Source organism: Lactuca serriola, chromosome 9 (genome assembly GCF_051521515.1).
Source record: "Lactuca serriola cultivar US96UC23 chromosome 9, Lser_US96UC23_V15, whole genome shotgun sequence".
Classification (NCBI taxonomy): Eukaryota; Viridiplantae; Streptophyta; class Magnoliopsida; order Asterales; family Asteraceae; genus Lactuca; species Lactuca serriola.
The window spans coordinates 21,330,870-21,402,607 of NC_136416.1; the positions used below are offsets into that span (position 1 = coordinate 21,330,870).

At 37.0% G+C, this 71,738-nt stretch overlaps 6 protein-coding genes across 8 annotated transcripts; 3 read left to right on the forward strand and 3 right to left on the reverse strand.

The window, feature by feature from the left end:
• Window positions 1–19,396: 19,396 nt before the first annotated feature.
• On the forward strand, window positions 19,397–21,481 carry LOC145074675 (Ribosomal protein S18). 3 transcript variants are annotated; one of them, XM_079021006.1, is made up of 7 exons: window positions 19,397–19,609; window positions 20,109–20,225; window positions 20,325–20,668; window positions 20,754–20,849; window positions 20,925–20,984; window positions 21,086–21,295; window positions 21,405–21,481. In XM_079021006.1, exons 2-6 carry the CDS (start codon window positions 20,123–20,125, stop codon window positions 21,272–21,274), a joined length of 792 nt encoding a protein of 263 aa, XP_078877132.1. In that variant the 5' UTR covers window positions 19,397–19,609; window positions 20,109–20,122; the 3' UTR covers window positions 21,275–21,295; window positions 21,405–21,481. The 3 variants fall into 3 exon arrangements, with proteins under 3 accessions (XP_078877132.1, XP_078877130.1, XP_078877131.1); XM_079021004.1 differs by having other exon boundaries at window positions 19,398–19,609; window positions 21,086–21,481; XM_079021005.1 differs by having other exon boundaries at window positions 19,398–19,609; window positions 20,118–20,225; window positions 21,086–21,481.
• Window positions 21,482–21,842: 361 nt separating this feature from the next.
• On the reverse strand, window positions 21,843–23,834 carry LOC145076599 (uncharacterized). Its single transcript, XM_079022414.1, has 5 exons — window positions 23,537–23,834; window positions 22,887–23,449; window positions 22,622–22,811; window positions 22,278–22,553; window positions 21,843–22,187 (listed from the first exon to the last, which is right to left on the reverse strand). Exons 1-5 carry the CDS (start codon window positions 23,636–23,638, stop codon window positions 21,867–21,869), a joined length of 1,452 nt encoding a protein of 483 aa, XP_078878540.1. The 5' UTR covers window positions 23,639–23,834; the 3' UTR covers window positions 21,843–21,866.
• Window positions 23,835–25,655: 1,821 nt separating this feature from the next.
• LOC145075427 (uncharacterized) lies at window positions 25,656–29,567 on the forward strand. The gene is made up of 4 exons (XM_079021679.1): window positions 25,656–25,941; window positions 28,591–29,099; window positions 29,209–29,283; window positions 29,385–29,567. Exons 1-4 carry the CDS (start codon window positions 25,656–25,658, stop codon window positions 29,565–29,567), a joined length of 1,053 nt encoding a protein of 350 aa, XP_078877805.1.
• A 4,788-nt stretch (window positions 29,568–34,355) lies between these two features.
• ROC7 (rotamase CYP 7) lies at window positions 34,356–36,268 on the forward strand. Its single transcript, XM_079018739.1, has 6 exons — window positions 34,356–34,505; window positions 35,187–35,265; window positions 35,393–35,464; window positions 35,583–35,765; window positions 35,841–35,916; window positions 35,991–36,268. Exons 1-6 carry the CDS (start codon window positions 34,440–34,442, stop codon window positions 36,127–36,129), a joined length of 615 nt encoding a protein of 204 aa, XP_078874865.1. The 5' UTR covers window positions 34,356–34,439; the 3' UTR covers window positions 36,130–36,268.
• Window positions 36,269–37,583: 1,315 nt separating this feature from the next.
• Window positions 37,584–41,141, reverse strand: LOC145072915 (SMR domain-containing protein At5g58720-like). Its single transcript, XM_079019408.1, has 11 exons — window positions 40,141–41,141; window positions 39,948–39,973; window positions 39,619–39,738; window positions 39,325–39,407; window positions 38,916–39,157; window positions 38,747–38,823; window positions 38,613–38,669; window positions 38,439–38,506; window positions 38,213–38,319; window positions 38,023–38,093; window positions 37,584–37,933 (listed from the first exon to the last, which is right to left on the reverse strand). Exons 1-11 carry the CDS (start codon window positions 40,661–40,663, stop codon window positions 37,811–37,813), a joined length of 1,497 nt encoding a protein of 498 aa, XP_078875534.1. The 5' UTR covers window positions 40,664–41,141; the 3' UTR covers window positions 37,584–37,810.
• Window positions 41,142–52,330: 11,189 nt separating this feature from the next.
• MIK (pfkB-like carbohydrate kinase family protein) lies at window positions 52,331–54,070 on the reverse strand. Its single transcript, XM_079021397.1, has 2 exons — window positions 52,936–54,070; window positions 52,331–52,777 (listed from the first exon to the last, which is right to left on the reverse strand). Exons 1-2 carry the CDS (start codon window positions 53,782–53,784, stop codon window positions 52,544–52,546), a joined length of 1,083 nt encoding a protein of 360 aa, XP_078877523.1. The 5' UTR covers window positions 53,785–54,070; the 3' UTR covers window positions 52,331–52,543.
• Window positions 54,071–71,738: the final 17,668 nt, after the last annotated feature.

Consider the following 71,738-nt stretch of genomic DNA (forward strand, 5'->3'; position numbering starts at 1 on the left):
ACACCCAACTCTCCCGGCTTGTCAATATGTGACTTTATCTCCAAGATGTGAGCACACATAGACTATGCTTGCCAATAGGGATTGAGTGACTTTAAACTTTTCAAGAACTTGTGGGTGAGGGAGAATAATTGGAGGAGGTGGAGGAAGTGAAGCATGATGTTGAGGGACACCATCTTCAAGAGATTTGGGAAGATCATAGTTGTCTGAACCAGACATCTATAATGGGAGAAAATCAAGTTAGTTGATTCAAAATCCTTAATATAACACCCAATATGAAATATTAAGGCTAGGACCCAACACAATATTTTATAAATTGGAAGAGGGATGCCGTAATCCAAGCTATAAAATATTTGAAGGTAGGCGAATGACGATTCACCAATTTCCACCATGAAAAACGAAATAATTTATTAGGTTTTAATTGGATTTGAAATTCCTAGATCTTTTGAGATTCATTGAACTTTTCAATGGCATGTTTCAATCTCGAGTGTGCCCTCTCAAATTTTGTGACAGGGATGCCGAGGATCACAAAATAAGGTGTGAATAACCATACCAATTCACTTGGTACCCTTAATATTATCACCTAATCAATGTGCCGGTTAACCACACACGCTCCATTGATCTATGACAAACATTAAGTCACCCTTCGTGATCCTTACTAGTCCAAGTTAGTGTGTCGGTTAACCACACACGCTCCACCAACGACTTGGTAAGGTACAAAGTGTGAATTCCATGGGCTAGCACCAAATTCACATTTTTCCTAAAGTAACTAAGATTGGGAATTAAATAAAAAATATTTAGTTACTTTATAATAATCATTATACTTTTAATGAGGATTTAAAGTCATTGTCCTACCCGTTCGGCTAACGACCCTCCACCGATCAAGCAAGCGGTGGGTGAGAGTGGACACCCATTAAGTCGCCATTTTATAGGCAACAACCTTATACCCATTAAGTCGCCATTCTACTCGCTGAGTGCATGAACCTACTCGCCGAGTAGGATGAATTTTGCCTTGAACTCGGCGAGTCCATCAGCCAGACAGCAACAATTTCAACCTTTTTCACTATTTTGCATCAAGTATCAAACAAGCAAGCCTAGGCTCTGATACCACTGTTGGGTTTTGAGCAATCTAACACTTCCTAAGTGTGCATGCAACCCTAATAAACCTTGGATCTATGTTTGTCTAAATACATGCAAAATAATAATTTTTCCAAGGTTCATAACCTATCTAACATGGCATGGGGTACTTTTAAACATAAAAGAATTAGATGAGATTACATACCTTTTGATGATGAGTTTGATTACTAAGGAGTTTGAGGGCCAAGCACCAATAGTGTGAATGCCTCAAATGGAATCACAAATCACCACAAACTCTTGGAAAACTTTGAGAGAGTGTATACACACATATAAAATCGGCCACACCTAAGTCTCACACAACTAGTGCCACTAGTGGCTATTTCATGCAACATAAGCATGCTTATATAGTGTACATGATTAGGGTGAAACCCTAATAATCCATGACCTTTCCTTTTCCAAGGATCCATGGGTTAAAAGCTCCATGGATCATCCATGGACTTCCATACAAGCCTAGCCCATTAACAAATGAGTGTTAGCCCACACCATATAAAACCAATAGCCCATAATCTAATTAGTCTTCCTTTTAATCTCTAAATTAATTCATAATTAATTTAAGACTAAGACTAATTAAATAACATGACTTCATATTAATATATTATAATATATTAATAAACATATGTGTATAACTCTCATAAAATTATCCATAAATAGTTTGGATGAAATGCAACCCAAATGGACCATGCCGGGTCGGGTCAAGTATATACCAAATAAGTTATGGACTTAGACACCTTATCCAACACTTTATGCCTTAGGTCGTCTTAATAGGGTTAGATCAAACTTATGGACGTAAAAGAATTGAGTATTAAGCACTTAATGGAAAAAGCGCTTAAATCGTTAGTACGCTAGGCGTAACCTAGTGTACGCTGCGCGTAAGTCTTAGAACCTCAGTACGTTGCGCGTACCAGGAAGGTACACTAAGCGTACACATCACAGTGGTGCCAAATCCGTTTTGGGCCTCATTTGCTTATTGGGCTTGGTTGTATTATGTAAGTTATGGGCTTTTTCATCTGTTATGGGTCATGTATACAATAGTTGGGCCTTATCGGGCCAAGGGGCCCATTAATGATATTGGACTTGGACTTTGGGGCCCATTAGCAAGAAAAGGGTATTTGGGCCTTGGGGAAGGGTTTGGAGGTGGGGTTTCCCTTGGTTAATTTAAGTCCTGACATTGATTATATTGCTATTATTATTATTCAGCTCGGGAGGTTGTGGACTATTAGGAGGGTATTATTTGTATTCAGCAGACTGAGGTGAGTCTCCTCACCATACCAATGGGTCTAAGGCACCTAGGCTGACCCATTATGTGATTATGATACATGTGTTAGATATTCTGTGATTCGATAGGCTATGTGATTGTGTTTGCATGTAAGACCTCGGGGGGTTCCCGAGGCACTTAGGTGTGAGACCTCAGAGGGTTTCATTGGCATCCTAGGTCAAAGACCTTGGGGGGTTTCCGAGGCATTGCGTTAAGACCATGTGGGGGTTCCCATGGCACCCGGATTAAGACCCTAGAGGGTTTCCAGGGCTTCCTTATGTGATTGGCATGTATGGTTTATGTGTTTAGGATAACTATTTAGCTAGTATGATATGTTATACGTGTTGGTGTGTAGGTGTGCTCTGGGGAACTCACTAAGCTTTCAAGCTTACCGTTTGTGGATTTGTTTCAGGTACATCTGAGCCCAAGGGCAAGGGCAAGGCGTGATAGCACGATGTGCACTCTATCTCTCTTTTACTAGTGTGTTTTGGGACGCTTTGATGTAATGAATGTGGATTTGAAAACAAATGTTTGGGGGATTTATGGTTTATGCAAATGATTTTTATTAATAAAAAAAATGACAAAAAATTTATCCGAAAAATTGGGTCGTTACACGGACAATTTGGATTGGACTATTTGGTTAGGATATTCAACTTTTTAGATTGATTTAAAGCCAAACCGAATTATTATGTTGGATTTTTGATTGGTTTTGGTTTATAAAATAAAAACCGAATAGTCCAAAAAAACCGAATCACAACTTATTATTTAGTTTTAATATATATCTTTGATAATTTATAAATTTACTAAATTATTTTTTTAATTGTAAGAACTTTCATCCAATATGATGTCTTAATATTTACTTCTTATCAAAAGTTTTTTGCCAATGAAAGATTAAACTAATCAATTTTTCTTAATAGCTGTTTATAAATTATTATTCATAAATAAAAAGTTTTTTAGTTACTTTTATAGAGTTGACTAATATTTAAGTTATATATTTTTTAAAAATGTCTTATATCTTAAAAACCGAATTGTAAAAACCGATCCAACCGAATTGTAATTCGGATGGATCAGATCGGATGTGAATTTACTTTGGACTATTCGGATCAATGTTTTGAAAACCGAAATCTATTTGGATTTACTCGATCGGATCGGATCAAACCGATCCATCCAAACGAACACCCCTACCCACTTGAATCAGACTTCGTACTCGAAGTCCGCTGCTACAAGTAACTCAGGGTAGTTATCCTTTATCTCGCTCTCAGGCTCCCATGTCCACTATGAACCCTTTCGGTGTTGCCATTGCACCTTACTTACGCAGTTGGGAGACATGAATGTGTTGTGGATATGACTAAGATCCTCGGGTAGATCCAATCAATATGCTACCTTACCCATCCGGGCAATAATCCTGAAAGGACAAATAAATCTTGGGCCTCACTTGCCCCGCTTCCTGAACCGGGTGACACCTTTCCCAGGTGACACCTTCAGGAGTGCAGAATCCCCGCCCTAAAAATCCAAGTCAGAACGACGTCTGTTGGTGTAACTCTTATGGCGGCTCTATGCGGCCTGAAGTCTACTGCGCACCTGCTGAATCAACTATGTGGTCTTGAGTACCACCTCCGTACTCCCATAACATGCTACCCGAACTTGCCCCAACAAATCGGGGTCTGACACTTCCTCCCATAAAGAATCTCAAAGGGAGGGCAATTAATGATGGCATGATAACTATTTTTGTATGAGAACTCTTCCAAGGGAAGATTTGAAACCCAACTCCCGCCAAAATCCAAGACACATGCCTGAAGCATATCCTAGAGTGTTTGAATCGTCTGTTCACTATGCCCGTCAGTCTGAGGATGATAGATTGTACTGAAATGTAACTGAGTGACCAACTCCTCATAGAATTTCTTCCAAAACCTAGATGTGAAACGAACATCCCGGTTACAAATCACTGACACTGGTACCCCATGTCGCGCCACTACCTCGCGAATGTAGATATCAATGAACTTCTCCGATTAAATATTCTCATGGATAGGGGTGAAGTAATCGCTCTTGGTCAACCTATCCAAAATGACCCCAATTGAATACACACCACGAGCCGTCTATGGTAACTTCGTAATGAAGTCCATAACAATCTTCTCCCATAACAAATTAAGATATAACAAATAATTGTAGTAAACCATAAATCACAAAAATGAATCTTTGTAAAGTAAAAAGCAAACTGAAAAGCCCAACATTTCCACTGCCTTCCTTCTCCATCATTGCCCATCATCGACGAGACAACCAGACGAGCCTCAACCCTCAACGGCTCGACCAAGTCTCCGACGACCACTCACCACTCACAACTCGATGATCTACTATTCTGCACAGCAGCACAAGGAAAATTTATATCTATAGCTTCGTAAGCGATAAGTAAACTAAAGTTCTTGATTTTCATTTGATTCGTACACTATACTTATTGATTTGCATTTCTGTTTATCAATCTAGGATCATGTGAAAGTAAATTTTGACTTCTTGTTATGTTTATGGCGCTTACACACTTTACCGAATGTCTAGTCTCCCTTTCCACGATATATTAATTTTGTCTACTTGCTACAGAAATAGGCTAAACATGGTTTATATTTTCATATAAAGTAGTTGGAGCGATTTGATGTCAACCAAAAATTATAAATTATCACTTGCATTTTAGAAAATAGTTAGCATGCATACTTAATAAGAAACTATATAAATATATTTGCTGAATACCAAATCCAGAAAAGACACGAGCTATGTTATCAATTTTCAGAACTCAAAGATTGGCCTACAATTAATTAGAGTACATGTTGCAACATTCTAACCTCCATGATTAATTGATCATGGATTTTTTAACAGCCTCCTCTAATTCAATTTAGTTGCAAATCCCCATCCCCATTCATAGGAGAAATGAAACTTGTTCAGGGTGTTCTAAGGTCTCTTGTTGTAACACCCATAAAAATTGAGCCAAATTAAAACATTTTAATTCATTTCAAAACCATTAAGTTCATACATCTCGTTTTCAAAATAGTTTATTATCAGAGTTTCCCCCAGGACCATATCTCATAAATCATAAAACATGAGGAGCGGTACGATCACGCCTTCGCCTTGCCACGATCTCCTGAAGTACCTGAAACATAACACTACAATTGTAAGCCCGAAAGCTTAGTGAGTTACCCCCAAAATACCAACCACACATAACATACTCATATCATATCACAAATAGATCAACCATGCACACCGGGTCTACTGTGTGACTGGTCCGCCCACACCGGGCCTTCAGTCCACCTGATCCACCCTCCGAGTCTAGCCATGTACATCGAGTCTACAGTGTGATTGGTCCACCCACACCGGGCCTTCAATCCACCTGGTCCACTCTCTGAGTCTACAGTATGATTGGTCCGCCCGCACCGAGCCTTCAGTCGGCCTGGTCCACTCTCTGAGCCTCGGCACGTCTGGTCCGCCCTCTTGAGGCCTTCAGCCTATCCGGACCGCTCGCTGGGCCTTCGGAATGTCCGGTCCGCCCTGGGTATGTTGGCCTATAGCACAAAGCAGGACCCGCCTCAACCCAACCCCAGTCCAACAACCATGTGCACATAAACATATAATCATATACAATCCTCAACCAGACAAACAGTCCAACAGATCACATAACATATCAATATCCTAACCAGGATTCCGACCTAACCGGTCACTAGCATAACATTACTCTATATCCCGAGTACCGACCTTAACCAAGTCTCTAACACATACCATCCTAACTACCAGGATGCAAAACATAGCAAAGCAATAACATAACAACAACTACCTGTATTTCCATCAGATAAAGGGCCGGCCTTGGTGCCGTAGACCCTGTCAATATAGTGAGGATAACTCACCTCGTAACTGCCGAAATCCTGCTAATCTCTGACTGCTAACTCACCGGAAGTCCCAACTATCACATGCAAATCATCACATTAGAATCCATCATGACTTTCTAGGCCAAGGGCCCACAACACTCATCAAGTCCATTATCCTCTTATTGGGCCAAGACCCAAAGCCAAATCCTCATGCAAAGCCCAATATTGGCCCAATTTACTAAATTGGGCCCACCTTTCCAAACGGGCCTAAACCCAAGGTCCATACTAATTATTGGGTCCAAATTACTCCATCCATAATGTTCAATCACGGCCCAAGTCTCTCTAGCCCATAAACAGCCCATTCGCTTAAGGCCCAAAATCAAAAACCCAACAGAGGGTGTACGCGGGGCGTACCCCTCTTGGTACATTGGGCGTACTTCAATTCTTCGCGAACTGGAAACAGGACACTGACCCACTACGCTGGGCGTACATCCATTTACGCGGGGCGTAATCTTGCTGAACTAAAATTCCTCATAAGTTCTTAATGGCTTAAGCTCTTAAGCCCAAACTTCAGACCCATCGACCAAACATGCCTAGGATCCATAAAGTCTCAAACTTTATTATTTGGGATGTCCATAAAGCTCTTAACTCAAGGTCTTAATCCATTAAGACCCGCCTACATCATACATGAAACAACCAAAGCCATTGGGACCTTATTTTTCTCACTCAAGACCTCTCCTAAGGTCTGAAAGGACAACTAATCTCAACCAATTCGCATCATGCATCACTTTGGGGTTTTTGGGACAAGAAATGGTGTCAAAACTTCACCATACATAGATCTACACAAAATAGATGTCAAGCAAGAAGCTTTATACCTTCAAGTGGTTGCAAAGGGTGATGCTATCTCGGATCTACAAGCTCCGGCCACCAAGTTTCCTTCTTGCCAACCTCTTCTTTCTTCTTCTAAGCTTTCCTTTGCCAAAATAGGCTCTACAAGGTCAAATATCCACAACAATGGAAGAAGAACGACTACTTAGGGTTTCTGAGAGTAAGAGGACAGATATGGAGGCTAGGGTTGGAACCATAATGTTCCTTATATAGTGGTTGGCCCTAAAATTAGGGTTTTAAGACTCTGAGCGTACGATGGGCGTACGCGTCCTTGCACCCGTGTCCATTTACCCGGTTACGCTGGGCGTAACCCAGCCTACGCTGGGCGTACCCACGCGTGTCCCATTTTCATACATGGCCTTCCTCATCAACTTTTCCCATTAAGGGCTATAGATGTCAATATCTTCAAAGTGTCATAACTCCTTTATTCTAAGCCCGTTCCCAACGAACTTTATATCCACGCGAAGTTGGCAAGAATCCATACGCTTCTATCAACATACCCCGGTCCGACACCTTCTTGAATGAAACTCATTGCCCATAAAAGACCGAAACGCCCATATTCTTGATCTCAGAGATTCATAAATAAGTACTTTTAGAACGGGGCGTTACACTTGCAGCTAGAATTTCACCTAGTTGCCATGGTTTTTCAATCACCATGTCTTTAGCCACAAGTAATGCTTCAGGTATGATAACCATGTATTATTATTTTGTTATACGTTCATAACTACTGTGACATTGATTCATATCTCATTTGTTTATTCTTTCACAACTATCGAACCTTATGCGAATACAAACACTTCATAGACATTAGACAAATTTGAAAGAAGCATTATTGGTGATCTTCCAGGAAGCAGTTTGACTTCAAGTTCCTTCTTTCAGAAATTAGATCAACAAAAAAAAGGCTCTAGATAGATCTAGAATGAATGGTCCTTCTAGAATATCAGGATTTATGGATTGTTTAGATGATAGTTTCACATATTTGACTGATGGTATGGATGGGAAATTGAAGGAAGTTGCTACTTTCAAAAAATATTAATCAAAATGTCATCATCTTCATCATTCGATTCGACGGCTCAAGAGGAGACTAAGTTTATCGGTTCCGTCATGGCAAAAACGGTTTCATACTTTCAAAACCGATAAGGCAAAACATCATGTGCACGATATAAACCAAGAAACCCGCCGTTTTGTAGAAAAAGCGAATCTGGACACGATCGTCTTATAGAAGACTACTTTGCAGATGACGCCATCTACGTTGTAAAGTTTCGACGTCGGTTCCGGATGAGGAAGGAACTATTCTTACATATTGTTGGCGATTTGGAAGACCGCTTTCCATATTTCAAATGGAAAATGGATGCGAGACAGATAAAAGGTTTCTCTCCAATTCAAAAATGTATGGCTGCAAATTCGTCAGTTAGCATACGGCATGGGCGCTGACGAGTATTTTAGGATGTCAGAGCGTACCGTGTGGGAGTGTGTGTACAAGTTCTGCAAAGCGATCTGTTTGGTTTATGGGCAAAGATATTTGCGCAAACCAACTATGAACGATATCCACTAATTGTACACGGTGCATGAATGCAAGCATGGACTCCCTGGAATGATAGGTAGTATCGATTACATGCATTGGAGTTAGTCATTATGCCCCAACGCATGGCGTGGTCAGTACATGAGAGGCGAACACAAAGAGCAAGCGATCGTTCTAAAGGCTGTCGCATCACATGATCTTTAGATATGGAATGCATTCTTTGGTCCAGCTGGTGCAAACAATGACATTAATGTGCTAGACCAGTCGTCGGTATTCAACGATATCTACCTTGAAAGTCGCACGATGTACCTTTTCAAGCAAATGAGGTAGCATATAAGCGTGGATACTATCTTACTGACGGTATATATCCTCCCTTGTCTGTGTTTGTGAAATCGTATACATGTCCTAACGACCCGAAAAAAAAAGTTTAAAGAGGCGTAAGAGTCAGTTAGGAAGGATGTAGAGCGAACATTTGGTGTACTTAAGAGAAGAGTCAGCTAGGAAGGATGTGGAGCGAACATTTGGTGTACTTAAGAGATGTTGGCAAGTACTCACAGTCGGGGCAAGGTCATATGAAGTGAAAAGGTTACAACACGTAATGTATAAATGTATCATATTGTCACACCCCCAAACCAGAATGACGGAAACGTTTGGGGGTGGAGGACGTCATGTACAATATACAACAATTGTCTAATAGTAATCAAAGCAACAACAACCATTGTATTAATAATATATAATTTACATTGTGTTCAAAACTTTGCCTGATTAACATAAAAACTATAGCAAAAGACAAGACGTAACGCTACTATGATCCATCTTCGTAACGCCTAAGAGGTTACCTTTCTACTAATTTCCCTAAGAGGTTACCTTTCTACTAATTTCCTGAGAATACAAGTGGTTTGAAAAAGTGTCAACATTAAAGTTGGTGAGTTCATAAGCATTTTGTTTTAGAAAATAAGTTCTTTGTTCTTTGAAAGTGTTCGTGTGTTCCTCCAAAAAATCTTATATTTTCTTAGTAAGAATTGTGTGTTGGATTAGTGTCTAAGTCCATAACTATTTTGGTATGTACTTGACCTGATTATAAGCATGGTCCTTGTGGGTTGCCTTCACCATAGCAATATGTAGGATGAATTAAGGAGAGAGAAAGGTTTAATTATGATTTATTAATATATTATAAAAATAATATATTAAAGGAGAAATCATATTGTTTAATTAATATTAGTCAAGAATTAATTAAGAATTAATTTTGTGACTAAAAGAGATTAATTAAATTAAGGGGACTGATATTGTAATTATAAGATAGTTACAAAGTTGGGCTTAGGATCCATTAGATGGAAATGGACGAATTCTATATGGAGGACCATAAAGAAATCGTCCAAGGGCCTTCTGGAATGGTCCATTGGACTGCTTAGGGCTTAACCAGTCAGATTAGGGTTTCCTAGTTGCAAACCCTAATAGCCTACATGTATATATAGGACCCTTATGCCCCAAAAACGTGGCTAAGAGTTCCTCTATGGTTTACAGCTGTTTTTGGTGCCTCCTCTCTCCTCCTTCTACATCCAACTTGAGGCACTAAGCTTTCTGAAGTCAATCAAAGCAAGGATTGATTGTTATTGCTACATAACAATCAAAGGTAATTACTAAACCCTTATTTCAGTTCTTATTTGATAGATCTAGGGGTTGTAAGTCTTGGATTCATTGCATGTACAATAGAGAAACCTAGATCCAAGCATTAGGGTTTGTATGAGCACATAAGATTGTTCTTATGCATAAAACCCATCAGTGGTATCAGAGCCTTGATTGGTTTCTGTTGTATGTGATGCAATTGTCGTTTTTCTGCTGAAAATCAATTTTTTTGCCTCTGCCCGACTCAACTCGGCGTGTCAGTATCTGGACTCGGCGAGTTCAGGACTGACTCGGCGATTTTGGGAGTCTGACAGAGTATATTTCGGGATTTACTTGCTATTTTGCTGTAGGATTGATGCCAAAATCGTTTTTTTGATAATAAAATCCGAATTTTATTGTATGTAAATGATTATCCTTACCAAAACAAAATATAATTTCAAATCTTTTGAATAATAGTTTCTTTATATGATAAATATAGATTATTCAAATTATTTGGTAATTATCTTGTGACTAAAATTGGATTAGGTCAAATATAGATAATCACTAAACTAATTATTTGATTTATATTATTTGTTATTTGATCCCTAGTAAGTTTTGAATAGTTTCATATTACTCCCTTTAGGTTTTATAATTTAAATTTGAACTTAAAAGTTTTGTTTTTGATCCTCGGCATCCCAGTCACAAATAGAAGGGCATAATCGAGATAAAACATGCCATTGAAAAGTTCAATGAATCTCAAAAGATCTAGGAGTTTCAATTCATTTAAAACTTAAATTTCTTTTTCGTTTTTCATGGTGGGAATTGGTAAATCGTCATTTGCCTACCTTCAAATATTCTGCAACTAGATTTCGGCATCCCTCTTCTAGGTTGTAGAATGTTGTGTTGGATCCTAGCCTTGATGTTTCATTTGGATGTTACATCAAGGATTCTTATCAACTAACTTGAATTTTCTCCCATTTTGTAGATGTCTAAATCTTACAATTGGCTTCCCAAGTCCCTTGGAACAAGATTTCCAAATGAAGATGACATTCCACGATACGATCAAGGAAATGAGAGTCATGCTTCACTTCCTCCACCTCCTCCAATTATTCTCCCTAACCCACAAGTTCAAAGGCTTGAAAAGTTCAAGCTCACTCAATCCTTATTGGCAAGTAAACACGAAGATGGGAAACCTGTGTGTGCACACATCTTAGAGATGAAGTCACACATTAATAGGTTAAGGATGGTGGGTGTCGATATCTCAGAAATGTTGGTTGTTGACTGGGTTCTTCAGTCACTTCCTGAATCATATAGTGAGTTCCTTAGAGAGTACTATATGATGGACCATGACGTGACCCTCATTGATTTGACCTATTTGCTTATAGCTGCTAAATCAAAAATGATTTGGCGTGCTGATCGAACAAAATTTTCTGGCAAATCAAACTCCCAAACTTCAATGGACATTGAAAATAGTGACATTGGAAATCCAGAAAAGGAAAATTCTGAGATAGTTCCTTGTGCCATTCCAAAAGAGTCCATCTGCTTCTACTGCTAAGAGAAGGGGCATTGGAGATGAAGCTGTCCTGTTTGCCTAAGTGATCTAAGAGATGGGAGAGTCAATACGTATGGCTCTACTTCAAGTAAAATCCAATAACTAACTCTATAAGTTCCTATTCTTTGATTTTCAATACATGATGTGATAATATTACATTTTGATGTATTGTAGGATCGAAGAAAAGAGAGGAAGCTTAAGGGAAGAAGTAAGCTGAATCTGATCGTGAAGAAATGGATTTCGATCACATTTCTTGAAGATCGGATTTTTGAGCTACTACTTTAGAGTTAGAATAGATTGCTTAGAAATTGAAATAGCATAGTTTTCATTTGAATTGCATTGTAAGGACAAGTTTTTCCGCAAAAAAAATGAATTTTGATTTCGTCCTATTTATTTATCCTTGCAATGACATATGTGAAAATGGATGTTTATGTATTTCTAATTTTAGCAATGTTGAATTGGATGTGATTCTTGATTATGTTATTTGTGAAATGTCGAATATTTGCCAAATAAAGGAAGATTCTCATCGCCCAAGTTTCAATTGGACATAAACTTGGAATCATACAACTTGGTTTCGTGATGAATGAGAAACTTCATATTTTGGAAATTAGACTAATTCTTTGGCAAAGTGTCAAGAGAAGGACTAGGAGATCGAGTACACTAGATTGTGCGTTGATCAAGTCCATCACAAGAGTAATAAAGATATTCATCATGATTTACTAAAGTTTAGTAAATATGATTATACTTATAAGATTAAGTATAATTCTGAGTTGATTGAAAGAGTTTCAATCAATAGCAGAACGAATAAGAAGAATCAAGTAGGCAGAAAGATAAAAGTTTCTCTATTCTAAGAAGAAGGGAGAGTATCTTTTATTGTGTTTTATGATAAGTCTTAATGATTAAGAACCATATCTCAATTGATCCTCTAAGTGAATCTTAGTGCAATTGCATGTCTAAGAAGAGGAATAGAGAATTGTAGAAATGGTTAAATCAAGAGGTCAATCATACTTCGTTCCAATATCAAGTCTTAGAGTCAAGATTTTGACATTAGTGACAAGTCTTAAGTAGGTTTATAACACTCGACAAATGTGGAATTTGGAAAAGTTTTCTTATTCTTGCACATTTGAAATTGGTAAGTTGTGATGTCTTGGATAAGACAAAGACCAACCAGGACCAATTATGTGAAGTGTTAAAATTGACAAAAGGCTACACTAACTCTTGAATATTTGTTTGTCAAGAAATGTTTCTTGACAAGAGAATCTTATATGTCAAGGAGTCAGTGGGAGTCTTAATGGTCTTGAAAAGTTTCAAGAACAAATCAAGAGTAAACCTAGTTGATCATCACTAGCACACGACTTGAGGTTTAAAGCCTATCATGGATGACATACTCTTTTTCTGTGCCATTCCAGTTGAGTTAATTATGCGTGTGAGTTCTATGAGTTCTCATTTGAATGCATAAAGACAAAGCACCTTGATCAATGGAAAGTACATTGATATGAAAGGGTGAGTTTCTTGGAAGACATGGTGGGCATTCATGTTACCATGAGGCAAGAAATCAAGATTGAACAAGTTCAGTCCATATGGTTTTGGATTGGTCGCAAACCTTCGTTTTGACAAATTCACATGGATAGGAACACATACATCATAAAATCTAAGTGTCATAAGGTTTTCCTCCTTCGTGAAAATGATTGTGAGGAAATGCTTTCACTAAGAGAGATTTTAAGAATATAGCAATTGTGAAAATTGTATTCTCAAATTCGATTATGATTACGACATCCCTTTTCATAGTTCGAATTGTGAGATTTGGCAATTGATCTGAACATTTGGGACTTAGTAACATAAATTCTGAATTGTTTAGACACACATGTGAGCTATCTAAAGCAAAGGTGTATGAGCTTAAAAATCTTAGATAAAGGCTTATCAAAGCATTAAGTATTAGAAATATGAACTTAAGGAATTCAATAAGCATTGTTTTTTAGAAGTTCAATTGTTTTCTGAATACATGTCAAAGCTAGTGGGAGCATAAGTGTTATGCTGGTAAGAAAATAATCATCATGTTAGTGGGAGCATGATTATTATGGTAAGTATTGCAAGTTAGCAATATTAATTATAGAAAACAAAGATTCATTTTGCAAAGTTGCAAGGGTTGAAAAGTTGTTTTGCTATAATTAAGGGAGAGGATATTATACTTCGTTTCAAAATTCTAAAGCTTAGATCGAGAAATGTTAATAAATTTAGTCAAGGATACATAGTGCATTCTCAAAATTCAATTATGATTACGACATCCCTCTTCATAGTTCGAATTGTGGGAACATGGCACCTAAAATATTATGGCAGAAGGATGATGAAGTATCATGTCTTTATGTGAGACATTATGCATCGTGTCCAATACGCTTCGGGTATAGGATCGATTGCATATGCTATAATATTTGACCATTCTAAAATTTTCCAAATGCCTAGGGCATTAAGAGGGAAAAGGGATTAGAACTGGTTTTGACTAAAATAATTAAACAACTATCAAAGGACGATCTAAGGTTCACTGAGGATTTGTCGCTTGTGAGTAGTTGGAAGTATAGTACTGGATGGACTATATTGACATTATTATGAATAGATAAAATTCTATTAAGAATGAGTTGTTATATGGCAAATATGGAAATGTTTCCATTAATGGGAGTTGGATATTAAGAAATTTTTCTAGATTAGAAACTTTTATGCAAGAAGGATGTTCAAAGGAATGTACTTTGAATGTGAGACTTCACGTCTATGGAATTGTCCTGTAACAATTTCCGATAGAATACCTTGTAATTTCATTAGCCGGGTCTTGGTGACTTTTGTGCTATGACATTACGAAAGAATTATTGCATAAAATGTTAGAATCTGACATATTCTAAAAGTGGCAAGAATTTGATATTCTTATACTAATAACAAGGATTGGGGATTGTGAAATGAGTTTCATTGGAAAAGTTTTCAATTGATCTATTTCACAAAGTATGGACCATAGGAAACCAAAGTGTATATGCTTGGAACATGGGACAATTGTGGTTATAATTCGAGTAATAAGTTGATTTTCTGAAATAGTAAGCAATGAATAATGAGTAATCAATATGGTGTTTAAATAAAAAGTATTTTTATTTACGATCAAAAGTTTTGGGACCATATAGGATTAATACTATTATTGTGTTTCATTTTGCATGTTTTGACTTCCAGAATAACCAGGTTATTCGAACCTCCACAGTCGGTCATATGTTGGAAGTAAGTATGAAGGAAGACTGTCATGAATCTGTCTGTAGATTGTCTAAAGTGTTTAGACATAGCACAAGTTTGCTGCAGAGTTCATGAGTGCTTTGATAAGACTAAAGTATTGGATTAAACCCACGCTCACTTGAATCACTTCATGGTTTTATCACGAGTGATTGGTGAGACGATAACATTGTATATTCTTAAAACCGAGACATGTGAGTTGTTATTTGCTGGTCGGTTGCACATTGATGATAAGTAAACGCACTAGTAACTTGGTGTTATAAAACTTATTGTTGTGTGTGATTCGATTAGTAGGTGCAAGCAAGCATTTGAGTCAAAGTTTATCCATTCCTTTTACCCAAGGTGGGATAAAAGCGATATATGTGGGCCCCTCAATGATTTAGTGATAACAAAGGAAAGTGCTCGGCCAGGCCAGGGCTGATTTGATTTGTTCAATTAGTCAGTCGTCATAAATAGGAAATCGGGAAACGACACATAGACTGAGAGAATGATTTCAATCCATGTCTCATGTCTATACGATATCTTGTAGAATGAAGGAATATATAATCCCTTATCTAAAGGACACGCGTATCTGATAAGATCAGAGTTGACAACGGATTTTGAAAGCTACGATTGCTGATCAGGTTCTGAAGTTATGCAAAATAGTTATTAGACTTATCCAAGTGGGAGATTGTTGGATTAGTGTCTAAGTCCATAACTATTTTGGTATGTACTTGACCTGATTATGAGCATGGTCCTTTTGGGTTGCCTTCACCATAGCAATATGTAGGATGGATTAAGGAGAGAGAAAGGTTTAATTATGATTTATTAATATATTATAAGAATAATATATTAAAGGAAAAATCATATTGTTTAATTAATATTAGTCAATAATTAATTAAGAATTAATTTTGTGACTAATAGAGATTAATTAAATTAAGGGGACTGATATTGTAATTATAAGATAGTTACAAAGTTGGGCTTAGGATCCATTAGATGGAAATGGACGAATTCTATATGGAGGACCATAAAGAAATCGTCCAAGGGCCTTTTGGAATGGTCCATTGGACTGCTTAGGGATTAACTAGTCAAATTAGGGTTTCCTAGTTGCAAACCCTAATAACCTACATGTATATATAGGACCCCTATGCCCCAAAAACGTGGCTAAGAGTTCCTCTATGGTTTCCAGCTATTTTTGGTGCCTCCTCTCTCCTCCCTCTTCATCCAAGTTGCTTAGTGGTGTTTGTGACTCCATTAGAGGTGCAACACTTGAGGCACTAAGCTTTCTGAAGCCAATCAAAGCAAGGATTGATTGTTATTGCTATATAACAATCAAAGGTAATTACTAAACCCTTATTTCAGTTCTTATTTGATAGATCTAGGGTTTGTAAGTCTTGGATTCATTACATGTATAATAGAGAAACCTAGATCCAAGCATTAGGGTTTGTATGAGCACATATGAGTGTTCTTATGCATAAAACCCATCATTGTGACCATGATAGATCCTTCTATGATCACTTTATTTATACTAGCTATATATAAACTAATGTCGAATGGATGGTTGAATGTGTGGATCTTTCATAAGCCCACAACCAAACAAGGACCATGAAATGAGGTGGAAATCACACATTCCACTACTTATCGGATATTATTTATAAACAACCCTGATGTATATGATAAGTAATCACAAAGTTAATACCCCTTTTAGACAATTTGAAAATTTACCATTACATAAATTAGTTAATGCTTATTGTGAGTGTTCATTATAACCATGCTAATATGACTAATGACCTGCGCGACGTTCTTCAGATGTCGAAAATTTATGACGTTTGTCACTCTAGACTTGCGGGTCTAACTGTAGCGAACAACTGAGGTGCGGGGTTGTCAATCCCGTATAGATCTATACACAAACTCACGCTCTCCCTCCAGGAGACTCTGGTTATAATTCAGGATTTTAAGAGGTACCGTGTTTGGTACAACGAAGGAGTGGCTCACAATCCTGTATTAACTAGTTTACATAAAGTGTGTTGAAGTTATCTTTTCCTTGTTATCATTTGTATTATCCTTTTATAGCATTCACAATTGTATAAAATAATCATATTTTTATATAATTATTCCTTTGACCCAAAAGAGTAAAATAACGCGACTGTTCCCCAAACTATACATATTATAGTTTATCTTCTTTGTTTACTGAAAATACTTATATAATCATTTATATAAATACATATTAAATATCTTCTCTAGATGTTTTTAAGTGAATATGTCATACAAACTTACTTCTAACACAAGTATAAAAACATTTAGTACAATAAAGACAATTTCTAGTTTTTGACTTTTCTGTCCATGTTTTTAGAAAAATTATAGAAAAGTCATCGTAAGTCGAAATTTGGATCCACAAACTCTGAGAGTTTAGAAAATAAGTCTACTTTGTTCATAATTTTTATTATAATTTTTAGTGGTTTCAAACCAGTGTGAAAATATTCATCTTCACAGACTAGTCTGAAATCATTTCTGAAATGATAGACAGTTTTGTAAAAATCGCCATAAATTGTAGAAAAATTGTATGAACACGTGCGAGTAGTCTTTAGAAAGGTATAAACCTGAACTATTTGCATATTGAACAGTTTTGAAAAATATTAAGTTTAAGACGGTCAAAACAGTCGGTGAATACACCATAACCTTTTCTGTTAAAAGCTGATGTTTAAGTTTAGATTATGTTTTGGTGTTGTAACTTGTATTTTTAGTTTGCAAAGCCTTACATCCAAATAAGATTTTTTTACTTGTACCCCCCCCCCCCCTAAAAACTTGGAAAACTCGAAAATGAAGGGGTATGAACTCATCTTGAGTGGATTCTTTAGTGGATAAAGAGATGAATATGAAGATCCTCAAGCTTAGAACACTTGAAGATGGTTGAAGAACACTTGAAGATGGTATTAACCTATGGATAATAACACATATAAATGTGTGTAAATGTAACAAAACTAGTAAGAATGTGAGTAAAAACACCAGATTAACAAGGAAATGCTTACCAAAATTCTAAGAACTAACTTATGAAGCTTTATCCTTGAAGGTTTGGAGCTTGTTCTTGAGAGGTGAAATGAAGAAGATGGAGGAAAAGATGAAGCTGAGGATGATGAGGTGGGGGGGGGGTGGACGTTATTTTTAAGGGTGGAGGGGGAAGGAGGGTGGTGGGGTGGGTAGGGGGTGGGGTGGGGTGAGATGACATGCATGGTTACATGTTGAATAAAGGCCTGGTTGGGGTGGACGTTATTTTTAAGGGTGGAGGGGGAAGGAGGGTGGTGGGGTGGGTAGGGGGTGGGGTGGGGTGAGATGACATGCATGGTTACATGTTGAATAAAGGCCTGGTTATTTGTTGTGTAATAGATTTGTTGGGAAAGATGAAACCATCTTGTCCCCTAATGTCAACTTTTTTTTTTTTAAATTTTATAAAAATCTAGGTAGTTTTATAAAAGCGTGATAATTTTTATAAAAAAATGATATTTTATAAAAAATGTGGTATAATAATGTATAATTACTTAATTTGAATCCTAAAAATTCAAATTAGCATAAGAACCTCATAATCATCAAAGTAATTACTATATCGTGTTATGAATATTATTTTTGCCAAAATAATATATACTTGAATTATCGAATTTTGCGTTGTAAATCCTAAAACCCTAATTATAGCCGATTTGACTTGTTTGACTTGTTAACTTTGTTTGACCCAGAATTGACAGTTGTCACACATTGCATAATATGATTCTTGAAGAAGAAGGAAGAGCAATATGTCGGTACAACAAAATGAAGTTTTGCCAAATTTCGAAGAAGTAGCCGATGGTACACAAGAGTATAGGGCAACTAGAAGAGAAGTACACAATCGCGACATTCATCACGCCCTTTGTGCTGATTTGACGAATCAGACGAGGATTCTGATATATTCATCGAGAGCGAAGATTCCGAAGACGAGAGTGACGTTCAGGAGAATGATGAAGACAATGAGGTCGATGACAATGACGATGATTCCGAGTGACGTATTTTGGTTTTTTTAAAATTAGGATATTAATTATGCTTTCTATGTTGTGGTTTGTTTGATTTTTTGTTTGTTTTTTTTTTAATTTTCTACTTATTTAAATATTAGGTATAATGTAATTTTTATTTTAATTAATGAAATGCTTTTTATTTTTAATTAAATTTTATGTTTATTATTAATTTAAAATTATAAATCATAAAAAAGAATTATTTTTATTTAAAAAAACAAAAAAACAAACTCCGGTCAAACCATCATGTAACAATTATAATAACAAATTAAGTGATATAGACAGATAATTTTACTAGACCATAAAGCCCAAAACCGAATTCTCTGTAAACCCAAAAGCGAACTGAAAAGCCCAGCATTTCCACTGCCCTTCTTCTCCATCGTTTCCCATCATCGACGAGACAACCAGACGAGCCTCAACCTTGGACGGCTCGACCAGAGACTCCGACGACCACTCGACAGTCACACCTCGATGATCTACTGTTCTGCACAGAAGCACCAGGAAGAAGTTACAGCTATAGCTTCGTAAGCGGTAAGTAAACTAGGGTTCTTGATTTTCATTTGATTCGTACACTACACTTATTGATTTGCATTTCTGTTTATCAATCTGGGATTATATGAAAGTAATTATTGATTTCTTGTTATGTTTATGGCGCTTACACACTCTCGCGAATGTCCAGTCTCCCTTAAGCCTTTGCACTTTCCACGATATATTAATTTTGTTTACTTGCTACATAAATCGGCTAAACATGCGCATATACAGTGGTTGGAGCGATTTGATGTCAACCAAAAATTCGAAATTATCACTGGCATTTCAACAAACAGTTAGCATGCGTACTTAATAAGAAACTATATAAATATAATTGCTAAATAGCCAATCCAGAAATGATACGACTATTCTGTCATTTTTCAGAACTCAAAGACTGACCTACAATTAATTAGAATACATGTTGCATCATCCTAACAGGAATCCTCATCACCATTTATACTGTTATTGCAAAATTAAAGTTTTAACTAACTTTTATTGTTAGTATTCATAGGAGAAATGAAACTTGTTAAGGGTGTTCTAAGGTCTCTTGCAGCTGGCATTTCACCTAGTTGCCATGGTTTTTCAATCACCAGGACTCTGGCCACAAGTAGTGCTTCAGGTATCATAACTATATATTCTTATTTTGTTGTCATTCATACATTCATAACTACTATGTCTATGACATTGATTCATATCTCATTTGTTTATTCTTTCACAGCTATCGACCCCTACGCAAATACAAACACTTCAGAGACATTGGATGACTTTGAAAGAAGCATTTTTGGTGATCTTCCAGGAAGCAGTTTGACTTCAAGTTCCTTTTTTCAGAAATTAGATCAGCAAAAAAAGGCTTTAGATAGATCTAGAATGAATGGTCCTTCTAGAAGATCAGGGTTTTTGGATGGTTTAGATGATAGTTTCACATCTTTGACTGATGGTATGGATGGGAAATTGAAAGAAGCTGCTACTTACTTTGAATATGACATGAATGAAATTGAAAAAGATGATTATAAATTCAGATCAGATGTCACTTTTTGGCCTGGTAACACTTATGATGTTAAGGTATTATCAACTATTATAAATATAAAACAATAACTATTTTGTTCTTTTTTTATCACTCTTTCTCAATTGTGTACGACATATGCAGGATCTTGATCTTACAAAACCAGGTATTCGTAAGCCATCAAAAAGATTAGAGTTTGAAGTAACAACACAAGAAGTTCTACAAAAAGCTGATTTCAGGGTAAGCAATTTTTGCAGCTTTAAAAATCATTCACTTTCATCTCACTTAATGATTTTTTGCATATGGTTGATGCAGAATGTGAGGTTTCTTGCTAACTTTATAACCGAGGCTGGAGTTATTATCAAGAGAAGCAAGGTATAAAAGTATAAAACTATAAATAAAAATTTTCTGTTGTTTTATTGCATTCTGAAGTTGGTATTTTAGTTTCTTTTTAAATATTTTTTGTTATGATGTAGACAAAAATCAGTGCAAAAGCACAGAGGAAGATAGCTAGAGAGATAAAAACAGCAAGGGCATTTGGATTAATGCCATTTACAACAATGGGAACAAAACACTTCATTTATGGGAGGACAATGCAGGATCTTGACAAGGATTATGAGTATGAAGTTTATGAGCAGAATTTTGTTGATTCAGATGCTTCTTAGAGCCTTTTGTTTTTGTTTGTTGTAAGTGTCTATCCATTTAGACCTTTTTTTTTATTACTGAATGATTCCAAAGTACATTTTTGTTTTGAGGAGATTACATCTCTCAAAATCATGCTGATCTATATTGTAGGATTGGCTTTTGCTTATTGCTTATGCAGCACCACCTCATCTCCCAAATGAAATAAACATATAAACGTTGAAGTTTTTTGTGTTGATGTAATCTTTTTGATAGGCCTTCTAAACAATGATTTTTCAGTTGTTAAAACTATTCTTTTTTCTCATTCATGATCATGTCATAAATGTGTCTTATGGCATGTTTGTTGGTTTCCATTTGAAACTTTAAACTTTTTAGAAGAGGTTTACTATTCAATTAACGATTCAGGTGCTTGATAGAAAAAATGGCTTTACATAAATCAAAAAACTGAGTTGAAAGAAACTTGCTTTAAACCACATACACAAGAAGTAATATATATATATATATATATATATATATATATATATATATATATATATATATATATATATATATATATATATATATATATATATATATAACCTGAAATCACAATTTACATCTGTACAAAGATAACATTTACATCAAAAGTTGGGTAGAATTTATAATGTTAGCTTTCTGAGCTATCATTTTATCAATCTGTCTGTTTGCCTGTTGAGGGAGCATACAAGGAGGTGCTTCTGAAGGCATAGTCGCTGATCTTGCTAAAAAAACTGTTTGCTTTTGATCCGCAAAACAATACAAAGAGTCCACACACTCTTCATGTGAAGTCGAAGGCCTAACCGGTTTAAAATCCAACAGCTTGGCGTATTCCACTATCAAATGATACATGTAATCATAAATCCTATCAATATTCAATCTCTCCATGAAATCTTGCACCGATTTCCCTATCTCCTCCGCCTGTCAATCACCACAAAATTAAATGTAATTCTATCAAAGAAAGTAGGTGGATGTGTGATGATTGGCAATAAATATAACGGGAAACTTTACCTTGACCGGATTTTCATTTCCCCATTCAACCGCTGTTTTAATGGATGGACATATGTTTTCTGGAGAGATGGGTAAGTAGTTTCTTTTTGGAAAAAGGCCTCGGCTGAAGAAATCATCATACTTTGGGTTGATTATAAGAGGAACACAACCACATGCCAAAATGTATTTCAAGCTTACAGACCAAGCATAACCCTCAGCATATATTTTATACCGATGATTGCATTGGTTCGATAGTTTCGACTGCTTAAACCCATCCATTACTTCTCGGGTCCAATTCTACAACACAACACCAAATAATGAGTAAAAGAAATCAAAAAAAGAAAAATCAGAAATCATTTAGGTACCTGACGCATGATTTCTGCTCCCCATTGTTCAGTGTCGTTACACTGCAACAGTGCTTCTCTGATCGGAGAAACAACATCTGGGTTTCCTCTCCAATATGCATACGGATACTTGTTCTTCCAGCTTTGTTTCTGCGAACCTTCTTTAATGCTTTGAAACTCTTCTTCCCATGGTCCTATGTTGATTTCTGGCCTGGTTGAATTCACATATTATCAAGTCTATACAGATCGATTTGTCAAGAGCGATGAAAAGATTCAAGAGTTTTACCAGCCCCAAAAAGACCAGTCGGGAAACGGGATGTCGTAGTGATTAGGGGTGGTGCAATAACGGAAAATAGGAAGAGGGGTATTCGATGAGTTTCTTTCGATTAAGGGTTTGTCCATGCAATCGAACATCATGTCCACATCTGGGACTCTACCTGGGAATCTTTTAAGGAGCTGCAAAAATCCCCATATGGTAAACATGGCGCGACTCTGGACACAATCGTAATAATAATCCACGTACAGTCTTCCATTGATGATGACGACGCGGAAAGAAGCGAACTTTTTGACTTCCATTAACAGGGCGTGTGAAATACGGGTTTCCGACCATGGCTCCAGATCGTGATGTATCCATCTGAAAAAGCGAGGGCATTTTTCGATTTTGCGAGTGAATGGGGTTTGGTTAGTGTGAGACTTAATTCCACAGGAAAAGAAAGAGCACTGTATGATTCTGGAAGCTCGAGCGATCTTTGTTTCGTTGTTGAATTGTTTGGCAGGGAATTCATGCCAAGGCGTTGGTTCTAAGTTGTAACCGATAATGGTTTTGGTCTGCGTTGCCAAGTTGTCCACCTGTTGGATGAAATGCCACAATCAACAACGACAACTTTAAAAAAAAAAAATTTTGGGCAGAAATGTAAAGAAAGATTAGGAAGATACCTCAAAGAGGAAGACGCCGGTGAGAACGAGAAGGAACAGAAGAACACGGAAAAGCGGGAGGGACGTAGGGCTTCGGTTCGGTTTCCTTGCAACCGTGCCCATGATTTGAAATTCCTCAACATTGCGTTGTGTGAACGATGTAAAACTCGAAAATTACGTATCTCCTTCCTTCCTTCCCTCCCTCTCTCTCTAACAGTTGTCTCTCTCTCATATCGCACTGAGTTTGTGAACACCACAAATTGCCATTCCCGCCTCCTACTCCTCCGAGCGTCTCCCAGCAATTGAGAGGGTGTTTAGCAATTGAGAGGGTGTTTGCCGAACTTAAATGACTTTTTATTTTATTTTTTAGAAAAAGTCCAAAAGATGTTTGGCAAAAGGAAAAGGACTTTTGTAAATGACTTTTCTTATAGAGTAATTTGAGTCTTTTTGAAAAGTCACGATTACCTGACTTTTCCCAACTTTTCACCAGCTAAAAATATTAAATTACCAATATACCTCTCATCTACCCTAAACATGTCATTTTTTGTCATTTTACATGTAAAAATTAAACCAAACACTTTAATTTTTTACTTTTTCCCTTTAAAAGCTAATCCAAACACATTTTAAACAATAAATTTTGTAAAAAATTCTTTTACAAAAAGTCATTTTACAAAAAGAACTTTTACCCCACAAAAGCTAAGTCAAACACCCCTGAATCCCATGTGCCTTTCCTCAAATATCACAAACACATAATCAACGATGGGACACCAAACACTTTTCAAACGCAATCCCAAACATATGTTACTAATTGCAACTTATAAAATTATAAATGCAATAATATTTTTCACATTATGAAAAAAATATAAACTGTCAATATAAAAGCATCGTCAATAATATGAAACTGGATTATTAAAAAACATTTCCAATGAAGTTCTTCATATTTTTTCACGTAGACACAAGACTATGGAGAACGTTTGGAGTTTTCTAACTTTTAACAAAAAAAAAATTTGTTTAGGAGAGTTTTTAGTTTAAATAAAAATTCCAAATAATAATAATAATAAAACACTTTATGTACCGTTTAACAAAAAAACTATTAAGTTTTAAATAAAATTTCAAAATTATCCTTAAAAATATATTTGTATATTTATCCTTTTTAAGCAATTATTTTTTATGTAATTTTTACACATTTAAAAAACTTTCAGTTATTTTTGTCAAATATTTATATAACAAATAAAAGTTATAACTTCCAACTATCAACCACCATCTAATTTTGCCAAACACATGCTATGTAATATTCCAAAATATTTTTCTTTTATGATGTATACATTCAAACTTGGGGTTGTTGGTCACATCATAATTGAAAATTTAAGAGCCAAACTTTTAATTTTCCATATTCAACGTGTTTTAATAAAAGCCTCATAATTTATCAAAAACTTTTAAAAAATCACATACATAACTATTTCTGAATTAAAAATAAATAAAAAATATATATAAAAAAAACTATTTGTATCCCTTTATGGCTTTATGCCCTTGCATTTGAATGACCAAGTTGGTTGTATATCACCAACTTTATGTTGTCTTAGGTTAAGGTGTATGGTCACTATATGTCTACTAGAAAAAAATGTCGTCACATCAAAACCAAATCATTTTCACAATATCTCTACTATCACACCACAAACCATTGGAAATGGTTAATAGTCAATCTCAAATATACTTATTTATTTGACTAATATCATAAAAGTCCTATATTTTTGCCACTAAATTGGAGAAAGCCATGATTTTAATTTTTCATTGACTGCTGACACAATATTTTTGTGGAATTATCACTTGAGTGCTAATACCTGGTGATTAGCAGGTAACATGTTCTATCCGATCACCACTAACATATTCTCTAGCCATCACCTTTCACGAACCATCACTGATAAAGAGTTTCATGCATTCGACAAGGGTTTGACACTAAGAAGGGTTTCACAATCCCCAATTTCGCATTTCGAAGCTCCGAAATCGTTGGTGAAGTAAGGTGGAGCAGAAAGGTATGTGTATGGATACAAGAAATTAATGATTCTAAGGGTGGTTATCTTCGTCTATGGAGTATGGAGTTCCAAGTTTTAACTAACAAGTTTTTTTTTTGATGAAACAGATGGCTTCTACTTCTGGAACTAAGAAGCCTAAATGGCCTAAGCTCCCTGAGAAGACATCCCTTCCAGACTCTGACTCCGATGATGAGGCATTTGGCTTTAGCTTCTTGGATTTTTCTGAAGAAACTTTCAAATCCCCCTCAAAACTATGTGATGATCCTTTTCTTAACTTATTGTGTTACGAAAACATATTAAGGAGGAGTATTGATGGAATGGTAGATGATGGACACATTCCTGGTGGCCAACAAAATGAGCATGCACACTTAAATGAGGACGATGAAGATGTTTGTAACGTCCGCAGATCCGGGCTATTCAATTTTGAGGCAATAAGTGTCGAAAACGACTTTTCGACAAAAGATTATTTAGAACAAAAAATCTTAACCAAGTTGTAGAATATGTCTCAAGGTTTCCATACATATAAAGAACGCCGAAATCCGAGTTATAACGAAGAAGTTATCGCCCGTCGAAGTTTTACGGCAAAACCGGCACGACATCGGGAAGCGTAAATAGTAAATTTACGATAGAGCGATATTTAGCCTTAGCGACCTAAACGAAAGTCCTAGAATATGTTAAACCGAGAAAATCCATAAAAAGAACGCCCAAATCTGACTTCGTATGAAGAAGTTATGATTTTTCTAAGATTCGGCTTAGCAGTGCACGACTCAAAACTCGAATTTTAGTTCGAGCGGTTTTTGGCTTATGCGACCTAAATGAGAGTTGAAGATCTCATTAATAGGAACTCAACGGTAAAAAGATGGACGAAAACGGAGTTCGTATGAAGGAGTTACGAATTCTTCGCGGTCATTTAATAGTCTAAACGCCTCCTACTGTTAAATTTGAGATCGGTCGAGAATTAGCCGACGGAGTCTAAATGAGAGTTGTAGATCTTGTTTTTACCTACGCGTGGAAAAAAAACGTCGAAAACGGAGCTCGTATGCGAAAGTTACGGGGTTTAGAAGTTGGAAGGGTGCTGCTGTAAAATGGGTGACATGGCTGAATATGGGCCAAGGCTTTCTCCCCAAGGAAAGCCATCAGATGATGACACGTGGCACCGACTCGGCGAGTCAGTGAACCGACTCGGCGAGTCCGTCAGGAATTCACCCTATAAATAGAAGTGTCGGGTCTTGCCATTTCATCACACCTTCAAACCCTTCTTTCTCTTTCTAGTTTCTCTCTCTAAAGCCCCTAACCCCCCTAAAAGTCTAGGTAAACCCCCTAGCACCCGAAGGAAGCCCCGAGGTTCCCGAAGCCCCAAGAAAAGAGCCTTTTGGCTCGGGAACGCTGCTCCAGCGAAGCCCGGTTTTCGAGAAAACCCGCTGTAAGTAAGTTGTACCTATTCTATCTTTAGTATAGCTTATGTTACAATATAGTAATGTTATTAGGACCTTATAAGGAGTGTTTGGGCTATTATTATGAGTTATATAAGTATTGTTTAATGCTTATATAATAATAATAATAGCTAGACTATTAAATTAGTCTCGTCAAACGTTAGACTAAACTCTAGTGGTAATGATACTAGATTTTGTCAAGGGATAATTGTTTTAAGAGTAACGAACTGTTGTCCGAGTGCCGACTCACCACCTTAACTAGTGAGTGCATAGTTACTTTCAGCTTACACATAGATATGAAGTATTTTATATAAATTACATGTTGTGTGTGCATATTATCTGTATACTTGCTATCTATGTTGGATGAACGATTTTATACACGTTTTAAACGGTTTAAACAGTATATGTATTTTATATCTACAAAATGTGTTGGGTAAATCATGGGTAGATGAAATAGTTTTTGTGTGACAAAAAAATAAAATGATGAAGAGGTGATATAGACCATGAGGTAAGGGTGAGAGGTGAACCATGAGAGAATCCTTTTACCCAAGTGATGGCCCCGTCATTCAGCAGAGTATGGATGACAACCACGGACTATTCTAGACAGTCCAGTAGACACTAACAGGCTCGCAACCTGTAGGTGTTTTGAACTGTGTATTCACCAGGGGTACTCTAAAAACCCATTGATATGTATTGCGAGTGGACTCTCGAAAACGATACTGTCAATAAAACCCTAGCAGATGCGCCTAAAGGACTCTACCGGCAGAAGCGCCTAATAGAGAACCTCATAACCCCAACAGATGCGCCTAAAAGGACTATTCCGGCAGATGCGCCCCATAGAGAATATCACAATTTTGGCAGCCGCGCCTAAGTGACAGAATTAGCAGCTGTGCTTGACAGACGTGTCATTTACAACGATGGACTTCGTACCTATTCGTTAGGAAGATCCTTAGGAATGAATGAACGAGAAATAGTTGATTCTTAGGGTAGATCATTAAGAATAAAGAAGATAATGGGGATGGGTAATTGGGTTGATTGTTTGATTGTTTAAACATAATAATTATATCATTGTGGGTTGAAAACCCTATGTACTCATCAGGTTTCCCAACCTGACCCACTCAGTTTATTTGTATCACAGGTGTCGATATGAAGTGACATTACACTGAGAGATTTAAAAGAGATGTAGATCACTAGTGTAAATGAATGTAAGTTCTGTTTATGCTTATGTTTCTGTATTGACGATGACATCCCAAATGATTTAAAATTGAATAAAAATATATTTCTTTAGAAATGCTTTGATAACGCGATTATCATGTTTTTCTGGGAACAAATTTCGCAACATTTTTATTAAAAGAGATACTCTGATTTTTATAAAGCATAAACAAAATCGGTCTTTTCTGGCCGTGAAAATGGGATGTCACAATGTTGGTGTTGAGTATAGGGTGCATGATCCCAATGTTGACTGGAAAGAGATGAGGCCCCGATTAGGAGACTATTATGAATCACCTGCTCAACTCAGGTTTGCTTTAATTAACTATGCAGTCCATGGAGGATACCAACTTTATTTTGAAAAAAGTGATAGAATGAAGGTTATATCTAATTTTGGTAGTGGAAGCAGTGACAAAAAAAATGCAGTGTCCATTTAGGGTTGCAGATGGATGGAAGTACAATGAAAGGACATTCTATATTAAATTATGTAATGAAATTCATTTGTGTGCTATGAATTGTCACTTTGGTTCCCTAGTTACTAGCAATTGGTTAGCCAAACACTACCTGAAAGATGTAATCATGAAGCTTGAGATGACATTGCTAGAGATGCAAGCAAATGTGCTACAAAGGTTTTTAGTGAGTGTATCTGTTGGGCAATGCCAAAGAGTAAGGGATACTACAATAGGGATGATAGAAGGGAAGTTAGAAGACCACTATGTCAGGGTTTGGGACTATGCAACTGCAATTAGGTTGAGTAATGAGGGTACAACTTGCTTGGTGGGGGTAGAAAGTAATCTGGGGTGTAACTATTTCAAGAGGTTTTATGTTGGCTTCAAGGCTTTCAGAGATGGATGGAACAGAGGATGTAGAAGGGTAATAGAACTAGATGGTAGTTTCTTGAAGGGGCATGTATTGGGGGGGGGGGATTTTAATTGTTATTGGGAGGGATGCAGACTACCATGTCTACTCAATAGCATGGATAGTTGTGAATGTTGAGAATAAGGACAACTGGACCTAGTTCTTTGAGAATTTGGTTGCTGATTTGGATCTTGGTGTTGGCAACGGACTGATTCTTATCTCAGACCAACACAAGGTACCAACATCATATATTAGTGTACATCATATATTTCTATGTAACACTCATTAATTTTTACATATGTTGTGTTTGTTTGTTAATTATATGGACTTCTACAGGCTGTGGCAAACCTACTCCCCCGTGTTGAGCATAGACAATGTGCTAGACACATCTTTGAAAACTTTAGGAAGAAATTCACAAGATTGAAGCTAAAGAATTTGTTCTGGGAAGATGTTATGAGTACAATGGAAGGGGATTTTATTGCTACAATGGAGAAGATAAAGAAGATAACAGAAACATGATACACCTATCTTATGGCAAGGAAACCTGAAACCTGGTGCAGAGCCTTCTTTTCTCATGGGTATGCTTGTGAAGTAGTAGAGAATGGGGTCACAGAATGTTTCAATGGCATGATTAAAGAAATAAAGAAGAAGCCTCTACTTACAATGCTTGAGGAAATAAGGATTATTCTTATGAAAAAGGTTTTATCATCAAGGTCAAGAGGTATCCAAATGAAGGGGTAATTGTGGGCCTAACATTCAACTAAAGATTTATGAATTTGGGAAAGATATGATGTAATGTTAGTTTTTATGGGCATGTATCCAAATATATTATGCATTTATTGTTTATGTGTGTGATTGGTTTGTTTTATGTGTAGGTTGTGGACAATGGTTCCATGTGGTGGTGATGTGTTTGAGACAAGGTATGGCTACAATGGATACAAGGTTGATTTAGCTACTCACACTTGCACCTGCAACTTGTGGATGTTGTCTAGCATACCGTGTGTGCAAAGTCAAACTGCAATAAAATATATCCACAAAGATCCAGTTCAATTCATTTCGTATTGGTTCCACAAGGACAAATATGTTGCAACATATAGTCACAACATACAACCTGTAGGTGGAAGCAACTTGTGGCCAAGGACTGAGTTTATTAAACCAATACCACCCCCAGTTAAAAGGATGCCTAGAAGACCCAAAATAAATAGAGTGAAGCATGCATTTGAATCACAAGATGCCAAATACCCCTCATAAAGGTTAAAGGTTCCTAGGACTGTTAGGTGTAGAAAGTGCCAACAACTTGGCCATAATAAGATTTTACGCACAAACGATGAGGTATCTAAGCCCCCTGTCCCAAAAAGGAAGATTGGAAGACCTAGGAAAGATGGAGGAGGCCAACCTATCTTTGACTAATTCCCTCCAGTTGGGTCTGCTATACCGAGAAGGGGTGTTGCTCCTCCCCCTGTTTCAGAATCTGGTGATCAAGATGGGTGCTCCTCCAGTTTCTGAATCTGCTCATCAAGATGATGGTCCTGCTGTTACTCCTATGAAAAGGACTAAGATGATGGTAAGGAGAGGAGGGAAAACTAAAGTTTATGGATCAAGGAATAAAACAACAAAGAAAACACCTAATGGTAAGCAACATTAGAGGCAAGCAAAGGAGGATGTGTCCCTAACCTGTGATGAAGATTTTGATGGTCTTTTCACCCATACACCTAATGGTAAGCAACCTATAAGTAAAGCAAAGGAGGATGTTCAGGAACAAGAGAATTACAATGAGGTGATGGTGAATGAAAGAGTAACTTTAAAGGAGTTGCTACAGTCTGGATATACACATGCTGATGTAGTGGTTGCTATGAAAGAGGTATGTGTTGTTACATTATTTTTTGCTTTCATATTGTAGATTTACTAACTAGATTGTCATATTGTAGGTTTATGGAGAAGTTGAGGAAACAAATGTTGATGAAAGAGATGTTCAGGAAAAAGAGGATGAGGCTGAGGAGGAAGAAGAAGAAGAAGAAGAAGAAGAAGAAGAAGAAGAAGAGAGAGAGAGAGAGAGAGAGAGAGAGAGGTTAAGGAAGAAGAAGAAGTTGAAGAAAGAGAGGTTAGAACAAGAGTGATACCCTTAGGTCCTGGTTGTTACAATATCCATTGGGAGAAAAATAGGACTCTCTCTGAAAGAATTAGGAAACTGAAGCTTAGGAAAATGGGCATTAGTAAATAGATTGCCCTTTTTGTTAACATCTACTTTTTGTACACTTGTCTTTTGGTAACAAGCTTCCAATTCTTGTCCATAATGTTTGGTAGAATTGGAAGTTTGGTTCTAATTAGGTTACATGGTATGGTAGTGTTTTGTAGGACGCTTTGTTAAGTACATTCCCCTTTTTGGGCTGTTAACTGACATTGACATCTGGGAAGCTTTTTAAACGATAAATGTTGCAAATTGTGATAAAAACTTATATTTCATTAAAACAACAGTATATGTCACGACCCAAAAATCACGACTAAAAATTTCTTTTAAAACATTACTAAAAATAGATTTATAACAACGTATCATAAGTCAAACATAACTTTTGAGTATTAAATTCAAAACATAATATCATTATCAGAGTCAAACATTCCCAAGCTAACTGACTATGGTGTGTGCTCCGCAATCTTCCCGAGCTCCTCTTTTGAAAACCGAGTACCTGAAACCAAAACTGAAAACCGTAAGCACGAAGCTTAGTGAGCTCCCCCAATTTACCACATACCATACAATACATATATAAAGCACATACTGGGCCTTGCCCACTGCATCAGACCAAAGTCTGGAACTAGCTGCATCGGACCGAAGTCCGAAACTGTCTGGGACCTTGTCCCCTGCATCGGACCAGAGTCCGGAACTAACTGCATCGGACCGAAGTCCGGAACTGACTGCATCGAACCGAAGTCCGGAACTAACTGCATCGGACCGAAGTCCGGAACTAACTGCATCGGACCGAAGTCCGGAACTGACTGATCATGGCATAGCATAAAACATAACAACTATTATAAACACATAAACTGCATACTGCATCGGAACAGAGTCCGGAACACATAACACAAACATGCTTGTATCACAAAGACATCAAGCACTCTAACTACTGCATCAGACCAAAGTCCGAAACTACTGATAATTAAACGGGCCGACATTGTGGCCGTAGACCCGCTCCTACTGAAAGGAAACTCACCTGAAACTGCTGAACTGATGCTGCTAATCCTCTTGACTGCTACTTGACTTCTGACTCCGATCTGCTGCTCCACTAACTCTTCGAGCTTCAAAAGCCAATATAACACTTAGTCCAACTGACCTCCAAAAGTCACTAGGTCAACTCTGGTCAAGGTCAAAATCCTGGTCAATGTCAACCTTCCAGGTCAACCCTACTCGCCGAGTCTACCTACTAACTCGCCGAGTTCATACGCTCAGGGTCTTTCTTATTCGCGACTCGACTCGCCGAGTCAGTCTATGACTCGCCGAGTCCAACCAGTTCCAAGTCCTGTCCTGACCAACTCGCTGAGTCACCACCCGACTCACTGATTCGAGTCTCATCTCGAAGGGTTTTAGGGTTTCGCAATCTGACTTGCCGAGTCCAAGAACAGACTCGCCGAGTCCTAGACAATCTTCAACCAACTCGTCGAGTTGCTCGCCCAACTCGCCGAGTCCATGCCTAACTTCAACCGACTCGACGAGCTGTTCATCCTACTCGTCGAGTTCCTCCTCATCTTCAAGCTACTCGCCGAGTCCACTCGAAGGACTCGTCGAGTCTATCCAGTCCTCAATCCATGCAGTGGCTTTTCGAGCCAAACAGAACTTCCAACTCATAGATCCATACTTCTAGGGCCTATTCCCCACGTAAAGTGGCAAACTTTACGTGTAGATTGAGAGATCTAAGCTCAAAACACACTAAACTAGGGTTTATGGCAAACATGCTTCTTCAACATACCAAGGGCTGATACTTTAGGGGATTCAAGACTAAAACCAACATGGATCTGAGGTAGCAACCTCAGATCTGAACCTCCAACTCGAATTGGTTACATATCATACCAACAATGACCAAAACTCACACATAAGAATAGATCTAGATGAAAAGGGAGTCCAAGCAACAGCTTATTACCTCCAATTGGTCTGAAATGACTCCACAATTCCAGATCTACAGTCCCTTCTTGCACCTCCAAGGTCTTTCTTCCTTCACCAAGCTTTAGCGCACTCTTCAAGGCAAGATCTAGCTCAAAAACGGATATGGCGGCTAGGGTTTGGTGTTCTGGGGTAAAGAGACAGTAAAGGAACCATAGGAAAGAGAATGAGACGCTTAAATAGGCTCCAAGTCCCGGATTTAGGGTTTTCTTCGTTCAGACCCAACTCGTCGAGTCTCCTTGGCCGACTCGCCGAGTCGGTCGCTAACACCTCAACCCGGATCCCGCTCGGACTCGCCGAGTCCCTCCATGGACTCGCCGAGTCTCCCTTTAAACTTGAGGTTTTCTTTCTTTTCTTGGCTTTCCAAACTTTGGGGTGTTACAGTATAGTTCCAAAAAATAATTAAACATTGGGATAATTATTTGAAAGGGTAACCAACTAAACATTTTGTATACATTTGGTCTTTTTTTCGTCCCTAAATTTGTATATTTGTTTACAACATACAATTATTACTTACAATAGTAGGTAAAACTTGTTTTTGTGTTTTGAGTTTCACCTCTGACGACACCTCCGCTCGTCTTTTCTGTCGACATCTCACCGTCCTTTTCGTTGGTACATTTAGTTTTTTAAGCTAAATTTGATATTTATGTAGATGAGATATGCAAAAATATTAGACTCGTATGAAAAAAAAATCATATTTCTGAGGTAGATATAACATTTTTCTGAATGACATATTCGTAAATTTGTATTTTTCCTAGAAAAAAACATAGTTTCTCTATATAAATGTGAAATTTCTCAGGTCATTTGTAAAAACCTTATATTTATATGAAAAAGTATGATTATAAATATATTTACCAAATAACAAATACAAATGTAAAAACGTATACATCAAAACTTACTCCATTAGGTATATCGTGGTCGTCTTTCTTTCAATTTCGTATATGTATTAAGCCCATTTTGTAACTCATCGGACAATTTCTCAACCCATTCTATCGACACGACATCATTTGACACTTAAAAAAAATAAAAGATTAAAAGTTAGAAGGTAACAACATGTCATTGTGAAGCTCTTTGAACATAGTGTATTTGAACCAATCAAATACCTAGAAACCACGTCAATGAACAACGTGTCATCATCTTATTTGCTTAAAACACCTCACTTTTCTATTTATATATATAAACCTCACATCGGTTCAGTCGGCTAACTCCGTCAAACGCACTGCAAACACACAGTCGAGAAAATGAAGTTACTATCGGCTGCAGTTCTATGCTCTCTCCTTCTCATAGGAACCCTAGCTCTCACTGAGGTAATGTTTCAGCTTTTAAATTTTATTAAACATCTCTTCCTGTTGCGATCACATTTGTTGTTAGGGTTTAGTTGATCATTAAAGCGATCTATGATCTCATAGATTTTGTTGATTTGATCTATCTGAAATTTGTTGCCGCTGCTATATTGCAGTGGATCTGTTTGATGCGAGTCGATTCGTTTTTTTTATTTTTTTTGCATCATCGTTTCATCCGTTATTTGTAAATTGATTGTTTGTTCTGGAATATGATCGTTTAGTACGATTGCTTTTACTCTATCCACTTGTCTTTGAAGTGGCAGCTGGGTTAAGGATTGTTGTTTTAGTGTATTGAATTGATAATTACTTCAATTACACAGAAGCAATCTATTTTTTTGGAGCTAGATACATTATAAGATATGTGTCGAGAAGATTACTAGGTTTGAATGTCAAAAATCAAAGGTCTTGAAGTTAATAATTTTTTTTTGAGTTAGAACTTGTATCCCAACTCCTTCCCCTTCAATGGTTATTTCAATATCAGTTCTCTGTTTCTCACTTAAACCTGTTTTGATGATTATATTGCTCTGTTACAAGGGCATCACATCGCATGTCTGAGTTTACACTTGAAATTCTCATGCTTCATTATGTAGACACCCAAAGACCGTTTTGATTCTTTCTGAAATTTGAATTTCACATTGTATGCAGGCTAAGAAGTCAAACAAAGATTTAACAGAAGTGACTAACAAAGTATATTTTGATGTTGAGATTGCTGGAAAACCAGCTGGTATGCCCTACCTTTTCCTTTTAATTTCAACTCATGGGTTATTGGCATCTTAAAGCATCATCATATTTCATATATCAATCATGTAAATGCGATATATTTAAAAGACTCTATTCACTTGGTGTTTCAGGAAGAATTGTTTTTGGTCTCTTTGGTAAAACAGTTCCCAAAACAGCAGAAAACTTCAGAGCATTGTGCACTGGTATGCTGATGCTATGTTTATATTTTTTTTTGTACCAATCTTTAGAAAAAAAAAAAAAAAAAAAAAAAAAAAAAACTCATCTTTTTAATATTTATATTTTTGTTGGGAATCATCTCAGGGGAGAAAGGAGTTGGAAAAAGTGGGAAGCCTCTTTACTATAAGGGAAGTGCATTCCACAGGATTATTCCCAGTTTCATGATTCAAGGTGGTGATTTTACTAATGGAGATGGCACAGGAGGGGAATCAATCTATGGTGAAAAGTTCAAGGATGAAAACTTCAAGATCAAGCATACTGGACCAGGTAAAATCTAATTAATGACAAAGAATAGTAGAATCGTCAAATTACAAAAACAGATAAATAAACGTTACTTTGCAGGACTTTTGTCAATGGCAAATGCTGGAAAAAACACCAATGGTTCACAATTCTTCATCACAACTGTGACAACCAGCTGGTAATTAAGCATAATTAATATATTTCGATTTATATGGTTAATTAGAGGATATAATCGTAATTTATTATTGTCAGGTTGGATGGTAAACATGTTGTATTTGGAAAGGTGTTGTCGGGTATGGATATTGTTTACAAGATGGAAGCTGAGGGGACACAAAGTGGATCGCCAAAAGCAAAAGTAACAATTGCTGATAGCGGTGAACTACCTCTATAATAATAATATTCCAATTAATAACAATAATCTTTATGTATTAGGTTTGATGTTTTTTCTTTATGATACTAGTTTTCTTGTTTTAAGAGATGTTAATGCTATGTATCGGGCACAAGTTTTTAACCAAAACTTTTGAAGTGAACTTCTTGCTTAATATCAGGCACTGGAATGAACATTTGTTTGTGGTAAAAACGAGATGAGAGAGAGCTTATAAATATACATATATATTGTTATCATTAAAATCAGAGTTATTATGGTAAAAAAAAAAAAAAAAAAAAACAACTAACACCACCAAGATGGAGAATCTTGAATGGAACATAGTAGCTCTATCTGTGAGGCTAACACTGGAAGACATGGCTGAACTCAAAGCCATTGCTTCGGCTGATTCAGTTAAGGGGATCAATATGATGATGGTATTTCAACCTTAAAAGTGCACCAAAACTCCTCCATAGAAACATATACAAAATTGCTGATCCTATGGCTATAGTGCTCTATGTAACAATAACTTGACTAGTACGAAGCATCCAAAGAAAAGAAGAGACTGAGGTCTAAAGTGACTACTTTGACTTGTAGAAGAAAATTAATTAAATAACGGAGCGTTCCAAGAGTGATTAACATCACAACTTATACACATATAATAAAGATATTATGGCTCTTCTAAAAGCAAGTGACAGTGTAAGTAACTTGTTCTTTGTGTACCTTTGAAATTATTTGACTTTGCATTCTAAAGATTTTAAATACAGACCATGTGCGTTTGGTGTCATTGTAAGTAACTTGTTCTTTGTGTATCTTAGAAAATTTCTATAATTGTATTTAAACATACAGAAAGGTGATAGTAGGACTTCATTTCTCCTCGAAATAAATGGAACCCATAATTCCTCTTCTACCACCAAATAAACAAGGAGCCACAAAATGAATGGAGCCTAAATTTCGGAGATCCATTGACAAAATGCATCATTTAATCATGGAAAAGGCAATGATGTAGTTAGTCAGTCTATATGCAAAAGCCCAACTCTTAGGAATTCACATGTGTTGTCCGGCATGTTCCACCTATTGGCTATAGATATGCAATTACAGCACATGACATTTTACACCTAAAAGTAACAGATGACATTGCAAGATATTTTTATTAACCAAACGTCATCTATAAAAGCAGTATTTTAGATTCCTTCCCACATTTACATCTATATGTAGAGTTGTATTCCATATTCTAGCTTCTATGGTTTGATAAAAAGATACTATTTGATTATCTTTGCAATAACCCTAAAGAATCAACTGAATTGATTTGGGTGGAGAAACACGTTACATTCCAATATATAGCAAATAAAAGACAGGCATTAAGTTTTAAAAACTCATTTGCCACGTAAACATAAGTATTACCTCTGTTGTATGTGCAAAATGAACAGAAAACAGTCCTTGATGAAAGAATGTGCATAAAACATGATGACAGTAAGATGTGTAACAAAAAAAGATTTCCTCACATTCAAGTTAATGCATGAATACACAAAAAGATAAAATAAAAATAAAAAGGACTAGCTCAATTTACAACTAATCCTGAGAGCCTGAGTCTAAAACCAGACCAACTAACCAGCTTAGGTTACTTTACAATCTCAAGTCTAAGGTCATAATTAATAATATCTTTGTTTTTTCTTTCAACATAACATACAACATTCAAGTAAAAAGACTACTCGGAGTCACTCCCTGAGTCCAAGAAGCTGAACTCTCTCTGCCCATTAAGTTTGATTAGCAAAGTCCCTCTGTTTTCTTCTTTCCAATCAATGTTCTCTGTTTCCAACAAAGTAACAACCTACAAAAACCATCTCACATCTTAAAAGAAATCCCAAATACTATCATTGAAGAAAAAAAACAAGTATATGATAATTTCATAACTCATACCGACTGTTTAAGCTTTGACCTCCCTAGTCCGTGACTCCCACATCCTGTGATAACTCTAAACACCCGAACAGCTGTACATCACACAATCAAAAAAAAAAAAAAATTTAGAAAGATTTATAACGATTAAAGAAACAATTAGAAAGTGAAGAAATAGATGATGATGATGATGCTTTTGGTTTGGTTTGCTTACAACGAACATATGCACCAAATAATAGGTGGAGTTTTAAAAGCTTCATCCCTTGTTTCACATGTTGTCCATGCAGATCAATTGTTATCACATTCTCAAACGTCTTGTTCCTGCATAATATTCCATTCCATTCTATATTATTATACCCAACTACTCCATCTATTTACATAAATGCCACCAACCAGAATCAAATAGAAATAGGTCCCTTTTCATTCACAGTGTCACAAACCTTGAATCGAATATATCATGGCCCGCCCTTTCATCTGCTTGTCGAGCCTTTTCATTACACATCCTTCCCTGCATCAAATTTTATAATTTTGTTATCTGGAATCATAAAGGTTTTGTAGCACTTTTTTAAAATTCCATTTATTTAAACTAAGTTACATGGATTCGATTTTAGTACCTGATCTGAGAGATATGCTGCATATTCCCGTTTTCCACTAGCATATGCAGTTGCAGCCTGAACAATACAAAGCTCATCTTAAATAAAACCAGAATAATCAAAACCCTAAAAAGTGATGCACCAAAAAAAATTGCCTTGTGATAATATGACTTCATTGAATCCCAATGCTGACTTGCAGTATTCCTATAGTTATGATAATCGTCCCCTTTAGCTATATTATATACCACACACACAAAGACAAGTTAGTTACAAGTTAAAACAATTGGTTTGAATTTTGAACAGATGTCACAAAATTTTGGTTACCAAAAACATGCTGCTGCTTTTTGGTTGTATCAGTAGTATCTTCTGAAGGATAATCAAGCATCTGCCCAAAAGACTCCATTTTTTTAACTACATTCCTCCAGTTCATGCTTCCTGGCTCATGTTTTGAACTCTTTCGTGTATAGAAAAGAGATTCCAACACGTCTTGGGTCAGTTCAGAGGATGTTTTTGGGCCAGGTGGGGGACCACTTCCACAATTATTAGCAAGAACATCGAAATAATTCCTAAAAGGAATACACATATGGTTGATTTTTAGTTGCTGGACTACTTTTCATGACATTAGTTATGTGTATGCATATCAGCATATGTATATTTGGGTAGATTTTTTTAACAACAAAATCATCTGATATCAATACAAAAGAAAGTAATATAGATAATCAGAACCTCTTACCTGCCATTACAGCCAGTATACGATATATTACTGTGAAGATCACTCTTGGATGATGAAGCTAAGTCTGAAGTCCTATTGGTTAACTGTCATAAAGATATCATAGCCACAAGAATATATTAGATTATAAAGAATTTACTCCACTATAGATATACGTTCTGCCAATTCATCAATAAAGAAGACAACATGAAGACTTGTAAACCAACTTGCAAATGTACACTAGATAATGATAATTCATTGGCAAATGTATAATTTCAAAAATCTGTTTCAAAGATACACGAAGAACATGTTGCTTACATTGTAACTTGCTTCTAGAGGAGCCCTATTATCTTTACTTTGTGTGTTTGAGGTGTGATGTTGACCACTATTGGGAAGCTCAGATGAAGAAGCAGTTAATTCAAGCAGTATGTCCAATGCCTGAAGACAATATAATATTACACAAACATCACCATAAAGAAAACACATTTATGAAAAAAAAAAAACATTGGTAATTATGTCCAACTGAAGTTTTACTTTGTTAATTTTGGTTTCAAATATATACTACAAGATGGATTAATCTAGAGCCAAGATGACCACAAAAACTAATGCAAAAAAGCAAAAATGTGCTTGAAAATGACAAAAATTACCTTTTCAACATCATACGCAGTCTGACCTGCCAAATAACAAATAGATTCTTCATTAGAGAAATGAGTATATATATATATATATATATATATATATATATATATATATATATATATATATATATATATATATATTAAGCAATCATAAAGCAAAGAATAAGTTGCATAAATTATATCAAACAAAAAAAATGCTCACAAAGTACGTCCTTGACCAAATCCATGCCCAATTCACAATCATCACTAAGCATCGAGCACAAAAACTGTTCAGCATCTTCATGGCTGGCACCTTCGTCAGCAAATCCCTTCCATTTAGAAACCCCTCTTCTCTTCACATAATCCTTCCCCAATACAGTTGACACCATTCCAGTTGCAGCTATCACTTTATTCCCCCTATGTCCCTTACTAACCTTGCCTCCAATCCTATGATTATAACCATCACAATTCGATAAAGCATAGCTTCCACTTGAACTAGAAGTCTCAGTCGAATTTCCAAAACTTTCGGCAGAATCATCGTCCCTATTAGCACTTGAATTCGAAGTTGTTTCAGTCAAATTCTCAATGGTTTCTTCTATGGAGAAGGAAGCAATTCCTTCTGTCAAATCGTTCAAAACCCTAGATTGGTCATCAATCTGACCAGGGGCAGGGTTTTCACATTCAGCCGATTGCTTCGTCTTCGGAACCGGAGGTCTAGGCCTCTTCTTCTTTTTTGAATGCTTCATGCCTCCAAAGTTATTGTTGTATACAGCAATATAAAGTTATAGGAATTATTGTTGTACACAGCAATATATAGTTATAGGAATATGTATACGTTTGTATAGATATTCATATACGGATGAAATACGCGAGATAAGCAAATCGATCGAATGTATTGAAAATAAGAAACATGATTACTGAAACAGGGGAAATCCGCAATTTGGGGAAAAGAAAAGAATAAGACGTAAATCCTTTGGTCCAAGATTAGGGTTTTATTAGGATGAGATCGCGACAACTTAATGATTCCAGATCCCAAAAACCCTAACTTGGATATAAACAAAAACTGAACGAGGCGAAAATGGGGAAAAGGGTTTGGGTAAAAAGAAGAAACTGCTATGAGAATGTGACGACCAACAAAGTTGTGGCGAAGAACGGTTTTGATGGAGTTATCTGATGATCGGATTCGGAAGCCATTGAAGTCAACTTAAAATGCTCCATTCGTTTCATGATAGGTGTGGGGCTTTTCAATATTAAAATACTAAACCTAATCCATTTCGAAATCTTAATTTCCACCATAATTGTTTTTGGCAACTGTCTAAATAATTTACGAATTTTTCGGAAATAATTCAACAAGATTACAAATTTTAAAAATGCCATCCAAGTGATCTACTGATTGAGGGAAAGACTAAATTTTTGGAAAAATGGCTAACGGGTAATTAAATATAAAAAATGTTTAAAAACGTCATTCAAGTTTAAGAAGTACAAAAAATATAGTCAATTATTGTCTTTATACATATATTATCATTAAAATACACCATTTGTTCAAACCACATCTTATGAAAACCAATCATTTCATTACATTACATGACATATTTATTGTTTAGTTGGTGAGTTGTCTACATATTCAACATTAAATGATATATCTCACATTAATGAATCAATTTAGAGAACTACTATGTACCCGTTGTAACATCCGATTCTTACAAATATTATTCTTTGTTCAAAGTTAAATTGTGAAATTCTGCCCTACGTCGAGCGTAGGTAGGAAATTGGGTTCGGGGATTTAATGATCTATGCTAAGCGTAGGAAAAGTTAGGCTGAGCGTAGGTGCGCTGGACAACAACCTTAACCCCAAGGGTTGTGAGCCTTATTTAAAAAGGCTCTAATTCATTGAGACCCTCTTCATGTTTAACCTCCACCCTCTTAAGCAACCACCACGAAACCCTAGCCATCTTGTGAGAGTTTTGAGATCTTAGAGTGTTTTGTGTGCATCTTTGAATAAAGAGTTTCACTATGGAAGCACTTGGGAGTTCCAAGCTTTGTAGATTTGGAATTTGCATCCCATAATCCTCCTCTAGAAGTTATAAAGTTTCTATATCGATGATTTTTTATGTTGTATCTAGTTACTCTTGAAATTCTTATGCTTTTGTCCCCATAACCTTGGTCTATGTGAGTATGAACTATTCCAGACCATTTAAGTGTCATTTTCAGATGTTTTGGGGGTTGTAAAGCCATAAAAATGAGAGTTTGGTCGCTTTCATCCATCCATGCATAAGTCCTTGAGCAATACATAAGTTTATGGACCTAGGGTTTGGTTTTGTGATCTTTGTAAGCATGCAAATGGATAAATCAGAGACTTCATCCATTAAGATGTCCTTTTAGTGTAGATATGAAAGTTTGGGGGGGTAACCTTTTGTGTTAAGAACTTAATAAAAAGTTGGACATCAAGTGGCTACGCGGAGCGTAGCTTTCTATACGCTGAGTGCAATGTTGTAGTTGCCCGTTTTGCTGCCTTGAGCACTATGTTGAGCATAGAGCAGCATGTTACGCTAAGCATAGGTCAGATGGAGGTTGATTGTTGACTTTTAACCAAGTTTGACTTAGGACAACTAGTAGATGTTGGGTTGTAGTTAAAGAATCTGGTCCCTGATTGTTGTATAGGTGACCCGTAGTACCAGTCTTGGATTTGCGAGAGAAGTTTTGTTGTCTGCTAGACTGTGATGTGAGTTTTCTCATTATACTTTGTGCTGAAATATGTATCCTTGTATGTAGGATGTTAGTATGCATTAATGATCTATTAAAATGATAGATCTATTATGATTACATGTACTTACTTGTTATTGTTTTGCGCATATGTCGACATAGTATGGTTGGGTTGAGGCGGTGTTGCTTTGTGTTGTAGGCCACCATATCCAAGCGCAATCCAACTATATATTGCAGACTCGGGAGCGGTCCATCTTTATGTTGTAGGCTCACGAGGCAATCCAACCTTGTGATGTAGGCTCAGTGTGCATGCATTATTTATATATATTGTTGTATGGGGTATTTTAGGGGAACTCACTAAGCTTTGGCTTACGGTAGTGGATTTAAATGTTTCAGGTACTTCAGAGGATCAAGGCAAGGTGAAGACGTGATCGTACACATCCTCCTGTTATTTTATGTTTGAGAGATGATTTAGATACTCTGATTTTCATGGTGTTGTTTTGTAAACAATGATTGATTACTTTATGGGTTTCAAAAATGTATTTTGAAAAATGAAAAAAATTACCATGGATTTTGGGATGTTAGACCCATGAACGACTTCTTCATTTTTCATGGTTTCTTCCTATAAATGGGTGATCTCCGGCTCAAACCTTTGTGGTTGTTGGTGCCCTTCTCGAATTTGACATATCCACGAAGGCTAATATTGCTAGAAAGTTTAGGGTTTGTCCTAACTCCTTGGAAAGTGTATAAAAGCTTTATCATCTCATTCTCTTAAATGGTTGCTTTGTTATGTAATTATTTTTTGAATACGAGGGATTCAAAGAAGATAAAATGTGATTTATGGGAATAAATTGATGAAGATGAAAAACCAATAAACATGAATAAGAAAGACGAAGCATAAGCGACTCCAATGAACTAAAGATATCAATATTGAAAATGAATTCAATATGTAAAAGGTGAAGACAAATAAGAGGCATCTATGAGTTTTAAAAACGAATTGAATAAAATAAGGAGGAAATAAGATAAAACCCTAACTTGAAATTTGAGTAAGAAGAGTGTAGCACCTGGTTCATGGTACGTAAAATTTATCTTAGTGTTTTTCATTTTTTAGCCTTGGACTCGGCGAGTTGTAGGTCCGACTCGCCGAGTAGAGACGGGATCCAGAACACGTTTAAGTTGGCGACTCGGCGAGTCCATATTCTGGACTCGGCGAGTCCCCGCTGTCTGATGAAACCCTAAATTTCAAGGGTTTTTCACCCTATTTAAACCCTCTTATCCGCCCCCAAGCTCGCCCCCTTCACCCTTAGATCTCTATACTTCGTTCAAGCCTTGTTCCTTGTGATTTTGAAGCATTTTGGTGTGTTTTCTTGAAGATTTGGAGAGGGGAGGAGAGTAGATCAAGAAGAGAAGAAGGAGGCCAGGCATATTTGTGTTATCTTAGTGATTTCCTTGAGGTATAACTTAGCTTCCCTCTGTTCCCATGCTTATTGTCCCTTGTAGTTCCATGAAAGTCCTTCTTGAGCATTTCCCCAAGCTTGTTTGTGTTTTAGGGTTCGTAATAAGTTGTTTAGCCTCTAGATTGTCACACCCCCGAACCAGACGGCGGAAACGTCCGAGGGCTATTGTGACTTAATTGAATACCATCACAATGATTATACATGAATCATAACATCATTCATCACCATGCATTGAAATATTACAACCGATGTTGTTTACATTCAGTGTATTGTTTTAAAACATTACATTTCCAAAACATAAACCGTTCGATACTAATTAAACAAAACATCATGACATCACTGGATACATTTTCTTCGACTTACCTGTTACCTGAGAATACAAGTATTTTGGAAAAACGTCAACATATGAAATGTTGGTGAGTTCATAAGTAATGTTTGAAAAGAAATGATTTGTATAATTTTGAAAACCACAAGAAAATCCGATATTTTCTGAAAAGAGTATTGTATATAAGAAAAAGTGTGAAGATCTGTAAGTATGCTTGTTGATTTCTGTAAACGTGAATAATTGTTAGACTTTGTATACATCACATAGGTGAAAATGTTGAATTCCCTAGGAAACCACGATGTTTTCCTAATACATCAAATTACGTGTCTTATTTATTGTTATACCGATACGGCGTTTGTTTTCGATAATTCCAGGTGACATTGGATTAATTATGGGTTGTGAGTCGTTATAATCACGCATTAATGAAAATGACTAGTTTACAACTACCAAATACAAAGATCCCTTGGACGTCGTCCGTACTACTCACTTAATCCAACCACCCTGACTTCTCATAGCCCCACAACCGAGGAGAAAGGAGGGTACGAAGTCCCCGTTATTTCCATAAGTCGTTCAAGGCTATCGTAAATGCGAAAGGCACTTGGACCGACTCGCATTTGACTTCTCGACTTTGCTAGCAGTACCAATGGTCCCTTGGGGCCCAACAGCACGATAAAGCTATTGAAAGTCCTTTTACACGGAATTAGGTCATAGAAGACCCAATATCATGTAAGCGCGTTCCCTTCAGGCCTAAAGATCATGTCATTGGGCTAGCTAGGCCCAACAAGCACGATTTGAAACTTTCAAGCCCAAAGATTGAATATTGAGTCTCGTAAATTTTCGCGTGTGCATTGAGGTACTATTGTTTATTGATTTTTGATTCGTTATTGATTCGAGACCGAATCAATTCGTTTGGTAATGATATTTGTGTTGAAAGTGTATTTGCTATTACGTTTCGCCGGTAGCCGTGGTACCCGTATTTTATCTTAAGGGATTTATTGTTTTAAACATTAGAGTTTACCTTTTTATGCCCCTTCTTGGATAAAATTTACACTTTTAACCCTTTATATAAAAGAACTTCCATTTTAGTCCTTAAACCATTTTTCTTGACACTTTAGTATCAAAACTTGTTGAAAAGACATTTTCAGCCCAAATTTACTTGATAAAAAGCTTAAGTTCTTCAAAAATGAAATTTTCTCGGTTGAAACCCTTATTTTCGCAACTTTACAGTTTTGGCCCAAAATGGAAAATTTTTGCATTTTTGGTCCCTTTTGACTTTGAAAACATTTTTGACCCTGGAATTAGTTTTATTACACTAGTAATCCCCTGTTTTACAGAATTTTGCAGTTTCAGCCCCTCTATTTCAGAATTTTCGCAATTTGGGGCTTATTGGGCCGAAAAGCCCATTTTTAGCCTATTATGTTCAAAATTTACATTTTAAGCCCCTCAAAAGTGTTGATTTTCAGGAAAATTTTATTAGAAACTGTTTGGACTCTTTCAAACCTCCAGAAATTATCATTTGTCGATTTGGGCCCTTAGCTTTTGTATTTTTAACAATTTGAGCCCAAAATGGGTTTTATGTCCAAAAATGTTCATCCTAACCAAATAAATTATTTTTATTGACTTGATTAGTGTAAAATGGTATAATCTATGTTTATTTCATTCCTCATGTTGTAGATCTCGGTTTTTAGGTATTTTTAGCTAACATATTCATCACATAACACATAAAATCATACATACAAGCATAAAATCACACAAGGCATACATGAAATCATAGATCTACACATTTGCTCGTATTCTCCCCTACAAAAACTTATAAAAACAAAAAAATAGGGGGTATGAAGCTCACCTTGGGTGTGGTTTCGGTTTTGGAAGGAAAAATGAGAAGAAATTCGGCCTTAGCAACATTCCTTGGAAGATTTCGAACTTGGATGCTTCTTAGGTGCTAGATCATGAGTTTGAATGAATTAAGAGGTGATTTTTGGATGAAATGAAGTAGCTAGCTTAAGGATCTAAGAAATTTCTTACCTTAGATGGTGATTTTTGTGTAAGAATCCCCTTGAACACTTCTTAGATATCGAAAATATGGAGGAGATATGAGAGAGTTTCTTGAGAGAATGGAGAGTGAAATGTATGTGTGTGTGTGCTTGGACTCGGCCGAGAACAAGAGAGAGAGGGAGAAGAAGAGATAGCTTGCATGGAAGTATGGGAATGCATGGATGTATGGGTCCTCTTGCATGGAAATCCCTTGAATAATTGTGAGGTGGCACCCAACAAAGTCAACTTTCCCTCTTTATGGGCTTGGGCCGAGAATGGAGAGGGGAAAGAGGAGATTTTTGGGCTTTTTGTCCCTTAGCCCACATTATAGTTAAGTTAGATGATTTTTGGTCCTAAAAAATATAAATGTGATTTTTATGACCTATTAGGGCTAAATTAGGTTAATTATGGCCCAAAATGGTTCATATAATTAATTTATTTCATTCTAGGCCCAATATGGCCCAAAATATTGAAATAATTGGAAATGGGTCTAATTAGAGCCCATTTAAGAGTTCTAAGTCCAAGATGGTCAAATTGGAAGCTTATTGGTCCATTGGGCCCAATAAGGAAGTCCTAGTCCAAAATGGACTTAAACAAGAACTCATAGGGTTTCCAATTACTTGTTGACTATTTGTAGTGCTTGTATGAAGTGTTCGATTAAAATTTTGTTGTCATAGAGTATGCATCATACATGCTCTTATGTCTTTGATTCATAATTTGACCTAAGTGTTGTAGTTACAAGGCACAAAAATTTCTAGTTGTGACATAGATCTAGGCATGATTGAGCTCCATGAGCTTGGATCTACTGCCTTTTTGGAGCCACATTGCATGAAAGCCCTAGATCTACTATTTTGGTGCATTTTGAGCCCTAAAACCCTCATGGTGTTTATTTACACGTAAAGTTGGAAACTTTACGTGTTAATCAGGCCCTAGAAACCCAGATCTATGAATGGCATGAGTTGGATTCAAGCAGAATCGCGTGTATAGTTTTTGCATGTGGCAGACTCGGCGAGTCATTCATCTGACTCGGCGAGTCGAGTCGCGAGTCCCCGAGTTTTTCCCCTTTTCGTGTTGCGGGTTGGAGTAGTGAGTCATAAGGTATGACTCAGTGGGTCGGAAGCCAGACTCACTCATGAGGTAACTCGGCGAGTCAATGCCATGACTCGGCGAGTTCAAGGCAATATTCTTGCCTCAAGAATAGACTCGGCGAGTTGTTCATACAGCTCAGCGAGTCTCAGCATAGAGTGTTCTTCGGATGAAGATGAACTCGGCGAGTTGTTCATACAACTCGGCGAGTAGGATGAAGGACTATTTGCCTTTAGTTTAGAAGGAGAACTCGTCGAGTCAATGCTTAACTCGACGAGCAGAGACGGGTTTAGGGTCGGACTAAGGGATAGGGACTTGGCGAGTTGGCAAGTCAACTCGGCGAGTCGGGCCAACTGGCAGTTGACTTTGACTTTGACTCTTGATTGGTAAGGGGTAAATGGTCATTTTACCCTGAGGTCGATTAGCAGTATTTGACTAAGGGTTTTGTGGGAATTATAGCCGGAGGATTTCCGGAGCGGCAGCAGCAGAAGACAGTCAGTTCCCATACAGATCAGCAACTACTTGGAGGTGAGTTACCTTCCAGTAGCCGTGGGTCTACGGCCACAATGCCGACCCACCAGTAGGAGTTGTATGTTAGATGATTGTCTTTGTGATATCATATAGGTTTGCTACTACCTGATATGTTATATGTTGGCATGATATGTATATGTGATAGTAGTAGAGATTGGTTGTTAGGACCGAAGGGTAGATCGGACACCCCATATAAGTCTGATAATATGTTATGTGATGATATATGTGATTGTAGCAGTAGGGGTGAAATAGTCCCCGGGGATCGGTTGTTAGGACCGATGGGTAGTCAGCACCCCAGAACGGCTTGACACGGGTAGGTCGGCACCCCAGAATGGCCGTACCGGGTAGGTCGGGCACCCCAAAATTGCCCGGCAGTGTGTATGATATATAATTTTATGGTATGTGGTAAGATGGGGGAACTTACTAAGCTTCGTGCTTACAGTTTTCAGTTTTGGTTTCAGGTACCTCTTCTTCGCAGGGGAAGGAGCCGACACGGTAGCGGTATACCACACACACGCTTTGTATTCCGCACTATGGGATCCTCCTAGGGTTTTGTACTCTGATAGTATTATGTTTTACGAAATGGTTTCCAAACAAACAATATCTTTTATGAAATGTCATGATCCGTGAATGTTTTATTTATAATGTTTTGCAAATGGTATGTTTTAAAAATGAAATTTTTGGCTCGTATTTTGGGATGTTACAAAGAGTTCACATGAAAAATGAAGAAATTGATAACATGAACAAAACCAAGTGTCTAGGTCATGCCGAAGACCAACAAAACCGGAATTAACCCAAATGGTTTTCAAGATCTAAAAATAAAAACAAAACATAAGGATTTAATATCTTATTTTCATATGAAAAAGACGAACTCAAACAAATGATATTTGGCCTATTTCTTGTGCCTCAATTTATTGATCGAATAACGATTTGATTTATAAATTAGGCAACATTTTAAGTTGCTTGATGTGGTCGAGATTCAAACCCCCAAAAGCTTCAAATCACAAAACTTACATTTCAATTTGTTTGAAATGTTTCGGATTCAAACCTTAAAAAGGCTTCAAACCACAAAATATTCAAACAAGTCAAAAGCTTCAATCTTTTAATTTGTTTGATGTTAACCATGTGTATTCGAGTTGTGCTTCATGGTGGTGAAAAGTAATGATTGGCGGTGGTGATGGTTTCAAATAATAAATAGGAAAATGGCGCAACGCCTCTATTATGTATTTTGACTTTACTCATTTAATCACTTAACTTATTTCCGTGCTTTATAAGGGAATAAACTCTGAAGTTACTTGTGTTTTTAGTCCCATAACCTATATTAGCCAGTAACATATGCCACTTAAGCATTATTCTATTTAAAGTCAAACATTTTGACCATTTCTCTAGAGGGACGTCTCATTCCTCATGTTCTCAACTTCAATTGATAACCATCAACAAAAAATGAAAATTACAATGTTGTTCCTTTCTCTCATACACACACACACGCATAAACCCTTCTTCATCGCCCTTATACCTCCATCCCAACCACCAAGATAAAAACAATCCACAGTTGAAATGTTAAGGGGAGGGGCTGTTTTTGAAAACCATCCTCTAAAGGTGACTTGACCCGAGTTCCCGACATGACATCCACACCGTTCTTGGTGTGATTAAGTGATTGAAGCATAGTGATTAAAGCAGATCGAGCATCACCTTCTTCATAGACACTCGTACAGTAATTATGCATCGCGATCACACCATTTGGACTTGTTTCAGCAACCTCGTTCATGACCCCTTTAATCCAATCGAAAGACCCTTGTTCCCTTATGACCTGGTAGAAATAAGATCTTGTTGTATTCAAATTAGAGGTGTTTTTCTTCGACAACAACAATGTTGGCGGCAATGGGTTGTTGCCGCCGTTTGCCCAGGCTTCATCTTCCTCCTTTTTTGTTTTCATGTTATTCACGATGATTTTGGCGACACAGATCATCGGGTTGCTCCGATTCCTAACCCTACTAGCAACACGATGTCGTATGGTCCGTCGATTAGGACTTTCGGGAAACTGTCAAGATCAATTTAATCCATAAAATGTTGTTAATTTTGGTGTTTTGAGAACAGAGACGACAAGAACAAAGTACTTACTTTGGGTTGTTTTTAAAATCCGATCTTAGCAGTCCGCTTTAGCCATTAGCAGGTGGCTGACATACCTAAGAGAAGACAATTTTTAGTTGTCTTGTCCAATTTGTCGAGTGTTCGGATATGCACACACTTAGGTAGTCATCTCCAAGTGTAGAAGTTATGGAGAAGAAGAGGGGATGTGTTGTTTTTGAACGGTGATAGAAAGAGATAAGGGATTGGTCATCGGTTGGAAACTTATAATGTTAAATGAGGTGGCAAGAAAGTTACCGCCTAACCCCTTCATTTCGTCAAAAGGACCAAATAGACCCGACAAAAATAAGTTTGTTCCTTAAAATGCACGAAAAAAACTTTAGGGACTAAAAAGGTAAAGTCGAATAATAGGACCGTTGTATCATTTTCCCATTTATAACATCAATAATAATAAGATAATTAATGTTAGGACAATCTATTCTAATTAGGGCTGTACATCGGTTGGTTTGGGTCGGTTTTGGACCCAAACCCAACCCAACCCATAAATGGTCGTTTTCTGGTTTTTAGATCCCAATAGGATCGGTTTCCGGTGGGTTCGGTTTCTCGGGTTCTGAGGTCGGTTTGGGCGGTTTTCCGGTTTCTTGGGTTCAACCCATACACTCACGGGTTCTGGATTTAAACCCATGGGTTTTGGGTTTTAACCCATTTTCCATAAATGAAGCAACAAGTTAGATACTTCAAAAAATAACAAATTGAAGTTAAGTACTTCAAAAAACAGGAGTCTTACAACAAATAGTCAATTACAAGTTACAACTAAAGCCCAAAATATTCTATTACAACTAAAACACAATCAAGTATGGGTAGTTTCTCGGGTTGGATGGGTTGGTTTCTTGGGACAGTTTGTTGGTTTTAAGTATGAGTCGGTTTCTGGTTAAAAACCGAAACCGAGCCCGATTTTTCGGTTTCTAAAAATATCAAACCCAAACCGTCGGTTTAGCTTCGGTTTCGGTTTTTCCAGTTTCGGTTTTGTCGGTTTTAGTCGGTTTCTCGGTTATTTGGTTTGGGTTTGCTCACCCTAATTCTAATAAATGAAGATCCATTTTGTCACATGTTAAATTCTCATAAATTTTGACACTTGTCATTTTGTGGTATTTTTGAAATAAATAATATCCACATGTCAATTTCTAGGTTTTTTTAATTTTAAAAATTAAAAAGTCACATAATACATATAGCTATATAAGTAAAGTATACTTTACATGTAATAAATATGATATTAAATTGCAATAAATATGTTTTTCTCTTCCTTATTTTAAAATTTAATTTTAAAAAATAGTTAATATTTATATTTTGATATTTATTTTTTTTGAATTAATAATACATGGGTCTCACAAATGAGAGAATATATTAAATAAAAAAAACAAAGTTATCGGAAATTGAATGCATCATGTCACGTAACCTGCTAATCTGATGAAACCAAATCCGATTGATAAATGGTGATGGTTTTGGATTCTAAAGTTTAAATTAACACGATTTGATGTTAATTTGATCAAATGGTGACAAACCTATACTTTCCTAGCCAATTTTGTCAATACTCCTTTCGAAAATAGATGAGTATTTTTGTAAATTCCAAAAATTAGATTATTTTCCTACATCTCCCAAAATATGTGATTATCATTTATCCCACTTTTTTTTTAAACCCTAAAGTATAAACAGCGAGATTTGTTTTTTCTTTTTCTTTTAGTTTGCATCTCTGCAAACTGGTCACTAATGCTCATGTATCCATTTAGCCCGGCCCGGAGCAAAAAAGCCCAGTCATTTTTTTAAAATTTATTTTATTATTAATTACACAAAAAAGTAAAAAAATAATAAATAATAAAAACATCGGCTATTATTTTACAAATATGAAAAACTAACAAACGTATTGAATGATATAGCCCCTTAAATTCTATAACAACATTAGCACATAGCATCCTATAAAACATATTGGAAACATGTCAAGATCAATGTTAATTTTATAAAATATGATTAAAACAATAGTATATTTTGGATGTAAAAAATCAAAGATATTCCCAAATTATATCTCAAGTTTTTCAACAACATTTCAATAGAAGTTAATTTCAAATCCTTATATTAAAAAACTACTCATCACCCCATTCAGATCAAGAAATCGACAAAGAGCCAAAATGCAATTGGTGAATTGGAACCTCAGAGGGACAATTTTAATTATGTTATGTGTCCTTTCTTTATAAGAATAAGAACCTTATACTCCAATATAAACTAAGATTAGGTTAACAGTAGACCTTAAAAATGCAGGCTAGCAGCTACAAACAAAAACAACACCGTGCTCCCTTATTCCTAAATACAATTAATTCTACTCAGAAGACAAAAAGATTAAGGAGGTTTCAGGGGTCCATCGCCTTAATCGGTTCTTCATACACACTAACACTATTTTTAAGAAACAACATCTGGTGATTAGCGTAGCTAGGGTCAGGATCAAGAACCTCGTCTGTTGTTAGTAACTTGGCAGTGCATAGTGATGCAATAAACTGTTCATGATCACTCGGCTTCTTAAATCTCGATTCATCGTCGTGTTCATCACACTGCATTTTCCTCCTCTGTACCTCATCTTTCACTTTCTACAAGAAGGAGATAAGAAAAATTATGAAGGTTAATTAATCATGTCCAAAGACTACAACTATGAAGGTAATGGATGTAGGAAGAAGATCAGAAAATCATTATACAATAATAAGTATTATGATACGGATGTGAATCATACATACTAAGCAAAACCAACCTGCATTAATGTAGAATCGAATTTCGGAATTCCAATTTGGCCCACGGTTAATGATCCAAAGAAGTTTCCGAGCAAGGCGGCATCGGGAACCGCCAGTCCATGCACTAGCCCGGCGACTAATCCTCCCAGAAAACTATCGCCGGCTCCGGTTGGATCAACCTGAACAGTCGTGAATGGAGAAATCTGCAGTTCTATGTCTTTACAATACACCGTGCAGCCATCTTTACCGCTCGTTACCACGACACAACATGATTTTCGAGCTTCTTCTATATCAACATACGGTGCTTCCTCCGCCGAAGCTTTTAAGAATCCAATTCGAGGAAGTAAGTGAGAAAAACCAGTTTCGTTTAGGTTCATTAGCTTAACAGTTCCGTCGATTTCGAAATCTCTAATTAGGGCTTGTATATCGACGAGAACAACGTCGCAGATATCAAGCATTTTTTCTAGGGTTTCAGGAGATATCTCCCCTGCGATTCCAACTGCCATCCCGAAATTGAAATTTGCTTCATCCGGTAAATCCGATGGAGAAATAGGGTTGCATGATTGGACCCGTTTAAGAACCCGATCCTCGCGCCGGATTTCCGATGGATCGGATGTAAAATAAGCGTGGAAGACGGCTGTTTTCCCCGATGGTGATACAATTGGGGTATGATTGAGATTGACGCTATAAGCAAAATCAGAACCCACTTTTGATACGTAATCGGAGGTGATGTCGAGCCCGTCAAGGACGGCGGAGATGAAGGAGACAGCACCGCCTAGGGTCTCGGCGAGTACTACCTCGTCTTTGATGAGGACGTCGTGGCAGTAGTTACCGACGATCAGACCGCGGGGTTCTCGATTTCCTCCCATATTGAGATGGGTTTTGGAGGAATTGATGGCTACTGCGTTGTCGGTGTATTGCTTGTTTTTGGAAGATCATGCGTGCATGTTAATGGAGGTTTAATTGAAGCTTGCAGAAGTGGATTTGGATCGAGCGGCGAAGACAGCAAGGAGATGACGCGCGGCAAGAAAGAATCTTTTTGTCTATGGGCAGGAAGAGAGGGAGGTGGAAGGCAATGGTGGTGAGGTGGTGGAGGATTTCAGTGGTGGTTCTTTGAATTGCATAGAAGTTCGGGTATACGAAATTTGATTCTACCTTCCTTTGTCCTTTTTGAAATTTTATAATTTCAGTTTTTTAATATTTTGGGGGTGTTTGGCACGGAGCTTTTGGAAACGTTTGGGAGCTTATAGCTTTTAGCTTTTGACAAAACGCTCTAGTTTAAACAAAAAGCTTCGTTTGACAGTACGAGCGTTTAGCTTTTAGTTTTATCAAAACGCTCCGATTCTAAAAGCTACTTCATGTAGCTTTTAACAAAACGCTCCAGAGCTTTTGAAATCAATTTCCATAATTACCCTTAAAAATATATTTATATACTTTTTTATTTTTAATCAGTTGTCCTTTTATGTAATTTTATATATTTCAAAAGCTTCTATCTCCTTTTGCCAAACATTTATATAACAAATAAAAGCTACAGCTTCCCGCTATCAGCTACACGCTACCAGCTAACCGCTACCCGCTTCCAGCTAACAACTACTTTTGCCAAACACGTCCTTTATCGATTATGATCACGTCGGGCAAAAATTCAAAATCGAAGCTTGTGAGATTTGACTAGAGCCATCTTATTTTAAAAGGATTCCAAGAGCGTGTTTGGTTTAACTTTTTAAAAATAGATTTTTTTAGAAAAAATCAAAAAAATATTTAGGAAGTCGATAAGAACTTTTGAAAATTACTTTTCCAATAAAGTAAATTTAGTCTTTCAACTTTTCAATAGTGTTAAACATTAAAATTATTTTTATATCTTCATCTACCCCCAATAAAATATGTAAACATGTCATTTTTAGTTATTTTGCATGTAAAAATTAAACCAAACATTTTAACTTTTGATTTTTTTCCTTCAAAAACTAATCCAAACACATTTTAAAAACAACTTTTATAAAAAGTCCTTTTACGAAAAGGACTTTTGCCCCACAAAAGTTAAGTCAAACACCTTCTAAATCTCAAATAATCGGTCATTATATTCGGAGTGGAGCCTCATTTCACGCGTGAAAGTCTATGTGGCAGCCCAACCTACCGATGAACACTGCCTCAAAGTCTGGTGGGTTGGTTGTGACGTCTCCATGAAGATGGAAGAAGCCACCCAATAAGAAACAGACAACACATTGGTCACTCTCTCCTTTCTTTTTGTCTTTTCACCACCAACCCATCGGTGAACACCATTTCCACAGCCTGGTGGGTTGGTTATGGAATGGTCAAAAATCTATGTCATTTTTTTCACACACAAACCACCCGTGAGGGTACCACACAACATTATATCATTATCGATGGTGGTATTATAAGTGTTTTAAGACTTCTAAAAACGTAATTATTTATATCTATGTGCTAGGACAAGGGACAAGTTTGATGTAAGCTCTCTAAAAGGTGCAATTTATGGGTTTTTTTTTTTTTTTTTTTGGAGCTTAGGATTTTGTGGGTCGTGTTTATTTCTTGTTTTGACAAGCTTGGCTCCATGGAGGATTGAGACGAGTTTTCGATGCGTTTGTTGTACCTTCTATTGCATAAATGCAAACTATAAACTCAAAACCTATTAAAGAATCATCAATAGTTCAAATTCTTATATTTGGATCTATTGGTCGTTCAATGTATATTATTGTACTACGAACAAGTGATATCCTTCATGTTCAAATCTTCCTCAACCAATGACTTCTTGCAGTTCTAAAATCTCCGACATGGATTATCGTGACTTGGGAGGTGCGTTCAATGTTGAGATTTTGACAACCACACGGAAGACTAGCTTCTTCATCCCCATGTCCAACATGATTGACGGAGCTGGAGTTTTGAGTCTAAGTAGATGAGGAAGACATTGGACAATTTCCACTTTTATCGATCTAGATCAAAGGTTTCTTGTTGGGGAAACTTTCTGACTTAACTTGGGGTATGAATAGTACATAGATGGTTCGTACTGAGGGTTCATTTAAGGCATATATGATTATATGCCACTGTATCCGTGACGGACATTTCAGGTCCACAAATGCAATTTCCACATTAGCTTCCAACTTGTATATCGGTTCAAAATTCCTTCGTACCTTTATTTAGAATGTATAATTTTACTTAAATGATGCAAAAGTAAAATTAATGACCAATCCGTGGCAAACATTAATTTTATTGTCTTATAGTGTTAATTTTTCATTTGTTTATATGTTATTATTACGTTTGATATTTATGCATTGTTTATGTTTGGTTGAGATTTTAGTTGTAGTTAATCCACACCATGTTTTTGTGAAAAAAATATAAAAAAGAAGATATACATTTTAATGTTGTCTGTAATTTGATTTTTTGTGAAAAAAAAAAAGTAGATATTCGTTTTACTGTTGTACATGTCTGACCAAAATTTTGAAAACCGGAACAGAGGCTTAACCGACCGTGTTACTGTTTTGATTGTTCAATTGGTCCAACCGGTCGGACCGGTCTCAAAAACCGGAAAAACCAGATACTGTCATAATTACATTATTATTAACTTTAATTATATAAAAAATAAAAATTTCACGGTTTTGGCTGGTTTTACCGGTTCAACCGAACCGGTTTTTGTCGGTTCACATACATACCGATTTTTTGGCCTTTAAAAAGCGGATCTAGGACCGATTCCCGGTCGAACCGGTCCGATTTTCAATACATGGCTTTGGACCCTTTAAGGTCCTCTATGTTTATAGCGAAATTTTTTAACAATAGAGTTTATCTTATTTTTGTTTGTTTATTTATTTTTTTTATAATTGTTATTTAAGTATAGATAAAAAAACAAAAAAATAATATAGTCATTTATTTCGAACAATTAGAAAATGTATAATATAAGTCCCTTTCATCATATTTAAAGTAAAACAGCTAAATTCCATTTATTTTTATTTTTTCTAAGGTTGTAAAAGTTGTTAGATGATACTAAGTCAGTTGACTAGCGACTACATATTAGTCGACCTAGTCGTAGATTAGTGAACGCCTAGTCCAAGACCTTAAACTGTAAATTTGTTAATTTAAAAAAAAATGACCAATATTATAACACAGTTGGTAAATACTACTGGTATCATACAAAATAGGTTAATACGATTAATACAACACTAGTTATTTTTCATATAATTTATATTAAGTTAAAACTTCTTCAAAATGTTAGAAATTCATTGACTTCTATAGCTTCACTTATTGTCTAGGCAAAGATTAATCACCATGCGCCTTCTAGTCGGTAGAGTAGCTCTTATGGATTAATCAGAGATTAACCGGGGACTAGTCGAGACTAAAGCGACATTTTTTCCTAATAATATTTGTATTCCAATTATAAATGAACCGTATTATAGTTATTTTACTTGGACCGATTAGATGAAGAATATTACATCATTTTACTTGATTGATGACTAATATAGTGATTATAAAACCAAATAAGGCACAACTCCGTACAAAAAACATCAAATAAAGCAACAATAGTTGTTTTGTGTGAAATCCATATGTGTTTGATGGGTAGAACCGAACATGATAGAACATAACAAACCACTTTGAAGTGGCGTTTGGTGGACACATGACATGGACAAGGTAGAACTTTGACCAAGTCCAATGAGACTAAATCACTAAATTTTAGTCCATTTCAAATCATAGAACACACTTGTAACATCCAAAAAATTAAGACAAAAATTTCATTTTTAATTATAAATAAACCATCAAACCAAACGTGTTTTATAAAAACCATAATAAAACCATAGAAACAAAAAACATCCAGATGCATCATAGTTAGATAAAATGTGGAACAATATGGTGTGTGCGATGCGATCACCCCGAGCTCTTCCCCTTGGATCCAGAAGTACCTGAAACATAAACTGAAAATCATAAGCACGAAGCTAAGCGAGTTCCCCAAAACACCACATACCATACATATCAAGCATATAACGGGCCCCGCCCGACATTGAGCCCCGCTCGGAACATAGCTGTTAGTAACATGAGATGGGCCCCGCCTCATCACATTCATCAGGCACCGCTCGCTAAACATACAAACATATAAATACATGCAAGAATCACAAAGATAACTAACATACAATATAGTCATTAGGCCCGGCCTGGCATCGGGCCCCGCCCGGTATACATATCACATACAACACATGTAATAGTCACACAGACAGCTAACATCCTATCCATAACAAATCATGGGTCGGCATTGGTGCCTTCGACTCGTCAAGAATAGTAAGGAAAATCACTTCAAGCTGTTGAATATCTTAGATAAAGCTCAAATTGCTGATCTGGAAAAATCCCCACGCTAACATCATCAATAATACCCAATGAATAATTGGGTCTAAACCCATATGTAACGCCATGTTCCGAATCGTTTCCTAATGTGGGGGTGGTGACCCAAATACAGAGCATCATCAGGCTTAGGGCCTTTAAATAAAAGAGACGTAGTTCCCTTTGAGTGTGGGTAATGTAGTTTAGATGATATGGGAGTTCGGTTTGTGTTCTGGAGACCAAGGGTATATCGGTAAAGTGGCAGTTCGGGACTTTTATGAATTTTGGATTTTAGTTCGGAAAGTTTTATGGCAAGGGTAAGTTTATAGAAGTGTAGAGCTTCCCATTACCTTTCCGTGGATATAAAGATCGTCAAAATTAGAGTTTAAATGAAGAAGTTATAGATGTTCGAAGTTAGAAAGGATTTGGGTGAAAAACTTATCTCACGACATGAGCAATTGGAGTTCATGATGTGAGAAGCGATTAAATGAAAATGCTGATTTAAATTGTGCTCACAAAGTGAGCATTAAGCGCTCATGATATGACATCCCCTAATTTCTCGACCAGAAAAGACCGATTTAATTTATGATTTTTAAAATAAAATCAGAGAAATCTTTTTAAAAGATGTTGCGGAATTGGTCCCCAAACAACATATGATAAAAGTTTATCAAAACCCTTCATTAAGAAGGTATATATTTTCCATATATATCAAAACCTCGGGATGTCATGTTCCGATACAGATCAAAAGCATAAACAAGACATTATAAGTCTTTCAACGGTTATTTACAACTACTGGCCTATAATCCAAAAATCTCTCGTCATCCTCCGACTATGCTCGGGGTCCACTACCTGTAACATAAAAAGTTGAGTGGGTCAGGCTTGGGAGCCTGGTGAGCATATAGGGTTTTCAACCCACAATAATAATAAACTTACTAAGTTCATCAATCAACAATAACCCTGATTACCCGTTCCCGTTATCCTCCCTTTACGTCCCTAAACACTTTTCACAAGGGACCTAGCCTAAAGAATATCATCGGGATGGACACTACTGCTAAGGGGTTTCCTCAGCCATACATGTCCTAAAGGAAACCATGAGGGGGATGAAGTACAGCGAATGAACACCCAAGTTCATTAACACCTACAGGTTGCGAACCTGCTAATGTTTCCCACTGGACCGTCTAGAAAGTCCGTGGTCGTCATCCAAACTCCGCTAGATGACTTGATCTCAAAACACATCGAGGCCTCTCATCACTTTTATTTTATCACACATCACTATCTACCCATGTTCTACCCAACATATTTGTAGATAAAAATACATATACAGTTTAAAACTTGTATAAAACATCAACTCAATAGTCACCTCAAATAAACAATTAATATATGTACACATAGCACGTATTATAAGGTAAATACTTCATATCTATGTGTAAAATGAAAGTGACTATACACTCACTTGATTTGATGATAATCATGCAGCAATTCGTTTCCTAAAATGATCGTTTCTAATAAAACCGGTAGTTTTATTGAGAAACCGGGCTCTGCAAAGGTCGGACTTCGAAACCGAAAAGATAAATTTTTCGGGCTTCTCGGGCACTTCGTGGAGTATTCCGGGGCTTATAATTGATACTGGGGCTTTGGGGAATGTTAAGATGAAGAAAATATGGAAAAAGGGGTTAAAAGTGACAAAACTCCAAAACTACCCGAGAAGGCTCGCATACCCCTTCTATTTATAGGGTCCGAAGGTTGGCTAGGGAGGTGGGGTTCGCAGGCGAGGGTGCGCAGGTGCTCGCACATGGGCTGCGTGTGCGAGGGCCTCACTGTAGGCTTCTGATTGGACCGCGGTCTACTTGTCCACTTGCGAGGTTCGGAGGCTAGGCGGTGCGAGGCTCGGTCCAACTGCGAGCTTCAGATTGGGCCTCCCTTCGGTCGAATCAGAAGATGACACGGGGAGACTCGGGGCAGTCTCGCATGCGAGGTGACTCATCAGAATTTCGGTGTAACGACCCAAAAATTCACGTCCAAAAATTTCGTTTATAAAACATTACATAGTAAACGTTAACAATTAAAACATTGTTTAGTTAAGCCACTTCACATCGGAAAACAAATTGAAACCACAACATTCGATAAATCAAAATATCAGAGTATCAATCCCAGAATAAACTCGTAACTGCGGAAACAAGAGAGTGTGTGTGTGTGACATGCTGCTACCGCGCCGACTCCTTTCCCCTAGCTGAGGAGGTACCTGAAACCAAAACTAAAACCGTAAGCACGAAGCTTAGTGAGTTCCCCCATTGTACCACATACCATACAAACACATAACATACATACTGTCAGGCTATTCTGGGGTGCCTGACTACCCGGTACGGCCATTCTGGGGTGCCAACTACCCGCGTCAAGCCATTCTGGGGTGCTGACTACCCGTGTCAAGCCATTCTGGGGTGCTGACTACCCGTGTCAAGCCATTCTGGGGTGTTGACTACCCATCGGTCCTAACAACCGATCCTCGGGGACTAGTCCCCTCCCACTACCTCTATCGCTTATAACATAACAAGCCATCATGCAAACATATCATCACGTACTATCAGACATTTCTGGGGTGTCTGAACTACCCTTCGGTCCTATCAACCGATCTCTACTTCTATCTCATATAACATATCATGCTAGCATATAACATATCAGGTAGTAGCAAACCTAGATGATATCACAAAGACAATCATCTAACATACGACTCCTACTGGTGGGCCGGCATTGTGGCCGTAGACCCACCGCTACTGGAAGGTAACTCACCTCGAAGTAGCTGCTGATCTGATCGGGAACTGACTGTCTACTGCTGCTGCTGCTCCGGAAATCCTCCGGCTGCAAATCCCACAACATACTCAATCAAACACTGCTAATTGTCCTTTGGGTAAAATGACCATTTTACCCCTGATCATGCCCTAAGTCAAAGTCATAGTCAACTTTTAGTTGACCCGACTCGCCGAGTTGGCTCTCCAACTCGCCGAGTCCCTATCCAATCGATTGTCCTGGATCCCGTCCCTACTCGTCGAGTTAGGCGTTGACTCGACGAGTTCTTCTTCTAAACTGAGGTTCAAGTCCTTCATCCTACTCGCCGAGTGAACACCTCGTCGAGTTCATCTTCATCCGATGAACACTTATGCTAAGACTCACCGAGTTGTATGAACAGCTCGCCGAGTTCATCTTCATCCGAAGAACACTTATGCTGTGACTCGCCGAGTTGTATGAACAACTCGCCGAGCCTGTTCTTGATCTAAGGAGATTGCCTTGAACTCGCCGAGTCAGGGCATTGACTCGCCGAGTTCCTCCATAGATGAGTTCAGCTTCCGACTCACCGAGTCACACCCCGTGACTCACTGCTCACTCGACACTACGAAAAGGGGACAAACTCGGAGACTCGCGAACTGACTCGTCGAGTCTGATGAACGACTCGCCGAGTCGTCGCCATGCAATCACTATATACGTGATTTTGCTCGATTCCAGTCCATGCCATTTACAGATCTGGGTTCCTAAAGCGTGAATGTACTTCCAACTTTACGTGTAGATACTCATCAATGGGGGATTTAGGGCTCAAAATGCCTCAAAAGGGTAGATCTAGGGTGAACAAGAAACATGGGTCCATAAAGGTAACATATCTGAGCTCCTGGAGCTCAATCTTGCCTAGATCTAAGGCCAATCAACCTATTACGACTTATATTGCACATACAAGCTTGGGGATTGGCTCAAGAATGACTTAAATGAAGTAATAAGCATAGAAACATGGGGAAAACGGGTTATACCTCAAAGGAACTGCTGAGAGAGCACAAAGATGCTTGGATTCCTTCCCTTCCTCTTGATCTACTTCCCTTTTGCCTCAAAACCTTCAAGAACACACAACAAATGCTTCAAACTCTCAATTAACAACTTAGAACGAGGGTTGGAAGCTCTGGGAGGTGAATGGGGGCTGGCTTGGGGTGGATATGTTGTTTAAATAGGGTGCAAACCCCTGAAATAAGAGAAATACTCAAATAAGATTTACGTACCAGGAACCAGGTGCTACAAATCTCCCCCACTTATTTTAGACTTCGTCCTCGAAGTCTGCTGTTCGATCCTGAAACAGCTCGGGGTAATGCTCCATCATCTCGTCCATCGGCTCCCAAGTCCATTCCGAACCCTTGCGGTGCTGCCATTGCACCTTCACTAGCTCCACCCTCTTGTTCCTCAAATCCTTCGACTTCCTGTCGAGGATTGCGACTGGGCGCTCAATGTAATTCAGGCTGTCATCAACCTGAGTATCCTCTAACGGCACAACCGCTGAATCGTCCACTAGGCACTTCCGCAGCTGAGTCCATAACTATTTTGGTATGTACTTGACCCGATGGTGCATGGTCCTTTTGGGTTGCCTTCACCAAAGCAACTTGATAGGATGAATTATGGAGAGAAAGGATTAAATATGATTTATTAATATATTATGGGAATAATATATTAAAGGAGAAATCATATTGTTTAATTAATATTAGTCAATAATTAATTGGTAATTAGTTTTTGTGACTAAAAGAGATTAATTAAACTTAAGGGACTGGAATTGTAATTATAAGATAATTGCAATTTGGGCCATGGATTGTCTTGAATCTAGGGGTGGACGGATTCTGTGGGGAAACCCATAAGGAAATCGTCCATGGGCTTGATTAAAGGAGTCTATGGGTTGCTTAGGGCTTAAGCAACCAAATTAGGGTTTCCTTGTTAGATAACCCTAATAGCCTCACTATATATAGAACCCTTAAGGCTCAAAAACGGGGGGAACTTTTTTTCTAGGGTTAGAACACGTTTTGGGCAGCCTCTAACCTCTCTCCTCTTCATCCTCTTGCTTATGGTGTTTGTGAGCCATTAGAGGAGTGACACTTGTGACTCTAAGCCTTCCAAAGTCAATTCAAGGAGGAATTGGGATTGTTATTACTATATAACAATCAAGGTAATATCTTAAACCTAACTATATGTTAATATCGATTTCCATATGCTAGAATTAGGGTTTATAGCCTTGGATAACTTGCATGTACAATAGAGAAACCTAGATCCAAGCATTAGGGTTTGTATGAGCACATAGGATGTCTTATGACCAAAACCCATCAGTGGTATCAGAGCCTAGCTTGGTTTCAATTGTATTTATGCATTGCATATCTGGAAAATTCGTTTTTTGGGTTTCTGAAGGCTGGACTCGCCGAGTCCATAGCTGAACTCGCCGAGTCCAAGGTGACTCAACGAGTCCAGGCTTGACTCGACGAGTCAACTCGTCAGATGGAGGTTATCTCGGGATTTCTTGCTGTTTTTGCATTGGGATAGTTACCTTATCATGTTAGATCCATATTAATTCGATTATATGATATATTTGACTATAATTTTGATCTAATTGAAGATATTTATCAATTAATAAGATAATTGTTTCCTTATAAGATAATTGATTAATTATTTTGACTAAATTGATAAATTGTTTTGCAAGAAATCATTAAACAAATCAAATATGGATAATTATGTGATTAAATGTTAATTTAAATTATTTGTTATTTGATCCTTGTTGTTATGAAAAGTTTCATATTTTGCCCTTTAGGTTTTATAGTTTAAATTTGAACCCAAAAGTTTTGTTGTTTTGAAATTTAAATAGTTAAAACCCTAATGTTTTGAAAAAGGTTTCAAAACTTGCCCTCAAGTTTTGGAATTTAATTTTTGATTAAATGGTTTAATTTTGATGTATATTTAAATTCTAAACCCTAATGTGTTGAAATGTTTCAAAACTTGCCCTCAAGTTTTGGAATTTAAAAGTTGATTAAAAGTTTAATTAGGAATGTTAAATTCTAAAACTCTAGTATAGTTTTGAAAAAGTTCAAATCACACCCTTATGGTTTTATTAATTAATTAAGGTGTATAATTAAAAGAGGTTTAATAAATCCATAAAAGTTTTGGTTTACAATTTAATTGAATTAAAAGTATAATTGTTAAATTTGACCACCTAGTATTTTGAAAGTATAAAATACACCCTATACTATATATAACATTAAAAGTCTAACATTATATATATATATATATATATATATGAGTAAAAGTTAGTCTTACCGTTAGTAGGCCTCATTCACGAAGCTGTTCTGTAAGGGGTGTTTAAGGAAATTGCCTATAAAATGGCGATTGAATGGGTATCCACTCTTACCCACCGCACTCTTGACTAGTGGAGGGTCGTTAGCCGAACGGGTAGGATAGGACGAAACCTTCCATTATAAGTATAATGAATTATTAAAGTAACTAAATGTTTTCATAAAATTCCCAATCTTAGTTACTTAGGCAAAAGTGAATTGATGCAATTCCATGAAATTACACTTTGTGCCCTTGCAAGGACGTTAGTGGAGCGTGTGTGGTTTACCGGCACACTAAATGGTTATAAGCAAAGGTAGCAAAGGGTGACTCAATGTTTGTCATAGTTCGGTGGAGCGTGTGTGGTTTACCGGCACATTGAATAGGTGACTGTAACATGTGAGGGCACCATGTAAGTTTGCATGGTTATTCACACCCGCTTTGTGATGCTCGGCATCCCAGTCACAAACAAGAGGGGCATATCGAGATTTAAACATGCCATTGAAAGTTCAATGAATCTCAAAGGATCTAGGAGTTTTCATAGATTTAAAACTTAAATTTCTTTTTCGTTTTTCGTGGTGGAAATTAGTGAATCGTCATTCACTTACCTTCAAATATTCTGCAATTTGGGTTACGACATCCCTGTCCCGAGTTGTAGAATATTGTGTTGGGTCCTAGCCTTAGTATCTAATTTGGGTGATTTGCTAAGGACTCAATCAATCAACTAACTTGAATTTGTTTTCTCCCGTATTGTAGATGTCAAAGTTCGACAACTATGGTCTTCTCAAATCCCGTGGAACAAGCATTCCACATGAAGATGATATTCCACGATTCAATCGAGGAACAAGAGATCATACTTCACTTCCTCCTCCTCCTCCAATTATTCTCCCTAACCCACAATTTCAAAGGCTTGAAAAGTTCAAGATCACTTAAGCCCTTTTGGCAAGTAAACATAAAGAAGGAAAGCCGGTGTGTGGACACGTCCTAGGGATGAAGTCACACATTGATAGGTTAAGAATGTTGGGATCCGTTGTCTGTGAGGAAATAGCTTTTGATTGGGTTCTTCAGTCACTTCCTAACTCATATAGTGAGTTCGTAAGAGAGTACTATATAATTAACCGCGACGTGACCCTCATAGATCTCACCTATATGCTTATTGCTGCTGAATCAACAATGGTTTGGCGCAATAGAAAAGCAAAGTTGATTGGTGAATCTGCCTTCATGGATATGGACAATGGCAACGAAAGACATGCTATGATCGAAAAGTTTGATCACAAGAGAAAGGCAATGTCTAAAGTAGTTCCATGTCATGTTCCAAAAGAGTTAATTTGCTTTTATTACCAAGAGAAAGGGCATTGGAGACGAAGCAGCCCCATTTACTTAAGAGATCTAAGAGATGGGAGAGTCGAAACGTATGACTCTAATATAGGTAAAATCCATTGACTAACTCTTTTAAGCTTCATTCTAGATTCTTAATACATAATGTGATAAGATTACAATTGATGTTTTGTAGAATCAAAGAAAAGAAAGGGAGCTCAAAGGAAGAAGTGAGCAGAATCTAACCATGAAGGAATGGATTTCGATCGCATTTCTCGAAGATTAGATTCTTAAGCTACTACTTAGAGTTAGAGTTAGATTGCTAAGAAAGATGTATTAGCATAAGTTTTTCAATGAATTGCATTGTAAGGACAAATTTTTCCGCAATAAAATAAATTTTGATTTTAAATTTTATCCTTGCAATGGCGTGTATAAAAAATTGATGTTAAAATGTTTCTATTATTAACAATAATGGATTTGGTTCTTATTATGTTATTTATGGAAAATCGAGAATTTACCAAATAGGGAGAGTTTCTCATCGCCCAAGTTTCAATTGGATAGAAACTTGGAATCATGCAACTTGGTTGCACGATGAATGAGAAATTTCATATTTGGAAATTAGACCAATTCATTGACAAAGTGTCAAGTGAAGGACTATGAGATCGAGCACACAAAGTTGCGTGTTGAGTAAGACAAAAACCAACTAGAACCAATTTATGAAGTGTTTTTTGATAAGAGCTACACTAACTCTTGAATATTTGTTTGTCAAGAAATAGTTATTGACAAGAGAATCTTATATGTCAAGGAGCAAGTGGGAGTCTTAAAGGTCTTGAAAGGTTTCAAGAACAAATCAAATAAACCTTATCGATCATCACTAGCACACGAGTTGAGGTTTACAACATATCGTGTTGACAATATTTTGTTTCTGTGCCAATCCAATCGAGTTAATTATGCATGTGAGTCCTATGAGTTCTCATTTGAATACATAAAAGGCAAGGACCTTGATCAATGGAAAGTACATTGATAAGAAAAGGTGAGCTGCTTAACTACTTGGAAGACATGGTGGGCAGCTGTGCTACCATAAGGCAAGAAATTGATATTAAGAAAGTTCGATCCATATAAGTTTGAATTTGTCGTAAACTTTGGTTTTGACAAATTCACATGGATAGGAACAAATACACCGTATAAATCTAAGTGTCATAAGATTTCCTCCTTCATGAAAATGATTATGAGGAAATGCTTTCACTAAGAAAGATTTTAAGAAGATAGTGATTGTAAAATTGCATTCTTGAATTCGATAATGGTTACGGTATCCCTTTCCATAATTTGAATTGTGAGGTTTGACAATTAGTCTTAATTGTTTAGACACACATATGAACTATCGAAGGCAAAGGTGTATAAGTTCAAGAAACCTTGATAAAAGATTATCAAAGCACTAAGTATTAGAAACATGAACTTAAGAAATTCAATAAGCATTGTTTTTCTGAAAGTTAAGATGTTTATGAATACATGTCGAAGCTAGTGGGAGCATAAATGTTATGTTTTATAATAATCATCATGATAGTGGGAGCATAAATGTTATGATTGTATGATTATTAAGGCACGTATTGCAAGTTGGCAATATTAATTATAGAAAACAAGAGTTATACCTTGCAAAGTAGTAAGGGTTATAAAGTTGTTTTGCTATAATTAAGGGAGAGAATATTATGCTTCATTTCAAATCTAAAGGATTAGGTTGAGAAATGTTAATAAATTTAGTCAAAGGTACATAGTGTGTTCTTAAAATTTCGATTATGATTACGGCATTCCTCTTCACAATTCGAATTTTGAGAACATAGCAAATAAAACATTGTGCGTCGTGTCCCATACGCTTCGGACATAGGATTGATTGCAGATGCTTTAATGTTTGACCATTCTAAAATTTTCCAAATGTCGAGCGCATTTAGAGGGAAAAGGGACTAGAATTGGTTTTGACTAAAACAATTAAACAACTATCAAAGGACAATCCAAAGTTTGACGAGGATTGGTCGCTTGTGAGTAGTTAGAAGCATGGTATGGACCATATCGACATTATTATGAATAGAAAAGATTCTATTAAGAATAAGTTGTCATATGGAAATTATGGAAATGTTGGATGGACCATATCAACTTCATCATGAATAGAAAAGATTCTATTAAGAATGAGTTGTCATATGGAACATATGGAAGTGTGTCCATATTGGGAATTGAATTTTGAGAAATCTATGACTAGATTAGAAACTTCTATGCAAAAGGATGTTCAAAGAAAGTACTTTGAGTGAGAGACATCACATCTATGGAACTGTCTTGTAACAATCTCCGATAGAGGACTTTGTAATATCATTGGAAATAGTCTTTATGACTTTAGTGCAGTGACATTACGAAAGGACAATTGCATAAAATGTTAGAATCTAGCATATTCTATAAGTAGCAAGAATTTGATATTCTTTCACTTATGGAAAAGGATTTGGAATTGTGAAATGAGAATGATTGGAAATGTGCTCAATTTGGTCTATTTCACAAAGTTAGAACCATAGGTAAACATTGTGTGCATGCTAGGAGCATGGGACAAGTGTAATAATTCAAGTAAGAAGTTGATTACCCGAAACGACAAATAATGAGTAATCGATATGGTGATAAATAAAAGGGGTTTTATTTATACTCAAAGGTTTGAGGCCATATGGGATTAGTATTATTCTTGTGTTTCACATTTGCATGTTTTGACTTCCAGAATAATTGAGTTTATTAAGAATAATCGAATTATTCAAATGGGCCACAGTCGTTCATATGTTGGAAGTAGATATGAATGAAGACTGTCGTGAATTGGTGTGTGAATTGTCTAAAAGAGTATCAGACATAAGCAAATGTTTGCTGCAACATTCATGAGTGCTTATGAATATGAGTTTGAGCATTGGATTAAACCCACGCTCACTTGGATCACTCCATGAATTGTATCACGAGTGATTGGTGAGACGATAACATCTTATATTCTTGAAACCGAGATGTGTGAGTTGTATCTTACAAATCGGTTGCACATTGATAATATGTAAACGCACTAGTAACTTGGTGTTATAAAACATATTGTTGTGTGTGATTCGGTGAGTAAGTGCAAGCAAGCATTGTATCAAAGTTTATCCGTTCCTTTTATCCAAGGTAGGATAAAAGCGATATCTTTGGGCCCCTCGATGATTTACTGATGACAAACGTAAATGCTCGGCCGGGCTAGGGCTAATTTGATTTGTTCAATTAGTCAGTCGTCATAAATCGGGAATCGAGATATAGTACAAAGAGAATGATTTGAAATCATATCTCATATGATATCTAGAATGGAGGAATATATGATCCCTTATCTAAGGACACGCGTATCTGATAGGATCAGAGTTGATAGCGGCTTTGGAAAGCTACGATTGCAGATCAAGATCTGAAGTCATACGCATAATAGTTGTTAGACTTATCCAAGTGGGAGACTGTTGGATTAGTGTCTAAGTCCATAACTATTTTGGTATGTACTTGACCCGATGGTGCATGGTCCTTTTGGATTGCCTTCACCAAAGCAACTTGATAGGATGAATTATGGAGAGAAAGGATTAAATATGATTTATTAATATATTATGAGAATAATATATTAAAGGAGAAATCATATTGTTTAATTAATATTAGTCAATAATTAATTGGTAATTAGTTTTTGTGACTAAAAGAGATTAATTAAACTTAAGGGACTGGAATGTAATTATAAGATAATTGCAATTTGGGCCATGGATTGTCTTGAATCTAGGGGTGGACGGATTTTGTGGGGAAACCCATAAGGAAATCGTCCATGGGCTTGATTAAAGGAGTCTATGGGTTGCTTAGGGCTTAAGCAACCAAATTAGGGTTTCCTTGTTAGATAACCCTAATAGCCTCACTATATATAGAACCCTTAAGGCTCAAAAACGGGGGGAACTTTTTTTCTAGGGTTAGAACACGTTTTGGGCAGCCTCTAACCTCTCTCCTCTTCATCCTCTTGCTTATGGTGTTTGTGAGCCATTAGAGGAGTGACACTTGTGACTCTAAGCCTTCCAAAGTCAATTCAAGGAGGAATTGGGATTGTTATTACTATATAACAATCAAGGTAATATCTTAAACCTAACTATATGTTAATATCAATTTCCGTATGCTAGAATTAGGGTTTATAGCCTTGGATAACTTGCATGTACAATAGAGAAACCTAGATCCAAGCATTAGGGTTTGTATGAGCACATAGGATGTCTTATGACCAAAACCCATCATGAAGAACTTTAAATGGTCCAATAAACCTTGGACTCAACTTTCCCCTTCTACCAAATCTTATAAGTCCCTTCCACGACGAGACTTTAAGTGAAACCGAATCTCCAACTTCGAATGATATCGGCGAAAACACCGCCCTGAACCTGGCCGAGAAATCGCTCCAAGTTATCGCATCCAACGCGGCATCATCCCCCAGAGCATGACCAATCTCCTCCCACCAATCCCACGCTCTGTCCTTCAGAAGACAGGAAGCGAGTCTGACCTTATCCCCCTCAGGACACCGGCTCGTACTGAATGCATTGGCAACATCAGCCAACCATCTGCTGCTAGCGATGGGGTCCCTAGCCCCATGATAATCTAGTGCCCCGCAAGCCCTGAACTCTCGAAATGTCAAGGTACGCGCTCCCATTAAAGCCATCATCTCCGTACGGAAGGCTCCCAGCCTCTCATCCAAAATCTCCAATATACCCTCCTTGACCATGCCAAAGATCACAGGAGTCTGATCTAGAATACTGCGCGTAACCTCGGCTGATATCAACTCCCTCATTCGCTCCTCGAGCTGCTCGGCTCCTGAACCCGAGCCTGATCCCTCTCCGGCGCCTGGTCTGCTCACTGGTCTCTCTCGCAACGTCACCATGATGGAAATATATCACAACCACTATCAGAATACTTATCACTGCTGCGAGACCAAACACACCCTACCAGGTTCCTGGTCTTGTCTCGGCCTTTCCCGAATCGAGTACGGATCCTCTGCTTTCAGTAGTACGGGCCTATACTACCTTCCACATATATCCGTACTTTCCTCAGGAATTTCTTCGACTCCACCAGGTCCCTTATCCACTACTACTGCTCCCAGCACTATCTCATCCTAGGCTTACCCTAGGGAAACCTCTGACTCAACTCAAATCAGTCCTCAGTTGCTGAAGGTCTCCTTGTGATGCCAATTAGCAATTACCTGGATACCATCACATGTGACGAGGCTCAGATAATCCTTCGAGTAAAAGACTCGTCCCTACAACGGTTGGACTTAAACAAGATGTCACACCCCAAAACCGGAACGGCGGAAACGTTCTGGGGTGGATGACGTCATGTCAAGTATCACAACACATGCATTATAGTAATCAAAGTACAACAAAACATTGCATTAATAGTAATAGTTTTACATGATTCACATTACAATACAACAAAGTAATACAAGTAATATAATAAATTCAGTATGTTACTAAGCTATCTTCATCCACAGCTCCGGGGGTGTACCTGTCTAATGCTAACCTGAAAATACAAGTTATTTGAAAAGCGAGTATCAGCATTTTTACAATGCTGGTGAGTTCATAAGTATTTAGTGTCATTTTGTCAAATAACTTTATGAAGTAGTAGTTTAAGTGGTTACTGTGTATTTGAGTTCTTTCCAGAAAATCCTATATTTTCTTTAAATAAAGCAACCTTCTACCAAGACTGGTCAGTGTTATGTGGTAAAGAGTAGTTTTCCCTAAATTGTTATCATTATCAAAATACTGAATTTTTATTATTAAGGAAGCAAGTGACATCAGGGAAATACATATGCCTCAGCAGTGAGGACTGCTGACTAAGGCAAGGAATCATAGACTACAGGAGAGTATCGAACTAACGACACGCCTGGTTCAGTCTAACAAGCAGAGACTCAGACCCCAGAAGGTACCAAATGAAAGGTACAGCTGGTAAGGTCTAAAACAGTGAAAGACAGACCCCAGACAGTATCAAATGAAAGATAAGTCTTGTAAGGTCAAAACAGTGAAGGACAGACCCCAAACAGTAT

Coding starts and splice junctions, on each gene's coding strand:
- MIK (XM_079021397.1), bottom strand. CDS start 53,784: ATGGGAGGAAATCGAGAACCCCGCGGTCTGATCGTCGGTAACTACTGC. Junction 52,778..52,935: donor TCGATTCTACATTAATGCAG/GTTGGTTTTGCT, acceptor TCCTTCTTGTAG/AAAGTGAAAGATGAGGTACA.
- LOC145076599 (XM_079022414.1), bottom strand. CDS start 23,638: ATGGGCACGGTTGCAAGGAAACCGAACCGAAGCCCTACGTCCCTCCCG. Junction 23,450..23,536: donor CCGGCGTCTTCCTCTTTGAG/GTATCTTCCTAA, acceptor TTCATCCAACAG/GTGGACAACTTGGCAACGCA. Junction 22,188..22,277: donor GAAATGAAAATCCGGTCAAG/GTAAAGTTTCCC, acceptor GGTGATTGACAG/GCGGAGGAGATAGGGAAATC.
- ROC7 (XM_079018739.1), top strand. CDS start 34,440: ATGAAGTTACTATCGGCTGCAGTTCTATGCTCTCTCCTTCTCATAGGA. Junction 34,506..35,186: donor GAACCCTAGCTCTCACTGAG/GTAATGTTTCAG, acceptor CATTGTATGCAG/GCTAAGAAGTCAAACAAAGA. Junction 35,766..35,840: donor GATCAAGCATACTGGACCAG/GTAAAATCTAAT, acceptor GTTACTTTGCAG/GACTTTTGTCAATGGCAAAT.
- LOC145075427 (XM_079021679.1), top strand. CDS start 25,656: ATGGCTTCTACTTCTGGAACTAAGAAGCCTAAATGGCCTAAGCTCCCT. Junction 25,942..28,590: donor TGAGGACGATGAAGATGTTT/GTAACGTCCGCA, acceptor TAATTTTGGTAG/TGGAAGCAGTGACAAAAAAA. Junction 29,100..29,208: donor GTAGTTTCTTGAAGGGGCAT/GTATTGGGGGGG, acceptor AACTGGACCTAG/TTCTTTGAGAATTTGGTTGC.
- LOC145074675 (XM_079021006.1), top strand. CDS start 20,123: ATGAAACTTGTTAAGGGTGTTCTAAGGTCTCTTGCAGCTGGCATTTCA. Junction 20,226..20,324: donor GGCCACAAGTAGTGCTTCAG/GTATCATAACTA, acceptor ATTCTTTCACAG/CTATCGACCCCTACGCAAAT. Junction 20,985..21,085: donor TTATTATCAAGAGAAGCAAG/GTATAAAAGTAT, acceptor GTTATGATGTAG/ACAAAAATCAGTGCAAAAGC.
- LOC145072915 (XM_079019408.1), bottom strand. CDS start 40,663: ATGAAGCATTCAAAAAAGAAGAAGAGGCCTAGACCTCCGGTTCCGAAG. Junction 39,974..40,140: donor TTTGGTCAAGGACGTACTTT/GTGAGCATTTTT, acceptor GTTATTTGGCAG/GTCAGACTGCGTATGATGTT. Junction 39,158..39,324: donor TATACTGGCTGTAATGGCAG/GTAAGAGGTTCT, acceptor TATTCCTTTTAG/GAATTATTTCGATGTTCTTG.